General features: G+C 53.2%; 2 protein-coding genes and 1 long non-coding RNA gene across 5 annotated transcripts; 2 read left to right on the forward strand and 1 right to left on the reverse strand.

Moving 5' to 3' along the window:
- The first annotated feature begins 5,943 nt into the window (after positions 1–5,943).
- On the forward strand, positions 5,944–26,477 carry TNS4 (tensin 4). 2 transcript variants are annotated; one of them, XM_072938684.1, is made up of 14 exons: positions 5,969–6,053; positions 9,597–9,663; positions 10,042–10,129; positions 15,082–15,505; positions 16,691–17,115; positions 19,217–19,303; positions 19,652–19,777; positions 20,927–21,019; positions 21,131–21,208; positions 22,197–22,268; positions 23,137–23,305; positions 23,975–24,043; positions 24,282–24,308; positions 24,826–26,477. In XM_072938684.1, the coding sequence occupies exons 4-14, from the start codon at positions 15,408–15,410 to the stop codon at positions 24,965–24,967; spliced, it is 1,386 nt and encodes a 461-aa protein (XP_072794785.1). In that variant the 5' UTR covers positions 5,969–6,053; positions 9,597–9,663; positions 10,042–10,129; positions 15,082–15,407; the 3' UTR covers positions 24,968–26,477. The 2 variants fall into 2 exon arrangements, with proteins under 2 accessions (XP_006214341.1, XP_072794785.1); XM_006214279.4 differs by having other exon boundaries at positions 5,944–6,053; positions 9,597–10,129.
- A 10,971-nt stretch (positions 26,478–37,448) lies between these two features.
- IGFBP4 (insulin like growth factor binding protein 4) lies at positions 37,449–47,650 on the reverse strand. The gene is made up of 4 exons (XM_006214321.4): positions 47,009–47,650; positions 40,130–40,287; positions 39,274–39,408; positions 37,449–38,685 (listed from the first exon to the last, which is right to left on the reverse strand). The coding sequence occupies exons 1-4, from the start codon at positions 47,355–47,357 to the stop codon at positions 38,551–38,553; spliced, it is 777 nt and encodes a 258-aa protein (XP_006214383.2). The 5' UTR covers positions 47,358–47,650; the 3' UTR covers positions 37,449–38,550.
- Positions 46,360–53,416, forward strand: LOC116283840 (uncharacterized). 2 transcript variants are annotated; one of them, XR_004193530.2, is made up of 4 exons: positions 46,360–46,451; positions 46,760–46,885; positions 48,792–49,123; positions 53,153–53,416. It is a non-coding gene; the product is annotated as an uncharacterized lncRNA (long non-coding RNA). The 2 variants fall into 2 exon arrangements; XR_012059585.1 differs by lacking the exon at positions 53,153–53,416 and adding an exon at positions 49,866–51,247.
- Positions 53,417–53,775: the final 359 nt, after the last annotated feature.

Raw genomic sequence — 53,775 nt, forward strand, 5'->3', positions numbered from 1 at the left:
TTCATACATGTATAGTCTACATAATATTTTATAATACACGTATATTTTTGTAATGTACATACTAATGTATATTTCTGCATTTAGTTCATGGATCTAATTTATTAAGCTCCATGTATGTAATTTATAAATAAATAGGTATCAGAGATGCCTGCTCGGCATTTCTTACTGATGATGTCTGAACACTAAAGTTTGAGTTCGAGGACCCCAGTGCCCGAGGGTCCCTCCAGCTCTGGCACTGGAGGCCACGTGGGGAACACCCTGCCCTGGGTACGGGTATTCATAGTAAAGATGTCCCTGGATTGGGCCTCACCGGGCACAGGTGGAGTTTCAGGCGTGCACACTGTATAGCTAAGGAATCAGAAGCAAAAAAGTAAGACCTGAGAAGGACTTCACCTCCCATGGGCAGCCCAGTCATAAAGACCAAAATCCCCTCCCCAGGGATAAGAAGACCTCAGTCTCCTTCTCGCCTCTCCCACTGCCGCCAGAGAAGGAAAACAAAACTTTCTTTCTGCTCAGAGGGAATCCAGAGGCTCTGAGAGGTTAACTGTCTTTCCCTAAGCATCACAGCAAATTGGCGATGGAGACTGAGAATAAATTCAAGCATCCATATATACAATGGACTATGACTCAGCCATGAAAAAGGATGAAATCGGGCCTTTTGCAGCAACATGGATGGACCTGGAGATGATAATACAAAATGAAGGAAATCAAATATGAAGTCAAATGAGAAAGACAAATATCATGTGATATCACTTATAGGAGGAACCTAAAAAAATGATACAAAACAGAAAGAGACTCACAGACATAGAAAACAAACTTATGGTTACCAAAGAGGGGTATAAATTAGGAGTTTGGGATTAGCAGACACAAATGACTGTATACAAAATAGATAAACACAAGGCCCTACTGTAGAGCACAGGAAACTACACTCCATACCTTGCAATAGCCTATAATGAAAAAAGAATATGAAAAAAGGTGGGGTATAGCTCAGTGGTAGAGCACAAGCCTAGCATGCATGAGGTCCTGGGTTCAATCCCCAGCACCTCCTTTAAAAATAATAATAATAATAATAATTAAATAATAAACCTAATTAACCTCCCCAATTTTTTTTTAATTTTTAAAAGAATATGAAAAAGAATATATATGTATGTATAATTGAATCACTATGCTGTACACCAGAAACTAATACAACATTGCAACTCAACTATCTTCAATTTAAAAAAAAAATTAAAGTATCCAGAAGACCAGGTATGGCCTTTTATCTGTTCAGCTCTCTCTGGACCTTGATGCAGAGCCTGGTGTTTAGTTATCAAAGTTCTGCTGGGAAGCCCTTCCTGCTATTCATTTTAATCTTGCACGCTTGCACGTAAAGCCTGGAAGGTCCAGGAGGCTAACCAGTTTTCTGCCCCATTGCAACAAAAACATCCCTCCCCAAGCTTCTTTTTTTTTTCCAGTGGGGTGAGGTCATCAATTAGGTTTATTTATTTATTTTTACAGGAGGTACTGGGAATTGAACCCAGGACCTTTTGTATGCTAAGCATGTGCTCTACTACTTGAACTATATACCCTTCCCCTCTCCCCAAGCTCTGGCATCCGTCTTAACCCCAAAGAAGAGAGAGTCCCAGAGAAAAATAAGTCCTGCCCCTCTGCTCCCCTCTCGAGGGGTTCAGCACTTTCCTGAAGCAGAATGATCTTTCTCTGGCATGAAGAGGTTCACATTGCTCCCGCCCTGCTCCTGCTCTGCTTAAAAGCATCTCCTGTGTCTCCATTGCCCATATCAGAAAAGCCAGGCTGCTTAGACCAACCCACATGCCCTTTATCCCAGGGCTCAGCCCACCTGCCTCATTCACCAGCAAGATATAGAAACCACACTAGCTACTTTAAGCAGAAAGACATTTCATGCAGGTAATTCCGTGTTTACAAAATCATCAGAAGGGCTAGAGGAACAGGCGGCACCTGCAGGAGTGACTCCCAGAAAAACATGCCACCCACCTTGAGGACTGTCCCCTCTGGTACCATCAAGCAGGTAAAGAATCAGGAGCCGCCCAGGGTCTGTTGGCTTCAAGAACAATCCCCTGACTGACTCAGGGGTCAGGAGGCCGTTTCAGCAACCACCTCTCCTCACCCACAGAGCTGGACACTGGATACTGGCAGGCAGGTGCCCCAAAACCCAGTGTCTCCAAAACACTGATATTTTTTCCCCTAGGAATTCATCTATTTTTTTTTAATGTTGGCCATTTATTATTTTTTTACTGGAAGCACTAAGGATTGAACCTAGGACCTTGTGAATGCTAAGCATATGCTCTACAGCTGAGCTACATCCACCCCACCTGGATTCATCTATTTAATATAGGGATGTAACAGTTATCAATATTAGGCACTATAAAATGTAGACCGTGCTGAGCAGTAGCAACAAGCCATGGTCCCAGGTCCGTCTGATTGACTGAACCCGCTGCCTACCCAGAACTCTAGCAGCAACGGAGTCTAAGGAGCGCAGGGTCCAGCCTCTCCCGCTAAGGAAGGCTCACTAGGAGAAGACTGGGTGGAGGTTGATGCTACACACACTCCGTCTCTCCAGATTCTTCTCCCAACATTCTCCCCACACTCACCCTGAGTTCCAGCTCCAGAGACCTCTTCGAGGGTCCTGGGAACACCCTAGGCTCTTCCTCACCTCTCTGACCTTGCTCAGACTGGCCACCACCGCCCTCCACTTTGAATGTCCTTCATAATCTGAGATGTTTTCTCTGACTCCATGAAACAGGGGTTACTAGAGCCCAAAGCTGTCCAACACAAATATAATCAAGACACATATGTAGTTCTAAATTTTCTAGCAGCCACATATAGTAGATAGAATAACTGCCACTCCCAAAATATCAAGTCTTAACTCCTAGAACTTTCAAAGGTTACCTTATTTGGAAAAAGGATCTTTGCAGACATAATTAAGCTAAGGATTTCAAGGTAAGATTATTCTGGATTAGCTAGGGGAGGCCCTAAATGTCATCATAAGGGTCTTTACAAGACAGAGGCCAAAGATAACACACACAGAGGAGAAAGCCTAGTATAGACAGGGCAGAGATTAGAACAATGTAGCCCCAAGCCCAGGAATTCCAGGGCAGCCACCCAGAAGGTGGAAGACGCAGGGAACAGATTCTCTCCTACAACCCAGTTCCAGGCTGCTGGGCTCCAGACTGTGACTGAATACATTTTTGATGTCTTAAGCCACCAGGTGTGTGACCATTTGTTCCCACAGCCTCAGGAAACAGGTAACATACATCTCCAAAGGTGAAAAGAAGCAGGTGAAATTAATTTGGAGAGTATAGTTTATTTAATCCAATCCCTGCAAAAATAGTACCATTTCACCATGTGATCAATATAAAAAAGCATAATGAGATAGTTACGTTCTTTTTTTTTTTTCAAACAAAATCTTGGAAATCTGGATTGTCTTTCACATCCACGACACGTCTCAATTCGGACCAGCGACGTCAAAAGGGCTGAAGAGCCACATGTGACTAACGGCTACCATCCTGGACAGGTCAGCTGCCCTCCTTTGTAGGCCTCTAGGCGAGAGATTTGGGGCCATGTTTGCCTAGGAGTCACCCTCTCCCACAGACAGTGTGCTTCTTGGGGGCAGGAACCTTGTCTCATTCATCTCTGTATCCCAGGGCCTAAACGCAGGAACACGCAATAAATGTATTTTGAATGAAAGAAAAAAAAAAGATTTGTCAGAAACTACATTTTGGGGGTTTATTTGATTGATTCTCCTTCTTTTTTAGTGAGTGGAGTTCAGGATACATCAAAATGTAGGTGGAATTTTTTAAAAAATCTCCTTGGAATCCCTTCTCTTAGAAGCACGGATATAGACCAAGTTGCCCCCATCAGCCAGAGAAATGCTGCATTTTGAGATTAGAAAGAAATGCTGTGAATTGGCCTGTATCTATTAAAGAAATGGAATCTGGGGGAAAGGGGGCTAGCTCAGTGGTAGAGCAGGTGCTTAGCATGCATGAGGTCCTGGGTTCAATCCCCAGTCCCTCCATTAAAATAAATAAGTAAATAAATAAAAACCTAATTACCTCTCCCCCCCCCAAATAAAAGAAATTTAGAAAAATAAATAAATAAATGGATTCAGTAATTAATAACCCTCCAAAACTGAAAGCTTCAGGCCCAGATGAGTTTCCTGGTGACTTCTACCAAACATTTAAGGAAGAAATTATACCAGTTCTCCACAATCTCTTTCTAACTCAAACTCTCTAATTCATTCTATGAGGCCAACAATCCCCAAACACAAAACCAGACAAAGACGTTGCAAGAAAACTATAGACTGATATTGCTCATAAGCATCAATCCAAAAATCCTCAACAAAATATTAGCAAATTGAGCCCAACAAGGTATAAAAAGTGATACACCACTACCAAGTGGGATATATCCCAGGTATGCAAGGCTGGTTCAATATCCAAAAATCAGTTAATGTACTTCCATCATTTTAACAGGTGAAAAAGGGGAAAAAATTACATGATCTTATCCAGAGAGGCACAAAGAAATGCTGTCCCGTCCCCTGGGGAGGCTGATCACGGGAGGGGGAGGGGGGAGCAGGGGGAGGTTAGGGGAAAGGCAGAGGCGGGGTGGGAGTGGTGGGGGGCAGGGTCTGTGAGGCGGCTGAGGCTGGAGTCAGTGTTCCTGAGACTGGCTTAAGGTGACGGAAGTGGCCAAATGTGAAATCAAAAGAGTCAAACCTGCCAGGAAAGATTGTAACCCTCAGACACAGGTCATCAAGGTGGGGTTTCCAACCCTGATGAGCTGCAGCAAAAACTGTCCCTGGTGCCCACCCCCAGGGAGGCAGCCAAGGCCAAGGCCAGAACACCCCAATCCTGGCCTGACATTTCACGCCCCGCCAACCTGCCCCTTCCACCTGAAAAACTCAGCAGCCAGCCGCCCGTGAATCAGGCTTCTTGGGCACTGCCCGCTGGCTCACAGCTACATCCACCGCAAGGGAGGGGCAGCGTTTTCTTCATTCAAAGACACAACTGCTCACCAAGCCATGGGCCAGCTGGGCTGTGCGAACACACAGAGATGCCTTTCAGTGTTATGGTCAGGAGGGCACACCTTTCACAACTTTGCACAGCTGTGCTAGCTGCTCTCCCACAACACTGGCTCCTCATGCCACCATGAAGCCACAGAGCATCAAACACTTTAAGACCAGAAGCCCTTGCACTGAGCATAATGGGGCCACCCACCTGTCCCTGAGATTAGTCATTGCTGGGATCCCCACGAATCTTCGGGCTGGAGACTTTGCCAGCTCCCTGGCTTCAAACCAACCTGCCCAGATGGGGTTCTACTACCAGTGCCCCCCCAGAATGGCTGGAGGCCTCCTCACAACATTCTGGGATCCCTGGCACAGAACAGGGAGGGAGCTGGAGCCAGGGAGAGGGGATGCCTGGACTTCTGGACTTCCTGCCATCATTCCCATGTGGAATCTCCACCAGGCTGTGCAGAGGGCTAGCCCGTGAGTGGGTGAATGAATGAAGTCAAGCCAGGCTCTGAGCCCCTTTTCAAAGCCCTCCAGACACTCAGAGCTTCCTCTCTTGGCCTGTGGGAAGGGTCTGCTGTCCACTGGCATCTTGCTTCCCCAAGCCAAGTTCTCATTTTCTGCTAGGCTCTGCCAACCCCTGGCCCCTCCCCTGGCTGGGTAAAGGGAATGCTCCCAGCACAGCTTGTTCCTAACAAGCCCCATCCAAGCAGGGGTTCCCCAGAACACATGGTGATCAGGGAGGGATGGGGACAGCAGGAAGCTTGGGAACCCCCCCTACATCCAGCCCCAGACTGCCACCCAATGCTTCCCTTCCCCCGCCCACGCCAGCCCTACCTGGGCTCGTCCAGACATGTGGGTGGGGCTTGCGTGCTGTCAGGCCACGTGTAGGGCCCCAGGGAGGAGGGAGGGCGGGGCTGGAGGGCTGCTCTTAAGGCGTGGCTGGAGGTGAACTGTGCCTCCCCTGGATCCGAAGGGCTCCAGGAGCCAGGAGTGAACACAGGAGTGTCCCGCCAGCCCTGGACACCAGGTAGGTGACTTTATTCTTTAAGCAGAAGAGAGGGAGGCTCAGCACCTAGGCCGAGTCTTTGTCCTCAGCTTCTCCACCTCTCCTGGGCCTCGGAATAAAGGTGAAGAGAAATAGTGGAGGAGAGAGGAGAGGAAGATGGTCTTGGGACCCCAGACCCAAGTGCTGCACTTTGGGAGAATGAAATCTGGAGCTCCTGGTATACAGATAAGAGAACCGAGGTCCAGGAGGGAAAGAGGATTGCCAGGGGTTCCTGAGACTTGGGAAGGGAATGGACTCAGAATCCAGCCTCCTGCCTCCCAGCACGGAGTCCCTGGGGCCTGGGTCTCACTCTCTACTCATCACCCACCCCACCTCCGCCCCACCCCCGTGCCCAGACCTTCAGGGGCCGCCAAGAATCCAAGGGTGGGGACATGACCTCCATGGGTCCCCCAGGTCCCTGGCTGCTTCCCTGGGGCTGTGGGGAGAGGATGGGACAATCAGAAGCCACTCTTTGAGCATGGGGGTGGGGTGGGGATTGGGCTATTGAATCAAGGTACTTGGGGGAGACTCGGGCTACCCCCTCTGCCACCCTCTCCCTCTGCTGACCTGGACTTGTAGGAGGGAAAGAGTAAATCTGGGGAAGAATTTGGCAATGAAACAAGCAAGGAAATTTGCTAAGGTATCAGGATCCTCATCCCTTTCCAGAGCCCTTAGGAACAAAGAAAGAGATTTGAGTCCAGTGGGTGGGCGGAATCTATAAATATAGCCAAATTGGCTGGAGCCCTCTCTACCCACTCCAGCCCACCAATTTCAATGCTGAGGCCAGGGACACTCCTCTCAGCCTTAGAGCAAGAAGGAAAAAGCTAGAGATGTGTGCTGGGGGCCCCAGGAGAGGGAGGATGTCCCGGAATAAAGGAGTGAGACCAGGCCCTGCCCTGGGAGTTCAGGGAGGCTTAAAAGTGAGAAGAGTTTGAGGAAGAGCCTAAGGGCCTGCCTGCCCCTTGTTCCATCTCAGGCCTATCCCTCTGGGTTCCAGAATCCCAGAAGGGGCAGAGAGAGGTGAAAGGGATCTTTCCCTGCAGAGCCAGGGACTGCAGAGCCAGGATTGCCTGGGTTCCAATCCAAGTTCCATCACTGGATTGTGTGACCTCAGACAAATCCCTTAACCTCCCCAGCCCCACAGGGAGAGTACCCTCTGCAAAGAACTACTGAGAAAACAAAATGAGTACATTTTTAAGTGTCTGTTATTCTCATATTCCCATTATACAGAGGGGACAACTGAGGCCCAGAGAGGAAAGGACACTTGCCCAGGGTGGCACAAAAGCAGTTTCCAAATCAGTAAGCAGACACCCTGGGTCTGGTCCTGAGGGAGGACTCAGGCCCCCCAGTGTGCTCCTCAGAGTCCATGGCCCCAGGCTCCTCTGCCGGTGCCCAACCAAAACCCCCGCAGGGTGCGCTGAGATCCTGCCCCAACAAACCCAGGCCACTAAGGAGCCAAAGCTCCATGTCCTCAGCTGCTCCCAGAAAGGAACTTGGAGGCCTGTTCCCTTCCACTGCCATTTATAGACACACTTTCCGAGCCTAGGATGCACCACCCCCTCCAGGACCAGGCCAAGGAGAAGTCTGGCAGCAGGGCCGGCAGGAGCCTTTGGGGAAAAGAGGGTTCTGGCTTTTCTCATTAACTTGCTGTGTGACCTTGGGCAACTCCCATCCCCTCTCTGGACCGCAGGTGTTCCTCTGCATTTGAACTCCACGTGGTATAAAGAGTTGAGAGTCTAAAGTCCATAGCCTGGGTTTGAATCCCAGCTCTACCACTTTCTTAGATATGTCGCCTATGCAGATTTCTGAACCTCTGTGAATCTGTGTCTTCATCTGTAAAGTGGACTGGTAGTGGGGGTGCAGTACTTCCAAGGGTTATGAGAGGATTAGAAGAGCTACCGCATGTAAAAAAACCAATGCCTGGTGAATGGACAGTGCTCAATAAATGAGAGCTATTACTGTTTATTATTATTAAGGTATTATATTCTATAGAAGCCCTTATTTCTAAGCAGTCTTTAGAATTGTCCACCTGCTTTTACAAGCAGCACCTCACTGGTTCCACACCACTCTTTGGGAGGGTACAGGGCAGGAATTCACATTCCCGTCTCACAGATAAGGAAACTGACCATCACAGTTACACCTTTAAGGAACTGTTTGAGCTGGGATTCGAATCTGAATCTTTAGACTCCAGAGTTCACATTCATTTCATTTACCCCAGGCTGGTCTCAATGCCTTTTCCAGCACTGGGGTCTGACTCTAAAACAGGATGTGATGGAGGCATCTTGGAAAAAGAGAGAAGCAGAGTTGGGGAGTGCTGGAGCGGGGCACGGAGGGGCGGCAATGGCGAGGCTCAGGGCAGGCAGGGCCAGCACAGCCAGCATGTCCCAGCTCCTTACAGTTCTCTTGGCGGCCTCCGTCCCAGATCTTCTTACTTCCTACCCAGCCCCACTGTAAGAAACTACTAATATGTGACATTAAGGTGAGACAACGGGAAGAACTTTCCACAGGCAGGGAAATGAGGAAGTGAAGACATCTCTTTCTCCAGACAAGCCCCCAGGGAGTGAATATCATCTGATGATGTCACTTCTCAGCTCAAAACTGTTCTGTGGCTCCCCACTGCCCTCAGGGTTGAGTCAGCACTACTGAGCCCAGCCTGCCTTCCCCACCCTAACTTCCCCTCCAGCCACCCTCGAGTCTCTCTATCTCCCAGATGCTCAGTAATGTCTGGTGATCGCCCCTCTCCATCAGGCCTCTGAATACACTGGCCTCCCCACTCCTACCTGGCTTGCCCAGCCAGCTCCCTTTTTGTGTCCCTTCCTCCAGGAAGTCCTTCCTGACCTCTCCCGCTAGTGCCTACAGAGTCCCCTCCACCTCCCCTCCTCACTGATGACACTAGTTATGACCGCTTCCCTGCTTACCTGTTGGTTTTACCAACTGGCCCGCAGGGAGTAGCAGCTAAGTGCAGGGCCCTGACATCGGACAGCCTGGGGTCCGGCCCTGCTCTGACACTTGTTGGCCTGATGACCCTTGGGCAAGTTACTTCCCTCTCTGTGTCTCAGTTCTCCCTTTGTAAGATGGAATGATGATAGTATCTACTTCATAGGGTTCTTATGAAGCTTTTCAAAGGTTTTACATGTAAGTACCAGTGCCTACATGCATAGCAATTACTCAATAAATATTAGCTAGTATTTAACAAATAAGGTTGCGACATCGTAGATATTCAACAAACGTCTATTGAAGTTATTTTATTTAATTTGCATAATGCTTATTATATGTCAGGCATGTTCTAAGCATGTTACAAATATTACCTCACTTTATAGATAAGGAAACTGAGGCACAGAGATGTTAATAAATTGTTCAACACGGCACAGCTAGTAAGTGCCAGAGCCAGAATGTAAACCCAGGAAGCCTGGCCGCAGCAGCCAGGCTTTTAAATGAGTGAATAAATGAACCTTTGTTTGAGCGGAGGGGAGGCAGGGTTCCATCTACGGAAGTTACTCAGATTCCACCTCTGGTTTCTTTCAGGTCCCAAGAGCACCCGGTTGGCAAGTGACATCTCTGGGATGTCAGTGAAGCTGGTTGGAAGCCAGAGGTAAACCACCAGGTCACTGCCCCCAGCATGTCACAGGTGATGTCCAGCCCCCTGCTGGCAGGAGGCCCTGCGGTCAGCTTGGCTCCCTGTGAGGAACCCAGGAGGGCCCTGCACCCAGCACCCAGCCCTGGCCTGCCACCCCAGTGTCCTTACTACACCACAGAAGGCTGGGGAACACAGGCCCTGATGACCCCCACGCCCTGCAAGTTGCCCCCTAGCAGCCTCCAGCAGGCGCCACAGGCTGGAGCCAAAGGCAGGTGCCTCCTGCCGTCCCCTGGGGAGCAGATCTCGGGGGCCCTGGAAGACCTTGACTCCTACATTGACTTCTCACTGGAGAGCCTCAACCAGATGATTCTGGAACTGGACCCCACCTTCCAGCTGCTCCCTCCAGGGCCTGGTGGACCCTGGGCCGAGCCCACCCAGAGTGTTACCTCGAGGAGGAAGAAGGAGGAAGCTGAAGCCTTAGGTAAGGAGCTGGGACACAGTGCCAGACCTCATGAGGAAGGACTTTTCTATCACATCAGAATAGAGGGAACAATGTCCTGTTGGGAAGTGCTGTGCAGCCCTAAACAAGTTGCTTAACCTCTGTTTGATCTATAAAAGGGAGAAGTATGTTTCCCTCAAGATCCAATTCTATTTGGAAAGTGGTGGATAGTTGTTTTATGTAATTTTTCAGAGAATTTAAATAAGCTAATATAAATAATATTATACAACGCCAGGCACATAAATAAGGTTAACAAATGTGGGGTCCCTGAACCTCCCTGTTCTATGGTGTCTCTCTTTAGCTCCTAACCTGGCCCCCCAAAATTTTTATAGGAGTAGTATTTCTACCCACCTTACCAATAACAAGAGATATACTCCAAGTATAGATAACAGTACAATATAGAAAAATAATCGGAATGTGATAAATTTTTGAGTATTTACTACTTTTGCTTTCAATATAAGTTATTTTAGTTTAGTTTATATAGTTTAATCTTTAGTAATGGCTGAGTTTAGCCACCAGCTGGACAAAGTCTTAAAGATTTAACAATCAGCTTTCATGAGCTGGTACCAGCCAACTCCAGCACACCACCACATCCAAGAGCATCTAGAAATCCTTGCATCTGGCTTCAGTTTCCCAAAGAGTTTCAAGTATACTTCTAGGATGAGGGTCAAGGAGCAGCAGCCCCATTTGACAGGCTGGAAGACTGAGGCCTCTAGGGGTTTAAACAATCAGTACAGGTTGGGGGAGCAGTTGGATTAAAGATGGGAACCAGGAGAATTTCTACTTATTGAGCATTTATCGTGCTCTCCAGGCACTGTGCTGAGCACCTAATAATTGAAACTTTAATCCTCCCAATCCATCTCCAGGCAGTGACTATTTCATCCCCACTTTAAAAATGAAAAGACTGAGGTTGAGGGATCTGAGTAAGGAGCCAGTCTGGCCTCATCACTGGAGTCAGGCAAACCTTACACAAGCTGTTAACTTCATTTCTTTGTGTCTCAGATTCTTCATCCATAAAAGAGAGATGAGTTCTTACCGCCAGGGGGTTGCAGGGATTTAAAGCAATCACACAGTATGGGTGTTTATCACAAACCCTGGCACATTGTCAGTCATGATAAATGGTGCCTGTTTATAATCAACATTGAGCCTGTGTTTAGAATCAGCTGCCCGAGGGTGGGTTCAGGCTCTGGGGTGGAGGGAGGAGGGTCCAGCAACCACGTCTTCTGGCAGCCAGGTTCCTGGTCTCCATCCTGCCTTCTGCTCCCCCCTCAGAGCGTTGCCTGCCAGGCCTGTTACGAAAACCACCTCCATTCCCCTCTTGAGAGTCTTCTGGCTTCTTAAGGCCAGTCATGGGCATGTCTCTGCAGGGAAGGTGGCTTGGGCCTAATTACCACTGGCAGGGGCAAGCCCAGAGCTCTAATGGTAATGCCCCAAGGCAGGGGTTCCACGCACTCAAGGCCAGCTGGGGTGAGACCAGTCTCCGTGGAACATGCACATGTATGGGGTGGGGGTGTTGACAACTGGGCCCTTCCCCCAGGGGACCGATGGGCAATAGTCTCTGTTTTCAGATGCCCCAGGCACAACCTGCCGTTTTGAGGATGTGTCTAACAGACTCTGGGCAGCAGGGGGCGCCAGGGGGCGGCAGTGGTCAGAAGGTCCCGATGAAGCCATCTAGCTCTGCCAATGCAGAGATCGATTTTTGTGATGCATAAAGGTAGATATAAGCGTCTACCCTGGGAAGGAAAGAGTGAAACTTCACTTACAGCTGGGAAGACTGAGGCTCAGCGAGGGGAAGTGATGGCCACAGCCACACAGCTAGTGAGTGAGAGGTCAGCTCAGAGCCTGGGCCTCTGGGCTCCAAAGTCCATGCTCCCGCCTTTCTCTCTTCCTGGGAGCTAGTCTCCTGCCCCCCAGGGAATAAATCCTTTTGGAAGCAGCTGTAGTTCCTCTTCTGAGGCTCCACCTCCCCAGTGCTTGCAAACCTTCCCGCAGCCTCCCTGCCTCTGCCTCTTGCTTACCTTCCTTCAGACTTAGCCTGGGGGCTACAGGGGTACCCATCCCACAGGGAAGCATATACCATATCCCTTTCTTTATCCCCTCCGCCACCCATCCCTGCCTTTGAAATAGGCCCCCACATCTCATTTTCCAGAATTCCTGCCAGGCAAGGCTGTGTGCCAATCCCAGGTAAAGGGCGTTTAATAACCATCTCTCCGCCCCCCACCCACCGCCGCACCCTCTCCACCCACCTGGCCTGGGGCTGGCGTCTGCATCCACCAGGCACTGCTCAGACTTGCCTTACGGGCCTGTAAACAGCAATTGCATCGAGGTGATGGGGTGGGGGCCTCCATCTCCCCGGCCACATCCACCTCAGGGCAGCGTTGGGCGGGGGGGCAGAGGAGGGAAGGGTGCCTCCTTTCCTTCCTGTCTGCCTGCTCGGCCTCCAGACAAGGCCTTTGGAGGGTGTTTGGATGACCCTGTGGGCAGAGCCCAGAGCTTCACCAGGCCAAGAGATCCTCCCCAAAGCAGCTGAGCACCTTCTAATGGCCAAGGCCTTGAGAAAGGGTCCTAAGGAGCACCCCTCAGAAGAGGCCCCCCCAAACAGAGCACAGCAGCAGAAGTAGGTGCCTCTACCTTTCTTCACCTTGATTTCTCACCTGTTACATGGAATTAATGTTTCCTACTCCAATCGAGTTGTCATGAGTGTTAAATGAGCTCATACACGTAATATGTCTGTAGCAGTGCTGGCACCCAGCACTCAGTAAATACCAGCCTTTATTAAAAACTGTGCAGGGGGCGGGGTATAGCTCAGTGGTAGAGCGTGTGCTTGGCACACACGAGGTCCTGGGTTCAATCCCCAGTACCTCCATTAAAAAAAAAATTGTGCAATAAATGTTAGTTCTATCCCCACATTGCTCCAAGCCTCAGTTTCTTCCTCTATAAAAGCAATGCCTCCTGGCCTTGGGCATGAGGGCTCTGTTGAGGCTTGAGAGGATTATGGGCGTAAATACTATAAAGTCCTGTTTAAAAAAAAAAAAATCATGCTTGCCAACCTTCCAGAAAAATCCATTCCAAGTCTCCTCTTTCAGAGCCCACAGTCCATTCTGCCAAATACTCTCCTCTTGCCCTCAGCAGTGGGACCCCCACCTGAGCCAAAGAGTATTCAGCATCCAGCCAATACTGCCCCTCAAAAGCAGGCAGGCAGGAGATGCTCCTCGAAGCCCAGGTGGGCCAGGCTCCAGGTTCCATTTACCAGTGTGTTTCCAGCCTCACTGCCACCTTGGGAGGTTGGCTTTAGATCCCCACTTTGCAGATGAGGAAACTGAGGCTCAAAGCAGTTAGGAAAGTTCCCAGATGTCTCCTGGTGAGAAAGTGGCAAAGCCAGGACTCATATCCAGGTTTGGTTGTTGACAAAGCCAGGCCTATTCCTCCAGCCCCTGAAACAGCATGCCCAGGTCAGCCTGCCAGCCCCCTGTATCTGATGCAATCCTCCACCCCCACCCTGGGCCCAAGCAGGCTCAGACAGAGGCAGTAACCATGAGCAGGGCCAGTAGGTCCTACCCAGGAGCGGGCTGGGACAGGCAGGGACTCCACAGTCATGCTGGGTGGGGGGATGGTGCATTGCCAGAGCCCAAGGGTGGGAGGCTGGCAGATAGGAGTGGAGGGTGCAGTTTCCTGCTGACTCTGTCCCAGTTTCCATCCTGGGAAGCCGGAGGCAGGACTCACAGCCCTCCAGAAGGGAGCAACTTGGTAACCCCCATCTTTCAACACCTTCGCTGGAACAGCACCGAGGACAGCTCCCCTCCCCCAAGTAAGGAGGTGAGGTACCCATCCTCACCATGGGGAGAACCACAGGGTGCCCCACTCCAGGAAGGAACAAGGTCTCAGAACAAGAGTTCTAGGTGTCCCCACTGGCGAAAGGACAGAGCATCAGAGTGAGTCAGCAGCCTGGGGCGTGCTTACGAACCATCACCCCTGGTCCACAGCTCAACAAGGCTGCAGGCTGTGCCCTCGGGGAGTTCTCTCTCTAACGCAGAGTCCTCAAACTCTAAAGTGCACCCAGATCCCCAGGGGTCTTGCTAAAGTGCAGATTCTGATTCAGCAGACCTGGGGTTGGCCGAGATTCTGCCCAACTGCCCAGCTCCTGGGTAAAGCAGTGCTGCTCGGCAGGAACCACAGTGGGGCTTCCCAGGGCACCTTGGAAACACCTAGGGAGTGAAACAGACACCCTGAGGCCTGGGCCCATCCCCAGAGGTTCTGGTCTAATTGGCCCGGGCTTTAGGACTTTTAAAAGCTCATTGAGTGATTCTAGTGTGCAGCCAAGCTTGAGAACCCCTTCCTCTAGTGCAGGCACAGACACAGAAACAGCTTTCACACGCCTGAGTAATACAGACATCCAAAGACGTGACCAGTGCGCTGCACAAAGCAGTCATTTCAACCTGGGGAGTGGAGCACACATGAAGGAGAGGCTCTTCCAGTTTTAAAGGGCTTACTATGTGCCAGGCACGGTGCTGCACCACCTTTGTTCATCTCAGTTCATCCTCGCTGGAACACCAAGAGGCTGGGTATGGTCGCCCCATCTTCCAGGTGTGGAAACTGAGGCTCTAGGTGGTGAAGTCATTTGGCCAAGGTCTCTCAGACAGTAAGCGGCAGAGCCAGATCGGAAACCCAGGTCTGACTGACTCTCAGGCCTGCACTCGTTCCACTGCCTCTCCCCACTCAAGGGAACATATCACAAAAAGGGTGACTCTGGGACCAGGCCCTGAAGGTGGAGCTGAATGCTGATCCTGATGTAATAAGTTTCACCGCTCTGAGCCTCAGTTTCCTCATCTGTATCAGACAGGGGAGACCAGATGGTCTTGAGGACACTTCTGGCACCCCTGTTCAGTGAACCCAGGTTCCTGGCTTTCATCAATGCTCTGCTTCTCTCTCCAAAGATATAAAGTACATTGAAGTGACCTCCACCAGATCAAGATGCCATGATGGTCCCCAGAGCTGCTCCAGCCCGTCTGTCACCACACCCTTCGGCTCCCCGCGCAGTGGTGGCCTCCTCCTTTCCAGAGACATCCCCCGAGAGACCCGAAGCAGCAGCGAGAGCCTCATCTTCTCCGGGAGCCAGGGCAGGGGCCACCAGCGCCCCTCTCCCACCTCGGGGGCTCCCCCCTCTCATCCCCCATCCTCTCCCAGCATCTCCATCCCTTGCGTGGGGAGCAAGGCCTCAGGTCTCAATGGCTTGGGCTCCCCACTGCTGGCTTCCCCACGCATGGAAAAGGGGCTAGGGGGCCCCACCCCACAGCTGGGCTGCAGGGTCTCTGTGCTGTCAGCCAGCCCTGCGTCTGATGTCAGCTATGTGTTCGGAAGGTAGGTCACTTCCGCTGTAGCTTCTGACAGTGCCTGCACCACACACACACACACACACACATCCTAAATCACAACCCTGCTCTTTTCTGAGCAAAATCTGGGCATGTGCCAAAAATAAGGGTGAATGTTCTCTTTCAGGCCATCATAGCCAGTTGGATCTCTAGGTTTCCTCAAGCATTTAGAACACAGTTCAATACACAAACAATCTTGACTTACACCTACTTCTTGGGAAAAAGAACCACTGCATTAATGAGGCCCACCTGTATCTTTTCCAGCCCTCATACAACCCATTTCAAGGAAGGTTTTTTTTTTTAAACCTCAAACCACAGGGATGTAAACAGAATTAGGGAGTCTGGGGTGAACCATCTAGGAAAGAAAAGCCTCCTTTATCTTTTTTATTTTTGCAGCCTCTTTTATTGAAGTATAGTCAGGTTACAATGTGTCGATTTCTGGTGTACAGCATGATGCCCCCTTCATCTTAATTCCTGGCAAAACCTAGCAGGAGGGAGGCAAACCCACCTGGGCATTATTTACAATCTCCCCAGCCCAGTTCTCTGCGGGCCTCACAGTAGAGCCGCACACGTTCCCATCCTGCCCAGGAAGACCAATCTACAGGACCTCTGTCCCCCATACCAATTCCAAATCCACTGTGCCAAAGCAGTCCCTGGCAAGGAGACTGGGATTCTGCAGCCATGCCCATTGGCAGGGCCCTCCGAGCTCAAGGAGAAGTCTGGCTGGATGCAGAGCTGGCCTCCTTCTCGTCCTCCAGCTGGGGAATTCCCTCTACATGGACCATGAATACGGTCCAGCACAGGTCCAGCCTATGTGCAGAACTCTTGAGAGGGATGGGGGAGCTGATGGGACAACTCAGTCGGAACTGCCTGGCTGGGAAGGCAGAGGGAATACAGTCCAGCTAAGCCTAAATGACCTGCAGGGGGCGGGCCCATTGGCTACTTTAACTGACCACAGATCTTACAGTGCAGGGACACTTCTGCATCCTTCAGCATCCTTGGGGATCAGGTGGGCATGCCCACTGCTCGGGACTATGGGTGGGCAGGGACTGTACACTACTCTGACCAAAGCCATAGGCACCCAGATCACTAAATTCCAGAGCCTCGCTCTGGCCCCCAAGTGTCACCCCAACCCCCTAACACTCTGCCTGTCTGGTGCTCCCTTCTTCTGCAGCAGCCAGTCCCTCCTCCACTCCAGCATCTCCAGCCATCAGTCATCTTCTAGATCCCTGGAAAGCCCAGCCAGCTCTTCCTCCAGCCTCCACAGCCTTGGCCCAGTGCCCTTGAATACCAGAGTCAGTGACTTCCGGGTCCCCAGCAACCCCACCCCAAGCGTGGGCCAGCCCAGAGCAACCCACTCCCCACCACTGGCCAAGGAACATGCCAGCAGTTGCCCCCCCTCCATCACCAACTCCATGGTGGACATACCCATAGTGCTGATCAACGGCTCCCCAGAACCAGGATCTCCCTCACCCCTGAGGACCCCAGGACACCAGGACTTTGTCCGATCCGGGACTACTTCCTCCAGCAATGCCTGTCCAGCGACCAGGAGCCACAGCCAGACCCTGCCAGATGCTCTTCTCAGCACATCCCCAGAGGGTAAGTTGTAAACCAATCAATGCCTCATGCGTTCTAAGGTTTGGCTAAGAGGGAGAAACAAAGCACCAGTGGGTTTCTGCCACAGCAGGTCAACCCACTGATGAAGCAAGCACTGTGCTAAGTAGTAGGGACACAGTCTAGAAAGAGAGACAAAAACCAAAGAATCACTGTAGAGCAGGATAAACACAGAGGTAGAGAGATGTTCCAAGTCTTATGGGGCCACTGAGGAAGGAGTAAGCCTTTTCGTCTGGAGAACTGGGAAGGCTCCTCAGAGGAAGTGACATCCTCGCTGGATCTGGAAAATGAATCAAAAGCCCGTGGCCAGAGCAGGAGAGGAAGGGCATTCCCAGCAGAGGGAACTGCCAGTCCATAGTTGTGAAGGTGGGAAAGCACATGACATGCTTAGAAAGTGACTGGAGTGTTGGGTGCGGGGTAAGGTCCTTGAGAGTAACTTGGGACCAGATTGTGAAAGACCCTGAACACCAAACTAAACAGTGGATTTTACCCATTAGGCAACAGGGCAGCATCAGAGACTCTCAAAAGGAGAGTGATGGGGAGGATCAGAGGCACATGTTCAACAGGATGAATTGCAGGGCCTGGCCTGGCAGGGAGAGCCGTTCTCATTTGGTTCTGTTTGGGTTTTCATCATGAAGTGGTCCAGACAGGCTGTAACGGGGGCCCAAACCAGGGTGAGGCAGAGGGTGGAGGAGAGGGGACAGAGCCAAGAGACCCTCAGGATATGGAAGCAGCAGGCTTGATGAGTAACCCTAGAGCGGGAGAGGGAGCGTCAGCCCTAATGCTGACGTTCGTGAATGACGAACACAGACAGGGGGAGGACGGAGTAACGGAGACAATGCATTCCAGTTCAGACAGCTAAAAACCACAAAATAGCAAACACCCTCCTTCCCGTAGTCTGTGACTACAGGCGTCCAAAAAGAACAAAGCCAACCAGAACCCAAAGCAGTAACAAAGCAGTAAACATGGAGGCGAAGCCTTAGCACCCCCAGGGTGCGGCTCTCCTAGGAGCAGAGCTCCCAGCTGAGCCCCAAGGACCCTGTCAGTGGGTCGCTTCTCCCTCGTGGCTCAGACATCCCCTTCCCCACCTCCGGTTTCTCAGCCCTCACTTGGCCACAGACATCAAGGGACTCCTGGAGGGTGTGAAATGCTCACTCCAGCCCACTGCTGGTTCCCACTCAGGAAGCCATGTCAGTGCAACCAAGGGAATATGAGGTGACAAGCATGCCTTTGAAGCTGCTCTGATCATTTTCCTAGGACAAATCGTTTGCAGATTGCAGTACATTTCTTATAATGAGTTACTCTCAACTGGCCTCAACACACCTTTTCAAGATGCTCTGTGCCTTAGGGCCCCAGGAAAAAGGACGTTTTGGCATCTCAAAGAGCACATTTACTTAGCCTGGTGATACTGCCGTCCTGGTTTGGTGATGTCCCAGATGATCACTAATTATACTCCAGGATATTATCAAATTCTGCAGAATAGTCTCAAAACAAAATTCATCTTAATTTTCAAGGCTATTGGAGCATTAAAGACCCTCAGGGATTTTTAGTCCCCTCAGTCCCTTCTGGGCTTCAGGAGGGCAACAGTTATCCCAGATCAGAATCAAAAGTCTCATCTCCTGACTTCCAGGTGCAGGTTCTTCTGCCAGATCTACTGTTTTCCTTTCTTTCTCCTTTTCTTTCATTTTCTTTTGCAAACTGAATATACCTCCAAGTAACTCATAGGATGATTAAAGGGGGAGGAAAATGTGAAATTAAACAAATGATGCATCTCAGAGTCCCTTAGTTATGCCTTATTTCAGTCTCTACCAGGCAATATTCAATCTGAGAAACTGTTTCTCATTAAATCAAGGTTTTATCTATTTGTGATTTATTACCAAGGATACAAGGGGAGACTCCTAGATCCTAGTCCCACCAAGCCCTGGGACTCTTCCGATGGATTTTGCCTCTTTAGGCAATTGGAGATAAAATGGGGTAGGGGGAGGGAAGGGTGGGTTGAAAGCGACTGCTGGGCAGAGGAGGGGGAAGGGTCTCTCAGCTCCCCTCTGTCCAGCCTACAGGATCCCCCTCCTCTGTCTCTCTCCAGGTCCCTCCAGGGACATGCAGCCCACCATGAAGTTTGTGATGGACACATCCAAATACTGGTTTAAGCCAAGCATCACCCGAGAACAAGGTAAAAGGAAGCACTGTGTTTCAGGGAATGAGTGACCCAGGAATCAGGTCTGGGTCCTGGCATCCCGCATCAGGCAGATGGGGCCTTGAGTCCATGTAGAGGAGGGACCAGCAGATGGCACGTCCAGGGAAGGGTGGGGAGGGGGTGCGGGGCAGGGGGGTCCTGAGGACCTCCATGACCTAGGAAATAATGCCTGCAGCAGGAATGGTGGAGGTTAGACAGTAGAAGGGACTTCCTGGGAACAAAAGGTGATTCTGTGACATCTGTTCTATGAAGACCCTACGGGGCTGATGCACTGAGGGGGTCAGGGTAGGGTGGTAACTATCTCTGACCCAAGGATTGTTCCAGCCATTGAGCTGCTGAGGAAGGAAGAACCAGGGACTTTCATCGTGAGGGACAGTTCTTCATACCGAGGATCCTTTGGCCTTGCCTTGAAGGTGCCAGAGGCCCCCGTGCCTGCCCAGAACCGATCAGGTAGGCACTTGTCTCTGTCCTCGCTCAAGGCCTCTCAGAGGCAACAGGGTGTGGTTACTGGGTGACCTTGGGCCAGTCCCATAACGACTCCTGGGAGGAGGGTCTACCTCAGGGCCCTCCCAGCTGCCCTCCAGCACCAAGGCTCTATGAGAAGTTTCTTTTGCAGTGACCCAAAGCTGCCTCTGCCTCCTCAATTCCCCAGATTCCCTGCTCTGCTCTCGTAGTGGGAAGAGGAGGAGGGTCCCAGCCCCCCTGCCAAGCTGCTCTCTTCTGGGTGCCCACCTCTGTCTAGCCCGGACTTACGCAGAGGGAACCTAACACAGTAAGACTGTGCGTGCTAGCTTATCCTCTGTAGTCTTGCGCACACAACATACATCCATAGGGCATCCACCCTGCCCCAGGCACCGTGCAGGTGTGCACCGGGGAGACCACACCTGGGAAAGATACAGAAACAGATCATTGCATTACAAGGTACCTGAGTCACAGCCCCTCACCTAAACCCCAGGAGTGGAACCAGTGGAGTAACTGATGCTCCAAGAGGGAATCAATGAACCCCCAGAACAACCAAGTGATAAAGCAAGAGGATAAAAACTCCAGTTCCACATTCTCTACACCACACCTCTCTGTTTAAATAAGAAAGTGACTTCTGGGGCCGTGTTGGTTATCAGAGAAACCTTGCCAAGGAGCCCAAAGCAAGCCGGAAGCTGTGGGCGGGTGAAGAGGCAGGGGGCGTGGTCTGCCCTCCCAGGGCCAGGCCAGCCTGGCGCCAGGAGCATAACAGCACCTGGGGTGGGGTGGGGTGGGGTGCGGTGGGGTCGGCGGAGGGAAATCAGGGGGAAGAATTTTGAGGTTTCGATTTGATCTAAACAGCGTCGGAAACCATCCTTGACAGCTGTTAAAACCAAGAAAATGGTCTCCTGAAATAATTACTGGACACGGAAGCTTTTGAGCAAAGGTGTCAGCAACTCGTTTGTGGGAGACCTTTAGGGTAGGATTCCTACCTGCCTACCTGCAGAGGCAGGGGGATGAACAAGTTAACCTCTGGATGCATCTGGAGGATGCGCTTCAGAAAGTGAGTTGGGCGGTGTTTGGCGAACCTCGAGCCTGGAACTCCCAACCACATGCACTCTTTGTTCTTTCTCTGTCCAGGCGAGGACAGCAGTGATCTCATCCGCCACTTCCTCATTGAGTCTTCCGCCAAAGGGGTGCATCTCAAAGGAGCAGACGAGGAGCCCTACTTCGGTGAGCCTCTCCAGCCCGAAGGCCCTTGGGGGACCCCCAGCCCTTCCCTTCTGGGCTGGGCAGGTGACCTGGGGACCACCTCCTTATGTAGGGCTCCCGGTTTCCCTGCAGGGAGCCTCTCCGCCTTTGTGTGTCAGCATTCCATCATGGCCCTGGCCCTGCCCTGCAAACTCGTCATCCCGCAGAAAGGTGGGTCTGGGCCCCTGACCTGTTTGTTCTCAGTAGAAAGGTGCCTGAGGTGTCACTTCTCACCTTACTTGGGGATTGCTTTAGTGTGGCAGTTAAAAGTGCAAGCTCTGGAGTCCAGCAACACCTCCAGTTCTTAGCTGTGAGAATATGAGAAGGTTAACCTCTCTGAGCCTCGGTTTCCTCAGCTATGACATGGGCACAGGTGTCATCACACCTACTTATAGGATGGGTGGGGGGATTCAGTGAGAGCTCAGGCAAGGCTCTTGGCCCCACGCCTGGCGCAGAGTAGATATTTGAGAAATAGTAACCTTCCTGGAGAGGCTGAAAGCAGCATTAACCTGCCAATTTGGTGAGGTTTGGTTTTCTTCCAGGTCCAACATTTACTGGGCACCCCCTCATTCATTCACACCTCACTCCAACCCTGTGAAGTAGGCCTTGCAGTTAGCATCCCTGTTTCACAGAGAAGAGGCAGGTTTGAGGCGTTAAGTAATTTACAGAGTCAGACCTCGATCCCAGATCAGGAAGCCCCATCCAAGCTTACAGTCCAGCTGGTCCCCCAGATGGAGCACCTCATCTCAGTGTGGGGTGTGGGAGGAGCAGCGAGGGGGGTTCTGGGAAAGGAGTCGAGGCCAGAGGAGCCCCTGGTTTGGTGGTGGAGAGGGCCTCCCTGCTTTCTGTAAAAAAGGCATGGGTTTGGAGGGGGGTCCGGAAGAAGGGAGAAAGTCAGGGGCCTTTGAGGACCAAGTCCCAGCTGCAGTCCAGGGGCTGGAGGAGGGAGAGGGACAGAGGGATCAAAAGGTTTACAAGCTGGCATTTGGAGAGCCCCAAGGTCTGCCTAATCACAGAAATCACACCTGGTTTCTCAGCCAAGTCACTTCCTGAAGGTGGGGGCGGAGGTGGGAGATGTTCACAGGGCCTGTTCCTATAAGAGAGGTCCACTGACTGCACCTCCGCCCCCCTGGGGGCCTGTTCTTTTGCTTTGGCTCAGAATTGGGAGGTGGAGACGGGGCCTCAGATCCCTCTGTGGATGGCCGGGCCTCCTGTCCGAAGAAATCTGCAGGTGAGTGGTACGGGGGAGGCTCCGGGCTTAGCTGTGTCCCCGGAGGGCACCTCCCAGCCCTGCGCACACGCACACGCAGGTCCACACGTGTTTCCCATTGCAGCTTTATTGCTTCATCTTTAACAAGGTGCCACATTCCTCCCCCACCCTGTAAGCCAGGAGAGGAGAGGCTGCAGGCAGTCGGCCAGGGGCAAGAGCTTCGGGCAGGAGGGAGGTGCGGGCAGTGAGGCTTACACCCCGTCCTGCACACACAGACGTGCTGGGGTCTCTCTGGGTCTGCAGAACCTGTCCTGGTGGTGTTCTCTGGGTCTGGGATCCTCTGTGGAGCGTCAGGTCCAAGTCCTGGGGGTCCTGGGGAATTTACAGGGGAAAGGTTACTTTTCTTCACATCCGGGGGCCAGACACAGGTCAGCACTGTCTGAGTGACAGCTCCTACTCTGTGTCCCTGAGCACAATGGCCCCTCCCCATTCCTGACTCCTCTCCCTTCTCCCAAAAAGGAGCCAGGGCCCCAGGCAGGTAGGGTGGAGGTAGCACTAGCCAAGGGTCTAGACAGAAGGAAGGTTTGCCTGGACGCCCCTATACACAGAGCATCACCCCCTCCCTTGTCCCCTGCTGGAGGGCCAGGGGCCAGAGCAACACAAAGCAACAGATGATCCCAAAGTCCTCTGGAGTTGGCCCAAAATTTCAGTCACCCACAAGTGCCATGCTGGCTTGCCTGGTGGCTCAAAGAGGAGCCCTACGAGATTTCCCAAAGAACAAAAGCACCTCCATCTTCTGGCTCTGGGCACAGGGAGCACCAGGGCCTGGCTGACTCCCACCCACCCAGTGGACTCTGGCAGGGCCCAGCGCAGTATCTGCAACCCACAGGTTGCCACGCCCTGTACCTGAGCTCCGTGAGCGTGGAGACCCTGAGCGGAGCCCTGGCTGTGCAGAAGGCCATCTCAACCACCTTGGAGAGAGAGGTCCTCCCCACACCCACCGTGGTCCACTTCAGAGTCACTGAGCACGGCATCACCCTGACTGATGTCCAGAGGAAGTAAGGGGCTTCCCTTGCCCGGGGGCTGCAGGGCTGGGCAGCATAAGCTGGAGGCGAGGGCTGAGACAGCTGTGGGTCAGCAATGGAGAGGAGGTTCAGGCTCCAGGACCCAACAGGGACAGTGACATGCTGAGTGACTCCAGGCAAGTTCTCTGCCTTCTCCAGACCTCAGTCCAATGACCTCCTGCCAAAGTCCCCCTTCATCACTGACTGATGGATTTGGGATTAACCAGTATCCACTGGCACTGAATAAATCTGCACCCACTGATGAAACAACTTCTGTAGGCCAGACTGGCTGACCAGTGGGATGCGGTGGAAGGAGGCCACTCCTTCCCAGCCTCAGGGATTCAGTCTAGCAAAATCCTGGTCCTGGACTGGAGGAATAAGGGATGACCAAGACGTGACTCCTATCCTCGAATAGTTCACTGGCGTGGTAGGCAGCGGGGGGAGGAAGGGGTCAAAAACCCCAACATATAGGACACAAGGCAGACACACTTCATAAAAGGAGAGAAAGATAAACATGTGCCCAGGCCCAGTCATGGGAAAGGTCACCAGGCTGTCAGGGGACGAACTGGGAGGCTTCTTGGAGGACAAAGAGCTGGAGATGATGGAGGCGAGGAGGTGGGACCGGCTCTCACCAGCTCCCCTTCTCTCCCCGCCTCCTCCCAGGGTGTTTTTCCGGCGCCATTATCCCCTCAGCACCCTCCGCTTCTGTGGCATGGACCCCGAGCAACGGAAGTAAGTTCAAGGCTGCGCCAACCTTAGAAGGCCATCTGGGGCCTAGCTGCTCACGGACGCTGGGATTGGGATCTCAGACAGATCCTGTGAACCTGGAGGGGTCAGGAGCAACAGAATGAGGGGAGGGGTGTGATGGGGCAGGGATGCGGCTGGCCGTTGTCCCCTGATGCTTGGCCAGAGTCCTGGGGAACGGAGCCAAGATTCGGTCCTCATGACTGTCCGTGTTCCTTTCCCGCAGGTGGCAGAAGTACTGCAAGCCCTCCTGGTAAGGCCTCCGTACCCACTCAGTTACCACGAGAGGGCTCCCTGGGGCGGGCCCGGACCCCGCGCAGGGAGGGAGTTAGGGAAGGCGGGAGGCCCTGCCCTGACCTTGAGCACGAGCCCTGGCCCTCGGGGACCCTCCGGTTTGATCAGGCCAATGGAAGCCTGGAGCCCTCGGTCTCACGTGGGAGGCGCAGGCTGTCATCTGTAGGGACACCCCAGTCTAATGGTCAAGATGCTTCTTTGTCTTCAGGAAGCTTTCACTCTGACCAGGGAGACACAGATCCTGTCCTCAGGGGGCCCCTCTCCAATCAAGGGAACGATCCCTGATCTTGAACTCAGGGATCTCCCAGTTGGACAGGGGAGGCACATCCTCCCCTAGCAGAGACTCCATCATAATAAGGTGGGGGAGCACTTGGCTGGGGACAGTCAGGGAGCAACACTGTGTAGGCTGAGGCCCCCATTCCCAGCCTGGCACTTCCCCGGTCCCACCCCTCACACAAGCTCTCCTCTCCCACCAGGATCTTTGGGTTTGTTGCCAAGAGCCAGACCGAGTCACAGGAGAATGTCTGCCACCTCTTCGCAGAGTATGATGCGGCCCAGCCAGCCTCACAGGTCATCGGCCTGGTGGGCACTTTCCTGCAGGACCCAGAAAGGATGTAGGGGAGGGAGCTTCCCAGATGAATCCCAAAGGGCTTGCTCAGGATGCCCCCTCCAGCCTGAACAAGGGGCTTGTGGCCATGCTGATGGACCAATCTATGGGGTTGGAGAACAGTACCAAGTTGAAACCCTTGAACCCACTATGACCTTTGGCAGTGACCTTCGTCCAGAGCCCCCTGGGCCTCAGTTTCCTCAGCCTTGAAAAAGGCCAAAAGACAGGATCAGCTGTTCCTCCCAGATGTCGGTGGGCACATTAACGAGCTCCCTGTGATGCTGAAGCACATCAGCGCCTGAGGACCCCCACATGGAAACAGCCTCTGAAGACCCCTGACTCCATCAGCCTCGACACTCCTGACATATCAGCCTGAGTTAGAGACCTGTGACCCCTGTTTCATGGCCAACAGCAGGTGCTGGGTCGGGACCCTTGGGCCCTGGCCAGAGGCTTGCCTGAGACAGATAGTATGCAAGGGTTGAGGACCAAAGGAACGCCTCTCTTTCCCTCCATATCTGTTCCTTTCCCCATTTCCCTGATGGTTTCTTGGGCAGCTATCACCAAAACCAAGCTAGATCTGCCTGCCCTGGATTCTTCAGGCCAGCGTGGCCATGGGCAGGTTAGCAAGTGGGAACTTGCCCCCATAGTCAGAGATGACCCAGCTGTCCTCAAGATCTTGATGTCTAATCCCCTCCATTGCAAGTGAGCATCAGCTTCATCTTTTCTTTCATTTTCTCACAAGTGACTGTGCCACAACTGCCTAATCTTACTTGCGTAACCCACACCTAGGGGTGGGGGCAGGGAGACCCCCTGCTTGCTAGAGCAGACACGAGAGCCAGCTGTCTGGTTCTGCCTCAGCCCCGGTCTTTCTTGCTGAGTCCTCTCTGTCCCCCAAAACACACACACACATACACACACACACACACACACACGCACACACCCCCACCCCCACTGCGGCGGCAACTGGCCTCATAGCCACATGAGGGCAGCAGAGAGTTAAGAATGCAAACCGGCAGCCTCCCCAGGAGGCTTGGAGAAGCTGGGTGGTCTTTCCTGCCCCACCCCCATCCCCATCAAGACCCCGGAGACGTTGAAATCATTTGTATAGCGGAGCTGGGATCCTCAGAAAACTACACCCTGAAGGTGGAAGAGGAGACTCAGAGAAAGAGCCCACTTCTCTATGAGGGACAAGTGCCTGCTCCCTCCCAACTGGGGGCCCTGCCAGAGAATCATTATCTTTGGCCAAAGTTGGGCCTATTGGTTTTCTGGGTTATTATTTCAACCCAGAAAACCAAACCAGACTGAAGCAGCCCTGGGCTGGCGGGACTGGCTGAGACCAGCCCACCCAGCCTGTGGTCAGCACTGCCCCACTCCCAGAGACTACCGAAAGCTAGACAAGGTTCTCAAGGTCACAGTGCCCAAGTTCTCAAGGTCACAGCCTGGGGGCTGGCAGACAGCCCCCCTCATATACTCATGGGCACCTTATAGCTTCCATTGTGGAAAATAAAGTGTCGGTCCTTGCACAAGAGTTGGTCCTGAGGCATTCAAGGCATTCCCTCAGAGATGGAAACCTGAACAGAAAGGGGGACCTGAGGTGGCAGGTGGCTGTGTCTTCACCCCCTCCCACATCCTGGCCATAGCAGGACAGTCTCCACTGGCTTCCACTTCATGAACCGTCTCTTAAGCCATCTGTGTCCCCCTTGTGTCCGACATACCCGTTTTCCTTCTTCACAACCCCTTTCCTGCCACTCTGCCAGGAAGACAGGAGGCCTGAGATGAGCACGTGTGACAGCCCTGCCAGCTTCCAGGGCCTCACTCGGGCTCCCTGAGGGCGAGGAGAGGTGGGTGAAACGTGAGCAGTTCAAGAGGAGTCCGGAAGAGTCCTTCAACACACATGAGCCCCAAGCTACCAGCCCAGCCCTGGAGACTGGACAATGGCCCCATCATTCGTCCTGGTTCTGCGGGATGACAGTCCTCCCTCCCACCTCCAGTCCCGCAGTAACGCTCCCACCAAGACTTCTCCAGACCCACTGCAGCTAGAGGTTCCAGGTGGCCAGGTCACAGAACGTCTCACCAAGTGATGCAGGAGGGGGCTGCAGGGGTCTTCCTCTCCCACAGAGCCTTAGGAAGGGGACAGTTGCCACTTCTGTTTGGGCTGAGTTGTGTGACACCGTGGCAGGGGCTGCCCTGGAGGAAGTGGAGAGACCTTCCCAATGCCCTTGAACCAGCACTGAGTAGCCCTGCCTCCCCTCTCACTGCCCACCTGCAGTTCCCAGGATTGGGGGTTCTCTTCCCCTGCCCAGCCCCCTCCCTGGCCAAGGACAGAGTCCACGGGAAGTAATGACCTCTGCTGCATTTCCATAGCTCATCTTTCCTCCAGGAAGACTTTACAGAGAACCTAATGACTTTTGCTGAGGGGCAGAGCAGCCAGCCCAGCAAAGGTCACTTCTCCCAGCTTCCCACCCTACCCGATCCTCTTCTCCATCCCTCTTGCTACACACACACACCACCAGTCATCTCTCCCCACTTCCCCTACCCAGTGTCTCCTTCCTCGCCTTTCTCCTCATCAGACCTTATCCACACACTCACCCCCAAACCCATCCTCTCCCCCTTTATGGAAAACCTCTCTCACTCTTGTCCCATTAAATCCCCTCACCCCTCTCTCCCAGGTGGCTGGACCCACAACAAAGCCAGCTGCTGCTAGAGGTGATGAGAAAGGAGGGGAAGCAGCTCCCTACATCACCATTTTTCAAAACTCAGATTCCATTGCTCTTTAAACCCTGACTGCTCTCTGGCTACAGAGCAGACTATCCAGAAGGCTGAAGCACCCTCACCCCTACCCCATCTGACCAGCCACCTCCCCTGCACGCATGTCCCACTGAGGGCTGAGGCAGCTCACCTCTGCTCTTTCATCTCCTGGGCCTCCTGTCCTGACCCCTCATGCCATCCAATAGGCTGAGGGCTTGGAACCAGGGCAGGAATGGGAGGCTAAATTCTCCCAACCCAGAGGTCAGTACCTGATTCATGCCACAAATGTTTCCTGGCTGCATGCTTTGTTCATGTGAGTCACAAAAACAGAGAAATAGAGCAGTGTTATAATGGAGGTTTATAGGAGCCATGCAGAGCTGGCAGGAAGGGTAGAAACAGGGAAGATAAATTTTCCCTATTTGGGGAAAATGAGGGCAATTTTACCAAGGAGGTAACATTTGAGTTGGGTCTTCAGGGTTGAATAGGAGTATAACAGCAAAGAGTTGGGGGAAACAACTTTTACTGGGAGGGCTCCTGTATGCTAAGGGGAATGTGAGGTACAGTATATATGTTTAATCCCATTTTGCAGATTAGAAAACGGAGGCTTAACTAAAAAGCTAGTGAGTCAAAGAGGAAATTAAAAAGTACCTTGAGACAAATGACAATGAAAACACAACCACACAAAATCTATGGAATGCAGCTAAAGCAGCCCCAAGAGGGAAGTTCATAGTGATGCAGGCCTTCCTCAAAAAAGAAAAATCTCAAATAAACAACCTAACCTACCACCTAAAAGAATTAGAAAAAGAAGAACAAGCAAAACCTAAAGTCAGCAGAAGGAAAGAAATAATAAAGATCAGGGAGGAAAGAAAGAAAATAGAGATTAAAAAAAAAAAAGAAAAAGAAAACTGAGACTCAGAAAGTTAACTTGCCCTCACTCACCTAGCTAGTAAGTAGCAGAGAAACAGGATTCCCAGCTTGAGCCCACTCCATGGCCTCAGGACTCTCAGACAGGCAGATAGATGAATTTGTGTATGAAGCACCGAGGTATGAAAACATACCATGTTCAGTGTGGTTAAAATATATGGTACCCAAGGGAGTAAATGAGAGAGGAAGCAAAGGAAAGAGGCAGGATCTGGATCATTAAGAGCCTTGGATGCTAAGCTGAGAGTGTCCAAGAAATGAATGCTTGTTGAATGAATGAATGAATGAATGAATGAATGAATGAATGAAGTTAAACTCAGGACTGCTGTGTACAGTTGTGCAAGTTGCACGATGCACAGTTGTACGTGTCAACCTGCTTGGACTTCATCCTGTAGGTAATGGGGAGACATCAGAGGCTTTTCAGCCAGAGAGGAAGCGACCAGATTTTTGGGGTAAGAGAAAGCCTGGGTTGGGGAGCAGTGTGATGGGAAGAGGACGCTGTGAAGACTCGGAGTTCAGGCCAGGGAAAAGGATAGGGGCTGTCATCCCGAGACAGGCTGGGACAGGAGTATACTTGATCTGGGCCCAGGGACCGGGTTCTCTGAGCTCTAAAGGACCATGTGGGAAAGAGCAGGACTGGGGGCCCCCGCTCCCCCCGGGGATTAGTCTGCTCAGATTGCCATCACGAAATATCAGAGACTGGGTAGTGTAAATAACAGACACTTGTTCTGTCACAGTTCAGGAGCCTGGAGGTATGAGATCAGGGTGTCAGCATGGCTGAGTTCTGGTGAGGGCTCTCTTCTTGGCTTGCCGATGGCCACCTTCTCACTGTATGCACATGTGACCTTTCCTCGGTGCATTTTCCTCTTCTTATGAGGCTACCTATCCTTTCAGATTAGAACCCCACCTTTATGGCCTCAGTCACCCTCCTAAATTACCTCCTAAGAGTCCTAGCTCCAAATGTAGTCACACTGGGGTCAGGCTTTCAACGTGTGAATTTGTGGGACACAATTCAGTCCATAGCACCCCCTCCATACAGGGCCCTGCCCCAGCCATGTTTCCCACCCCCACGAGCCCCCAAGTCCTCACCAGGCTGGGGCTCTCAGCCCCAGCAAAACAGACCCTCTTCTTCCTGAGTGTGTGCCCATGCTGCCAACCAGGGGCTCGGTTTGTGACTCTCTGTTTCCTGGAAGGCGTCTTAACCCTCAATGTCTCCCCAGTTGAATCTTGCCAGGGAGGCAAGTGGAGCTTGGCTTGGAGCAGGCCTGGGGGCAGGGAGACAAGCCAGGAGGAGGGACCAGAAAGAGAGAATGAGGAGGGAGAGAGAAGGAAGAATAACACTCACTTATTCATTCGCTCAGTCACTGAATACGCGCTGAGCACCCAAGTCAGCAGTACAGAATTAGGTACCCCCAGGGTTGGCCAGGCGGTGGGGGGAGGGCTGCCTGTGCCCCAGGAGAGATGTTATCTCCTTCACAGCATTCAGACTGGACACCCCATGAACACTGAGATGGGACATGTCCTTTCCCTAGCTCATCCCACTCCTACCTAGGCGCACATGCACACGCACACACGCAACATCTCTCTCCTGCATCCAGAATTAGAAGCCTGGTGGTCAGGCAGATCTGGGTGGCGGGTCCCTTGTGCCATTGACTAGCTGCATGATTTAGGGCAAGTCACTTCTCTGGGCACTGAGCGGGGTTTTCCTCACTTGTAATATTCACCTCATAAGTAGGGTTGTGAGAAGCCTGGAGTCACACTGGACATGAACGCACTTTGTAGGCTATGGGGTATGAATGTTCATTAGGAGAAAGATAGTGGGCCTATTGACTTTTCATTTAGCACCTAACATATGCCAAGTCCCAGGCTGCTGGAATGGGAGCTCTACGAAGAAGAGGCTAGAATGTTCACATGGAATCCCCAGCACCTGAAACAGTGCCTGGCGCGCATCACACCAGCAGTATGTATCTGTTAGATGATTTGCCATGAATTATTTAATCTTGACAGCAACACTATGTAGGTACCATTATATACCTTCATTTGATGGAGATGGAACTGTGGATTAGGAGATTAAGTCAATTTCCAGGGTCCAACCATAATAAATAGCAGAGTGTGATTAGAACCCAGGTGATCTGGACCCAAACCCCTGGTGATGATGGTAAGGATGACATTTGGAGCTTATCAACCCAGAGGTCATCAAGTCCAATCCCCTGCCTCCACCTTCACTGGGTTAGGGTGGTCTGCCCCTCCTTCTGGGGTCTCCACTAAGCCCCTCTTCTCCCACCAGGATCAAGTCCCCACCCCACCCTAGGCCCTACCCCAACCTGCCCAGGATGTTGCAAGTCACCTGTCTCTCTTTCTTCCTGAAAGATGGCGTAGTTCCCCTGTAGTCTTCCACCCAGACTCTTCCATCAGGACCTCTTTCCTTCTTCCCACATGATAGCCCTTAGTTAGCTTCCCCTTTCTGGAGCCGGAAGTCTCCCCTGGCCCCACCCCCACCCCCTGGGAGATAGTGCAAAAAGAACACAGCCCTGAGTTCTAATCAATCTGCCACCAGCTCATTTATGCCTTCAGACAAGCAAGTCACAGATCCATCTAAGCCTTGGTTTCCCATCTGTGTAATGGGGGAGCTGGGGTAGAACTTGAAGGCTGCTCCCAGCCCTGGTCTCCTCGGGAAGGACCTTTCTCAGCCATCAGGCTAGAGTCATGCCCTCTCCTCCACCCCACCCCCAACACACCTCCCCTCTCCAGCCAGGGAGACACTGCCCAGCTCTCCCCAAATCTTCCTGTGTGGTCTTCCCCCACCCTACCTCACCTCCTGTCCTAGAACTTTGGGAACTGCTTCTTGGTGGCCTCTACTCCCACCCCGCCCCACCCCCACACTTCCCCATCACCCCTGCCTGCCCTCTACTTTGGATTTGGCTGCCCCTCCCTTCCTCTGCGGTGCTGAGTCCCCCACAAGGCCATCATCTGCAGAGAACACACCGAAGGCTGGCCCTTCCCCCACCTGAAGGGCGGGCTCCCCTCATTCCAGCCCCAAGAATGCCCCTAAGCTGGGGTTTACAAGGTCTGTTTGCATTTTAAAGGCAACCTCCCCCGCCCCACCCCACCCCCCAAAAGAAAACTTTTCAAGACTTTTAAGGTTCGTTTACATTTCAATATAAACCCATCTGGGCCTGATGCCTGGGATTTGGAACTCACCAGCCCCTAAATTCAAAGTCCCTTTGGGGGAAGGTTTTTGTCTGGACCATAGCCCCCACCTCATTGCACGGGGCTGGACCTGCCCGGGGCTTTTGGAAGTGGGGGTGGTCACAGACCTTGGGAGCCCGGTTCTGGGCTGGCCTGGCCTGACCCCTCACAAGGCTGGCGATCAGGCCAGGGTCACCGAGCAGTCACATGTCACTTTGAATGAGAAGCCTTGAACTGAGGCTGAGAAATGAAGTTGGGAAACAGCTCAGCCAAAGGCAATTGGACTTCCTTTTTTTCTTCTTATGTGTTTTTTTGGGGAAAAAAACTCTATTGTCCGATGAACCTTCCATGATGCTGGAAAATTGAATTTATTTCTTGAGTGGCCTGGTCCAATTTCCCCTGGGTGGGGACAAGGCTGGGCTGCCCTCCCTGCTGCTTCAACTTAGAAGCTTCTGGCTCTGCTCAGAGACCAAGACCTGGAAGGGAGGCAGGGACCCTGAGCCCTGGGCCTTCCAGGCAGCAGCACCCCTCCTCCCCCAAATCTGTCCTTCTTCGAGAAGCCTCCATTCCAACCCCTGCTGTTGGGGAAGCTTTTTCTGGAGATTCAAGTTTCTTTGTTCTCACTACTGCAGCAACCTAGGTTGTCCGCCGCCCACCACAGCTCTCCATGTGCCCCTCTGTGTCCTCCAGGTCCCCACCTCGGTCTCTCTAGGACAAGCCAGTAGGGGTACAGCTGTAAAGCATTTGTGCTAGTCGCCAGGCTGGCGGGGCAGCCATCTGCAGCCGGGTAGCTGGCAGGCCAGCAATGACTGGAACCCTGGGCCTCAGCCCGACACGGCCCTCCCACCCCAACCCCCAGGGCAGGAACCTCTCTGTCCACCAAGGCTGAGGAGGCCAAGGGTGAGGGGAGTGAACTTGGGGCCACTCCAGGAGTCAGGGGACAGGAAGAGTTAGCCTCTGTTTGGCAACCTTCAGCTCAGCTGCACGTCGTGGATACTGGAGGGCCGGGGTTGGGGGGGTGTTGCTCCCAGAGGACACGGTCATAAGTTCGAGGGCTGCCCGCTCAAGCCTCCAGGAGAGGCTTGTCCTCAGCTGGCCATCTTACCCGCCATCTGTGGGTAGAAGAAAAGTTCCCAGACTACTAGCCTGGAGAGGAGAGAGAAGGAAAGGACTCTGCTTCCCAGCCCCAGTGGAAAGGACCCCTCCTCACTTCCACTTCCCCTCAGTCCATGCCCTCCCCCCTTCCGGGGAAGGACGTTGAGTGAGTGGACTCGGCTGAGACGGGCCTCCGGCCAGAGCAGACCCATCTGGTTCCAATCAGGAGAACTGGTTCCCGGATCGTAGAGGGCACATGGGGGAGGGAGACTGGAACCTCACAACCTCACTGTGCACCCCAGCACCCCTCCCCAGGGTGTGGGACCCTTTTGTCTCCCAGAGGGGCCTCACACACAGCCACAGGAAGACTAGGTGAGGCAGGGAAGTTTTAGGGGGCCTGGGACCGCCTTTTCCTACCCAGTAGGCTAACCATACACCCCAGACCTCTGCCCATGGTTAGATAACCAGACCACAGGGGGAGAAGAAACTGCAGGAGAGAAGGGGCCTGGAGGGAGGAGAAAGGGCTGCAAACACAGAGTCGAAGCAAGGGAAGGCCCTACAAACCATCAGTCCCAGCTGGATCTTATTACAAATGGGGGCAGAGGTCTTGAGAAGGAAGCCGAATAGAACCACCTACTGAACTGGGCCCTAGGCCCTATTCTTGCCTTCTGCCCACTGGTCTTCATGGGAATTCTATAGATAGAAATGATCATCCCCGTTTGACAGACGGGATAACTGAGGCTCACCAGAGTGAAAGGTTTTACCTGCCCAACCTCACCCAGGGGGTTAAGCAACCAGGTCTGTCTGAGACAGAGTCTGGGTACCAGGCTGCCCTCTACAAAGTCAAGGCTGCCTTGGCAGCCCTTCCCTGCTGTCTCCAGACTTGGACAAGGTGGGAGTTCAGTTCTGGAGAAATCTACCCTCCCCAACCAGGGCCTGCTCTAGTTTCCCAAACCTCGCCCACCCAGCTCCAGCCTCTGTCTCCAGGCCCAGAGTGAAAGGATGAAACAGACTCCCTGGCCATGGCTTGGGGCCAGGGTTCTAATCCTGGCTCTGAGTGACGCTGGCACCTGAGCCTCAACTTCCCCATCGATAAAATGGACCGAGTTATCTGAAACTGAGTTGGACAGTCTGATTTCCTCACCCTCCATTCCTGTCATCCTGAACAAACCTAGAGGCTTCCCCTTGGCTTAGGTGGTCTTCAGAAGGTTCTGACCCAATTTCAGAATTTAGAGTCAGCATGGCGGCCAAGAGAACAAGGGGACCCAGCCAGCCATAGAAGCCGCTAATCTCCATCTCTCCCTGAGGGGACTTCACTGCTGCCTCCACTGAAAGTAATTTGTCATGCCCTGAATTAAGTGATTCCAACAAGGGTTTAATTTCAGTTTAATGGCTCTGTTTTTATGTGTAATTAAATACCATTGCATGGCAAAAATATGTTGTTTGCACTTTAGAGGCTGGGTAAGGGCCCAGGAAGCCAATCCCACCCGGTTTCCACTCGGGCTCCACCAGCCCCTCCCCTAGCCTGGCTGGAATTGTCCAGACCTTGGAGGAGGGGGCTGGGGATCTGGGGAAGGGAGTGGGGCAGTGAGGGGAGAGGTGGTCCTGGTGGTGCCTGCTCACTCATTAGAGTATGTTTCTAACTATCTACAGCACCCCCACTTCTACACCCCCAACCCTCCCCAACTTCCAGGATCCCAGAGTGGACAGGTTACTCTGACAGTGAGGATCTAATTAGACCCATGGCTGACTGGCACGGTGTCCACTCCTTCCCGCCCGGGGCATGCATGTGCCCAAAAGTCTGCTCCATTGTCCCTCCTCCATTCATTGTTCCCATTTACTCCCTCCTCCCCTTTGACTATGATTCCTCCCCTTTGACCCTCTCCCCTGACTCACAAAGTGCCCCTGTCCTCCCCTCTTCCCTATGACAACCCGAGATCCCAGCTGCCAGCCTGCATCCCAGCTCCATCCAACCACATCATCTTGACTTTCTCTTTCTAGGTCAGAAGTGACATGGCCATAGGGGTCTGAAATGCAGGGGGAGTTTCTCCAGTTAGGAATGTTTCAGGGTCATTTACCACACAGCCATATCCCCTCCCCAGGAAAGGGGGGCCAAGCAGGAGCCCCAAGTCCGGCATGCCTCATAACATTCCTGGAGTAACTTAGCAGTGGAATCTGGCCCAGAGGACAGAGGGGTTGGGACAAGCAGCCTTTTCCTGGAAGGAGCTGAAGGAATGGCCATGTCTGGAACCTCAGGGCCCAGATAGAAGGGGCTAGGAGGACTGGCCAGCTCGCCAGAGATTCCCCAACCTGAATCCAATATAGGAGTCAATCCAAGTCTCTATTTTTTTTTTCCCCTCTCTATCCCACCTTGCCTTCTTGACAATGGAAAACCCAGCCCCCAATCCTCAGCCGACATCAGGTCTTGATCTCCACTAATAAGCTGGGGAATGGAAAACAAATGCTTGAAGCATATCAGCACCACTGGGCTAGGGGACCCCCTCCACCCCCTGCTCCAAACCACAGTGGGGGGAATGACATTTCTTGGGGGAGGCAAGGCAGAGCACTCAAGGACTTTGGTTTTAAGTTATTCCAGGTATGGTGGCCCCACCAGGACACAAGAGTTGGGTCCTTGCCACCTCCTCCCTTCTACCTCTGCCAGGATGCCGATGCCCAAGGCAATTCCAGTGACCATTCAAGGGAATTTGGGAGGGCCTGGGTGCAAAGCAGCCCAGCAATTCCTCTCTAGAGCCTGGTTCTCCCCACCGTGACACTGCCCAGGACAGTTCGCTTCCTCTGGCCTGCCGTAGAGGGTGTCCACATGGACTTGGAGCTGCTTTTGTTCCTTTCTTTTTTGACAACTCAGACCTGGCTCCCAGATCATGGAGGCAAGCACCAGGGGTGGGGAGGGGGCGTTTCTGTGGGATGTGGGATTCTTGCTCCCAAAGTGCACATCCTCTAGTCTCTGATGCCAGACCGCTCCCCACAGACCCTGCGGTGAGGACATCTAATGAGTGGGGAGTCACTCATTCACAGCCAGGAGGCAAATACATACGTACTCTGTGAATTTCATTCTTCTCCTCTCATCCCACACATGCACACTCAGATCCACACAGCCCACACAGACACAACACACAAACATGCACCACATCCACACACACCCAGACCAGGGACACAAGCCCTATAAAAGCCCAGCATCTCACTCACAGTTCAGATATCACTTTGCCATATGCACACACTATAAATACAAATATATCACAAAGGCACATCCCAGTTCACACGTGCAGCTCCTTCCACAGCAGACCCAGCTTTTTTTTCCCCAACTCCAAAGGCCCATGAGGCAAAAAAAAAAAAAAAGGACCTCTTCCCACCCATTCCAAAAATGCAAGGGTAGAACATTGGAAGGGGGAACTGGAGATGAGTGGGGAATTTGAAGAGATGCCTCTCGGCAAGAGATACTCTCTACACTTGGCTTAGGAACCTAAAACTTAATCATCAGCGTACACTCACCTCCTCCCCCAGCCTGCCTCGGATTTGGCCCCAGAAGCAGAGGGCTCTGTGGACCAAGGGATGGTCACTTTGTTGTTTATCTCCTGCAGCTGCAAGAAGCCACCACTGAGGTGGAGCTACAGAGATAAGGATGGCAGCCCCAGACTCAGGAATCAGACTGCACAGGTGCCAGTACATCAAGGACCAGTGAAATCGAGAGGCCTCAGAAGCCAGGGAGGGGCTAGGTATCCAGGAGACAGTGGGACTGGAGGGAGCTCCCCCAGAGTGCCGCAGACTCCATGCAGTCCCCAGGCTGTCCATGACCTCCTGGGAAGGGGCCCCATCCAAGAAGTCACACACACACGCACACACGCACACACACACACCAGAGGTTGAGGGCGGGTGAGGAGCGAGCACTGGGAGATGATCAGGAATCTAGTAGCACCAATTCTGGGGCTGGTGCTGACAGCCCACAGCCTGGGGAGCCCAGGAGAGCAAGATCAAAGATGTCCCCACGCCCAAACCCCTCAGAATCAAATCTCAGCTCAACCCCGCAGTCAGGAATCTAGGCAGTCAGAGTTGTGGAATGTGTTGGAGAGCTTACCTTCTTTCCCCAGCTTCAGGGCAGTACCTCCCCAACTAAACTGATAAATCAAATCCAGACACAAACCCAATCTGCCTGATGCCCTAGGAAATGCCCCAGCTTCACACACCACCAGATCCCAGAAATAGCTCTGGCCCAGCAGGTCTGTCCTTGCTCCCTCCCTCTCTTCAGAAGCCATGATTTGCCCACCAGGAGTCTGAGCACAGACAGCACAGGCTTTGGGTTCAGAGAAATCCCCTAGGAAGAGGCTGCAGGGAAGAGGAGGGTGAATTGGCTGACCCTTTGCAGTCCTTTACCAGGTCTCCCCACTCCCCGTGCATCCTTGCCCCTTAGTTGTAAATAAATCAACCAAACACCATCTTCTAGGGTTTTTTTGGTTTTTTTTTGGTTTTGTTCTGTTTTGTTAAAAAAAAAAAAAAAAAAAGACAAGACATCATAGCCAACTGGTAGGTTCCTAAGTCTCTTTCCATCCAGTCAAGCCAGAAAATGCCCAAGGGGTAAGGAAATATAGGGGAGGAAGGTCCAGGGAAGGAGGTGTGGGGAGGGAGACAGAGCCACAGGCACTGAGCCACTGAAGGATGGAATCAGCTTGGTGACTTCCTGGCTGTGACCACAAACGGGGGAAGAAGCAAGACCCCAGGTAAGTCCCTCACCTCCCAGCACGCGGTTCCTTTTCTCCATCAGGCACGTGAAGTCCGATTGTGCATTCTTTCCTCCTATTCTGACTGTTCAGAGATGGGTCCCACGTCTTCAGCCCTCTGTCCTGCAGGACTTCCTCTGACCCTCTTCCCTCCCCTGTGGCAGGGTCTCAGTTGCCAGGCAACCAATCTGATGGTACAACACCCAACCCAAAGGTGGGCTTCTCTCTGCAGGTCCTGCTCCGTGGAGGGACCTGGGGAGGATGTGAAGGGGAGCCTGGCTGGCCGTAGCTTTGTGATTGGGTCTGAGTCTCCTAACTACTGAGTTACCTGCTACCCTACACCTTCTCTATGGCCTCCACCGTATGACTAGATTGAAAGGAGGGACAATGGTCAAGGTCCCTGTCTACTCTCCTCCCCTGATAATGGGACTGGGACTCTTCTTGTCCCACAGACTTGTGCTCACCTTGTAGGAGGTGGCCCCATATGTCTAAATCAGAAGGAGACAGAATAGGAGCCCCCAGGGCTGAAAACTAGAGCTGGCAGGTAGTATGTGGTCAAGAAATGTTTTCAGACGGCTGGATGAATGAATGAATGAATGAATGAATGAATGAATGAATGAATCTAGGATTGATTTGGAAACACACCAGGGCTCCCTGTTGCCACTCACAGACCTCTGGGACTATCTAAGCCCAGAGAGGACACCCCTAGGCTTTGGCTCACCCCAAAGGCACACTCATGCTCATAAACACACACACACACACACACACCACACACACACATACACTCGAAGGGAAACTTCTGGGCCAGAGACAGAGCCAGGACTCAGACCCAGGCTCCAGGTCAGCTCTGCAGCCGCCAGGGGAGGGGGCAGCAGGGGGCACTGAGCCCCCCAGCCTGCTGGCAGGGCTCACTCGCGGAAGCTGTCAGCCAGCTGGTGGCAGTCCAGCTCCCCCTTTGGCTCCAGGCCCCCCGGAAGCTTCACTCCCGTCTTCCGGTCCACACACCAGCATTTGCCGCGCTGCCCATCCAGGGCTGGGTGGCACTGCCAAGGCAAGGGTGTGAGAGGTCAGTTCCCAGGCAGCCAGCCCCAATCCCAGCCCAGCCCCCCAGTCAGACAGTTGCTCCAAGATGTCCTCTGAGGGCAGAGGCTTTCTTGAGTATGGGTCCTCTGAGCTGACTGGAGTACAGTAAACTTGGCCAAGAAGGAAAGGTCCAGAGAGTTTGGGGACACCCAGGGACAAGGAGAACAGCTCACAGGAATGGACGGCAGGGCGTGAGGGTGTCAGGGGGCAGAGGTTGGCGGGAGTGCCAGGTCTGCATCACAGATGGTGAACACAGAGGTGATAGAAACAGCCCTGGATGGACAGGTACAATAACTGGCCCGTCATTTGCGTGCCCTGTGACTTTGGATCAGCCTCTTCCCTTTCCTGGCCTCAGTTTCCTCATCTGCCAACAACTGAGTGGGCAAAATGAGCTGAGGTCCTGAGGCAGGTGGCAGGTTTGGGGAGGATCCACAAGGCGCAGTTTGGGATGGGGAGCCTCCTCCTTCCTGAGCCCCCATCCTGGACATCCTGGACATCCTGGAGCCGAGGCCAGGACCAAGCCAGCAGAGATGGAGACAGAGACCCACCTGCTTAGGGTGGAAGTTGCCATTGCGGTCGCAGTTGGGGATGGGGATGATGTAGAGGTCCTCGTGGGTGCGGCTCTGGGAGGCGGCCAGCCGCTCCAGCGCCCGGTGCAGCTCACTCTGGCAGGAGCCCTGGGGCTGGAAAAGGAGGAAGAGGAAACTGCTCAGTAGAAGGCAGAGAGGCAGGACTGAAGGCTCTGAAAGGAGGGTTCAGACCTGGAGGTCAAGCAGGGGCACAGTGAGGTAAAAGGAGGGGCTTGGGTTCAGGGCAGAGCAGAGGGACATTTAAAGAGGATCTTGAGTCACAGAGCTTCTAAAAAGGAGGCATATGAAATGAAGGGATCTCGTGGGGAAAGGGAACCTATGGAGAAGGACAGGAAGGGGATGATTTCCAAGCAGGAAGGATGGATGAAATCATTTAATTAACAGCTTGTAAGATCCAGGCACCGATCCATCAGAACCACCCATCAGAAAGGACATTAGCCAGACCCTGGAGCAGGGTCCCAGGGCTCCCTGCTACAGCCAGCATGAACCCTTTAGTTACCGAGAAGCTCTGGGGTGCGGGGATCCATGGGAAGGGCCAAGGAACATCAGGAGGCTCGAGGCCACCACTATTTCCCAACCAGTACAGAAGGATCTCAGTATTTAACAATAACTTCAGCTGTCCCAGTGTCTAGAACTGATGAGCAGGAAAGCAATGTCTAGGATAGGAAGGAGGACTTTCTGGGTCCCGATGATGCGTGCTAGGTGCATCCGGCACACAGCAGACATCCAAAGGATGTTCGCTGAATGGACATGATCCAGATCTGGTGGTGGTGGGTGGGCCTGTGCACATGCGCATTTGGTCAGAGGTCCTCACCACCGGCCGGGCTTCCTCCCGAGGCACCCCGATGACCTTCATCTTGCCCCCGCTGGTGCTCCGGTCTCGAATTTTGGCGAAGTGTTTCTGCAGGCACCTGCGGTCATGGGCACTGCAGGGGCTGAAGCTGTTGTTGGGGTGGTCACCCTCGTCCTTGTCTGCAGTTGGGCCAAGATGGGGAGAGGTCAGCACCGGGAAAGGACAAGGCCCCACATCACCCCAGCCTCCTGTCTGTTTCCTCCTTCTTGGGGAGACTCCAGCTTGGTGCTGGGGAAGAGGTGGGGGGCCAGGTATTGGGAAGAAATGAAAGCAGCACCCAGGATTCCCCCCTACTCCCCTGGGTCTCCTCAGGAGAATATGCCTCTTGAGGTCCTTGACTTGTCCCTCACCCCACCCAGTCCAGCCCTCAGATGAGTCACCAGCTGCAGCTGCCCAGACAGCAGGAGGGTCCCCTGGGCCCTGCAGGGAGGTCTAAGGCAGGCGGGAGGGGGCACATCGGATCTTGTCCCTCTTCCATTCAGCTCTTCCTCCCATCCCCCTCTCTGTCTGCCCTTTCTTCCCATCTCCTTTCCTGCTCTTTTCAGCATCTGGCTGAGCCAGCCAGGGGATCCCCAGGGCTGTCGGCTCGGCTGACCCTCTTCCAAATGGCCAGAATCAAAGTTTCCATGAGTGATGAGAAATCTGGCCCAAGGACTCTCTCTATTGGCTGGACAGGAGGAAAGAAGCGGGAGAGAGTGTGTGCCTGCGTGTGACTGTGTGCGTGTGCGTATGTGACACTGTGTAGCCCCCAGGACCAAGAGAACACCCTCACACATCCTTTCAGACCCCCACCCCAAAGTCTCCCATCCTTAGACATCAGCCCCCATCCAGAGCGTATCTGTCGCTCAGAGCCGAGGCACTGGGGATCTGGAGATGGGGGTGGTGAAGCTGGACTGCCACCCTCTCCCTGAAGGTGGGCTCTTAAGGGCTTCTTAAGGGCTCTATCTGAACTCAAGAAAGATCTCATCCAGAAGTCCCAGAACTGCAACCACTGCTCCTCCATCCAGGCAGCCCAAACCAGAAGGCAGGGCTGAGCTGGAGAAAGAGGACGCAAGATCTCTCCACAGATCTGCGCCACCTCTGAAATGCTTGGGCTTGGCAGCTTGCTGCTGACCAGAGCGCAGAGCCCTGGCCAGCATTCCAGATGTTGGCAGCCGAACAGAAGGTTACATCTGGTTTGCGTCAGGATTTTTTTTTTCCTGAGGAGTTAGCAGGTTCCTCCATGCGTGGCAGCAGTCCCAGAGCTGCCTCTGGGTCAAATGGTATTTTTCTGGCCAAGCCAAAGTTAGTTGGGGAGTTAGTTCTCTTTTTATTTTCCTCATTGGGGGTGGGGGGGTAAGGGGAAGCATGTGGATAAAGGGCAACCAGGCACAGAGGAATCTAGACCCCCAGAAAGTCTTCGTCAAGATTCGACGCCAAACATTTATAAAATTGAGTCACCAAGTATAGGAAGAGGTTTTGTCACGGGTGCAGGGCTGGCTTAGAAAAAAAATAATCAGAGGGGAGGAATCAATGAAGCAGATAGATACAATCTCTCCTTCTGCATATTTAACAGCCCAAGAAGGACAGTCTGGAGGGGACTTCTGTCCCAAAAGATGACACCGGTTCCCGAAGGTCAACCAAGGAGAAGCCACTATAGCAAGCCCTCCCAGCTGGTGTGGGCAACAGAAGAAGAGGTGGATAAATTTCCGAAGACCAGGACTGCACCAAGGGGGCCACGAGAAGATGGACCCTGCACCCTCAGCTATGAACCAGAGATCTGGGATCCAGGCTCTTCCCTGAAGACCCTCCCAAAGAAATTTCTAGCCAAGAAGACCCAGGCTGGCCAGTGACCACCACCCCTCCATACCATGTCTGCCTTGCACAAAGCCATGAGACTTGTGGATGAGGTCACAGCATTGCAGGGGTGTAGGCTGGAGCTGGAGATCAGAGAGAAAGGAAACAGAGGCCCTAAAAGAATTAGAGCACAATGTGGGGACGACAGAGGCTGAGCTGAGCTGGGAACAGAGGGAGCACAGTTCTACCGGGACAGGCCGGAAGGATTACAGGGACTCCTTTGCCACAACCCAGGACACTACCTTGAGGGCACCCCTCAACCCGGAGGGCTTTTGTTGTCTTTCCTTTGAGTTTGCTTTCTTTTCTAATGCACGGGGCTGCCTTGGGAGGTAGAGAGCTCCTGGCCCTGGCGGTGTGGTGCGGGCGGTGGCAAAGGCCTCAAGGACCCGGAGATCTGCAGCAGAAGTTTGACAACTTTCCGAAATTGTGTTTCTATGGGTCAAAGTTCACAAATGACAGACAGGGGATGATGAAGGGATATTTGGAACGTTTATCCCTTAACTTCAGAAGTACCATTAAGGGGAACAACTGGGTCTGCTCACTGAAACCCGGGGTTACCTGGGGCTTAGGGCGAGCCTGGAAGGATGGTTCGTGTTCTTGTGTCGGCAGGGGCCCCTGTCACATGGGCGAGTGAGCTGGGGAAAGCCGAGCAGGCAGCCTGCCTGGCCTCCCCCTCCTTGATTTCCCCACCACCCAGCAGACTCATTACCAGCTCTCGTCTCAGCTTAGAGCAGAAGACAGCAGACAGGGAGGGTGGCTCCGTACTTATCCTCACAGGGACATGGGCACACAGAGTCTGTCCATACCTGCCAGCTCAGACACGGGCTGGGACACAAGAATCACAAACATATACAAACAATCACGTGTCCGGACACACACTTGTCCGCACGTGCACACCCACATGCACCCAGGCACTCTGACCCTGCCCTGGGCAGGACACAGACCCAGGGCCGAGCATACCGACTGCACCCGGGTGTTGACTTTCCACTTAATCTGTAACTTTTCCTTGCCCAGCCTTGTTTAACCGGCAGACTCAGGTCCCACCCCGAGATCCACCCCTAGGCACTAGGTTTGGGTGGGTGAGGGTCATAGCCTTGAGTCTCTAAAAAATGTTTTCCTCTCTAAAACTGACTAAAGACTTGCTACTTTCCTGCTCATGCAGGACGTCCAGCTGGTACTGCTCACCCAGGTGGTACCCTCTAGAAAAACCCACTGAGCTTGAGCTGGAATCAGGCCTGACCTCCCTCCTCCAAAGGTCAGGCCTCCTGACCTCTGAAAGGCTTGTTTGGGAGGTGGAGCTTCACAGGCAGTCCGGGTCACCTCTTCACGCCCCATTGGCGTGAGGCCAATGACATCCAGCCACAGAGAAAGGGAAAACACCCAAAGAAGAGGCTTCACAGTTTGGGCACCAATGGCTGCAAAGTTCATAGTCAGAGCCAGAGGGTTTCTTCTTTCTTGCTGCTGGATTTCACCCCTATGATTTCGCCTCGATTCCCACCCAAGACACCCAGGGTGAGACTGGGAGGTAGGTAGGCGCAGCTACCCAGACATGATCTGGAGGGTCACCCACCTGACCTGCAAGAAAGACTTTTTCCTTCTTTCCCTGGACTCTGTCTGGAGAAGCCAAGACCACCCACACCGGGTACCAGGCCTTTCTTTGAGGTCTAGCTCAATGGGTGTCTCCCTCACCCTTGTGCCATGCTGCTGGCTTCAGACTGAAAAGTCAGAGAAGGACAGCTGGGCCTCTGCTTCCTGGGTTTACAGCAGCAAAAGTCTCCGAAGTCCGCCCTACCTCTCTCTGCTCCCCTGCATGTCCCCCAAAGTCCCAGCATCGGAGGAGTTAAGTTTCCACTTAAATCCATTCACCTTCCTCTACATCACCATCTTCATCATTGCCCCAGTATAGAGCTCTTACTCCACGCCAGACGCCCCAGCCCTGTGAGGTGGGTCCTACCATCAGCCCCTTTTTACAGATGAGAAAATGAAGTAGACCAGGGGGTTGGGGGGAGAAGAGACTTATCTCAGCAGCTACTATGTCTTTAAATGGAAAGACTCCTGATACCCGAGGCACCAATAATTCTGGCTTTGCCAAAACTAAAGGAAAAATGTGAAGCAGCCATGCTCCTCCTCCTTCCCCCTCCCCCCAGGCACAGAATTTCTGGGAAGGCCCTGTTCCCATGACATGACTGGATTCCCAGTACTGAAGTAGGGGGGACAATATTTGCTGTGTTGACTAAAAATTAACCCAGCCTGCCTGTTCCCTAACCCTGTCCCAGAGGGACCCAGGGCACAGCTTGGGAACTCCCCAACCCAAAGGCTGACCTTCCCACTGTCCACTCCCCCAGATTCTGAGAGTCGAGGGTCAGGACACTGATGCACAATCCTGGACTTCTGACGCACATGTCCCACCCCGCCCCCACCTCGAATGGCCTGAGCAGTGTTAATCCACAACCTTTTCTGGCTCAGAAAGCTGGGACAGGGGGTCATGGAGGAGGGCAGGGCGGTGGTGATGGGGGGAAGCCTGGAGATGGATGGGGGAGACCTGCCCCTGGAGCAAAGAGTAGGCAGCCGGACCATAGCAGGCTAAGGGAGGGGGCATGCCGAATGACTGCCCACCCCCAGTCACCTGCTGAAGCTCAGCCCCAAGAGGAAAAAGCAGGAAGAGTCTGATTGATCCCTCTGCCAAACTACTCCCCACGCAAGAAGGCCTGAGCCTTGGGCCGTAGGACGGACAGTGGCCTATTGACAGTGGTGGGATAAAGAGAACAGCAGGGAGGGAGGCCAAACCACCGTGTCTCATCAGAGACCCTGCAGGGCCACTGCACAACTCTAGGGTGCGCCTTTCACATGATGTAGTACGGCCCAGGCCGGGGCAGGCGGTACCTCTGGGATGACTGGGAGGTAAGAGGGGATGAACAGCTTGCTGAGTAGGTACCTGGTTTCCCCAGGGTCCTCCAGGCCTCCCCTTTCCCTCTCCTGGTATCTACCTATACTGCAAGGGTGGAGGCCAAGGCAAGGAGGGAAAGGGGAGGGGCGTTAGAGACCTGGACCCTGTAATTCGAAGGAGCCTAAAGCCTCCTTGGTGTGCACGATGTCCACCACATCACAATCACAAACTGTTCCTGCAACCCCCCCAAAGCTCCTCGGGGAACAGAGTTTCTTCCACTACGGGATGGGGTGTTCCTACCCAGTCAGGGAAGAAGGGGTTCCCAAGACCGCCTGAGGGCTCTTCCACCCCATGTCCAAGGTGGTGAGAGAAGAGGAGAATAGCAGCCACCTTATCTGATGCCAGATTCCCCCTGGCCGGTGGAGGATGGAAATACAAAGGGAGGGGGGGGGAGTGGATCCATTATACCTGGGGATCCCAAAGGCTCAGCCCTCATTCCCAGTCTGGTCTGGTCCCAGTATCCCTCCTGTCCCATGAGCACTGGCATCCCTACCCCAGGATCAGCGATTTATACCCCCAGGAACACCCCCCCAAACCCCTGCTTCCCAGATGTGCCAGTGCCAGGCTGGCATTTCTCCTAGAATGTTTTCTGCTGACCCATCTCTTGCTGCCCAGGGGCAGGAAGGGCAGAGAGGCCCGAGGCCCAGACCCCTGGGGTCCACCTCCTTCCTGTTTTCCCTGCATCCTGCTCTCCTCTGGCTAACAAGCTGCAGAGGATTGAGGAAGTGGAGCGGTCTGGGACCCAAGGCAGGAAGCTTGGGGCCTGAGTCCCAGCATCCGGACTACAACAATGGAAGCTTCAAGCACCAGGAAAAGAGACAGACACAGACAGGGGCACAGGGAGAGCAAAACAGAGTTAGAGGGGGAACAGGAAACAGAGGCAGAGGTAGAGAAAGGCCACTAGATAGATTCCAAAAGTAACAGAGAAAGACAAGGACAAAGACCGAGAGAGAAACAGTGACAGAGATACGGAGAGAAAGAGCGACGGAAAGAGACTTCAAGCAAAAGTGAGAGAAGCATGGCTGCTAGGAGAAAGAGGGGAAAAGAGAGAGAAAGAGAAAGACACTGATAATGGGCAGGAGATAGTGAGGAAAGGAGAATGTGAAAATGCTGTTCACTAGTGAAACCAGAGGTGGAGGGTCACAGCAGGAAAGGACAAAAGAGTAAGAGAAAGAAGAAAAGGGCTGAGAAAGATTATAAGGAGAAACTGAAAGTGTCGCTGAGAAAAGGAAAGAGAGACAGTGTAAGAATGAGTTTAGGGCAAAGGGCCTTCGAAACCTCTCTGTCTCTCTCTTTCTTTTTCCCCCACCCTCCTTCTCTACTTCCTATCCTGTTAGGTTTCTGCAGCTCTGGGCTGGGAGCCAAGACTTGTTTCTTTTCTGCCACTTCTAACAGCACCTGCCAGGAGAAAGGAGTAGGAAACCTGTGTCCCAGGACAGGAGCAGGTGCCCAGGCCTGGCAGAGAGACCCCTGCCTTCCCAATACCATCCAGAGAGCTAGGTGAGCCACTCTGATGCCCCTTACCACCAAAGTCCTTCTAATTTGCATGTCCCACTGCATCCCACCTCAATGTCAACAGGCCAAGCCCTGGCTTCTCAGACCCCTGGGGTTTCATCTGTGCCCAGGGAGAGGGGAGGTCTCTGGATCAGGAATAGAAAGCCCCCTTTCCCCCAGCACCATCATCCACATCCTCCAGATATCTGGCCCTAGACTGCTCCCTTGCAGGCAGCGGGAGAGACCAGGTCACTTAATTTTCCACTCTTGCACCATCAGCCAGGACTACCATTGAGATCTCTTTTCCCAAATAGGCATCATCGAGAGGTTGGAGATGGAGGGATTTGGCAGAGTCTTCCTTGATGGTGGCAACAGGCTGCTGGAGACTTGATAACAGTTTCCTTGGCTGACCCTGTCCGGTGCCAGTCGGGCCCTGCCAGGTATCTGCCTTCTGCTCAACTCATAGAGGCTTTTCAAGAGCTTTCTGGACCAGCCCGAATGGGGAAGGGGCTTCTTGGAGGGGATCACCCCAGGGAGGGCGTGCCAGGGCAGGGGCACCTTACCAGAAGGCTGCAGGCTTTCCTGGATGGCTTCGATCTCTGCCAGCTCCATGCACAAGCCTTGCCCGTGCATCAGCGTGTGCAGGGGCTTCTCCACACCCCGGGGCGGATAGCAGCGCAGGCCGGAGCCGCAGCGGGGAGTGTACACCCCGCAGGGCATCCCCTTGCCCAGGGCGCAAGTGGCGCAACAGCCGCAGCCCGGCTCTCGCACCAGCTCCTCGCAGCCCACGGGGGGGCGGCAGCGCGCCAGCTTCTCCTCGGAGCAGGGCGGGCAGTGGATGGCTTCGTCGCCCAGGCTCGGCCCGGGCCCGGCGGCCAGCAGCAGCGCGGCCACGAGGCAGAGGGGCAGCATGACCGGGCGAGGACGGGGCGCAGGGCGCGGGCAGGGAGAGCGGGCGCGCGGGCGGGCAGCCGGGGACACACGGCGGCAGAGCCCGGCGCGCCTGGAGGACCCGACCCGGAGGGCGCGGGGAGACGGGGCGGCCCCGCTGGCGGCCAAGGACGGAGCGGAGGAAGTTAGCAAGCGGGCCGGAGGGGAGCGAGCCTGGCCGCCGAGGCGCTGCGCCGCATCCTCGGCCCGGCCCGGGCGGCGGGCGGTGGGGGGGCAGGGGGCTGAGCGGCTGCCCGGGACCGGCTCCCCCGGACTTTATAGCGGCCCCTGGCCACACCCCCAGCGCCGTCCCAGAGGTGGGGGAGGGGAGAGAGGGGGAGAGGGAGACGCGGCTGTTAGGGGGAGGGGGCGCTGTCCTAAGTCGCCGCCGCAGCCTCCGCCGTTACAATATCTCAAAGTCCTTTTCTGCGGCAGAAGGAAGCGGCGCAGTTTGGAAGCCACGGCAGGCGCTGATTGCGCTTCTGAACCGGAGCCCGGCAGGGCAGAGAAGGACACGGGAAGGCTAAGGGGGCTGCTCCTTGGCCCCCTCCCTCGACCTTGCAGGATTTTTCCCCGACCCCATTGAGGCGGTCTGCAGTCCCCCGGCTGCGAGCGCGCCTCCTAGCCCAGACCCCCGGCTCCGTGGATTCAGCCTCCTTGGCCAGGGTCCTTTCCACCCCACTCCAGGGCTTCCAGCCTCAATCGCTGGAGACCAAGTCCGGTGAGGTGCGGAAAGGGGGCTCAGAAGGGCCTGATGGCCCTAAAAGGTTAATAGGCTCTCTTCCTATTTGTCTCTTCCCACCTTCTCCCCTGCCCCCTATCTCCCTAGGGCTCATTTTGGCCCTTGTCCCCTCTGCCTTACCCAGGATGGCATTGACAGAGCTCCCTCTTGGAGAGGGAGGTGCCAAGACCCTTTCTCCTTCCTGGATGTTTGCTTCTATTGCTCAGACCCACTCCCACAGGGAGACTGGCTGGGGATGTTGCCACTCTCAGTTTGCAAATTCTGCATTGCACAACTCCAGGGGGCACCCTTTCTCTTGTAGCCCTTGTAGATTTGGAGAGCTGTTGCGACAGTTTTCCAGCAGATGGCACTCAAGGGTTTTGAGGAAGGGGTGCCTTTTTCTAATGCACCCAGTGTTGCTATTTGGGCAGCTCTCAGGGTTGGCTAGGCCCTCTGTGAGATCCCATTGTTGCCTCTATCCCCCACCCTTTGCCTCAGTCCTGCTGGGATTGGAGGACTTTCTAGAGTAGCATTTGGAGCAGGGACCCATCTCCTAGTTTGTCTCTCAGGTCCCCCCAGTGTTCACCTATCCTCCCCCACAAAGGTTTCTGCTCTCCCGGAACTGGTTTCAGGATAAGGGCACCTGTCCAGGCATAGTTGATGACCCATGATGGATTTTTTTTTTCTTTGCCTAGAAAGCTGCAGGGGAGCCATGCTGAAGTACAGATCAGAGACCCTCTTCCTGCTTCCTCTCCCAAGGCAGGGGTCTTTCAGTCTCACCCGGATTGGGCCCTCTCCTACTTTCTGCAAGTGCAAAGTGTCCAGGCAATAGGAGGAAGAGTAGCTGACAGCTGGGCCTGCAGGGACAGAACCAAAAGTTGCAAACTGACGGCACCTACTGGCAACCATCAAGACTGCAGAAGGGCTGGAGGGCTCCGGCCCAGGCAAGATTCTGGGATTCTCTCCATGCCATCTCACAGATGAACTAGGGTCTCTTCTGCCCCATCTGCCTTGGAGAAGGGCAAAGGTAGGTTCCTCAAGTTCCTGGGGGAAGCCCAGCCTGTCCCTGTTTCAGAAACTGCTCCCCAGCCCTCTCCCCTCTCCTTCACCATCACTAGACCCACCAGTTCTGCCACCAAATTACTGTGTAAACTTGGACCTCACCCCTTGAAGCCTGAGGTGGAGGTAGGCCATCTCCACCTATCCTACCTCTTGAAGCTCTAGTGAGAATAAAATGGGACCAGGAAGGATGATTCTGATCCAATGCCAGAGTTGTCTCCTAGCCAGCATACCTGAGAGGGATAAGGGACTGGGACATGGAGGAAGGAGGGCAGAAGAAGCTGGACCAAAGCCAAGAGAAATACCAGGGGAGGAAGCATGAGTGCAGGTGAGTGTAGGAAATCTGGAAAGGTTTCCAAGGTCAGACAGATGCCCATATTCCTACCCCAGCACCCGTCCCCCATCCATCCTCTGGTGCACCCCCATCACTGTCTGGGATAATTCCTAGGAGACAGGAAAATGGACGTGAGGAGGCTTTCCAAGCACCTCCCCACCATTCATGCAACCACCTTTACTGAACACCTACTGTATGCAGGCTTTGTGCTACATACAACAGATTCAGACAGGGCTGAGACCACTCTCCACATTTGAGGGGCTCACTATCTAGTGAGGAGAGACATACGTGAATAAAATAAGTGCAGGTCCCTGGGGGGTGTTTATATGGGGCACTGTGGGGACTCAGAGGCACATGTGGTCATTTCTACATCCAGGGCTTGGAGCAGCTTCATGGAGGAAGTGACCCTTAGGCAAATGGTCTTCCATGTAGAGGAAAAGTCACAGGTATTAGCATCAGGCTGACCTGGATTCTACCCCAGCTTTGCCACCAGTCTCGCCGGGGAACCTGAAACAAGTTACTCTCTGAGTTTCACTGTCCTTACCTGGAAAATGGTAAGAAAGAAAGAAAGGTGGGGAGGTAAGAGAGAGAAAGAATGGCCCTGTGCAAAGTGCCTAGCACACAGTAGGCACCAAGTGTTTCCTCCCTTCTATCCCTCCCGGCTGGAAACTAAGTTCTCCACTTGGCTCGAGATCCCTTGGTGGCAAGATCTGTGTCTCCCCCAGCAGACTGAAAGCGCTCAGAGGACTGGGTTTAGTGTGTCACCCCCTCCCCCCACCACCAGCTAGTGCCTGGGAGAGGCTGTATATAATGGGATTTGGAGTCACTGGACCTGGGTTTGAGTTGCAACACAGCCACTTAAGAGCTATGTGACCTTGGACACAGACTTAACGCCTTGAAGTCTCATTTTCATCCTCTGTTAAAAAAGAGAGAGAGAGAATAACTGGGCTTACCCCACAGGATGGTTGTAAGAGAAAGTGAGATAATGGACAAGAAAGCGCTTTGGGGGGGGGGAGGGTACAGCTCAAAGTGATAGAGCACATGCTTAGGATGCACAGGTCCTGGGTTCAATCCCCAGTACCTCCTCTTTAAAAAAAAAAAGTAAATAAATAAACCTAATTACCTCCCCCATCTCCGAAAGAAAGAAAGAAAGAAAGAAAGAAAGAAAGAAAGAAAGAAAGATAGAAAGGGCTTTGGAATGGGACTAATGGGAAGCAGATGCTACGTATTGGTTTTTTGCACCTGACTTCTGCCTCCCTGAGGACTGGGAACCCCCCAGAATCAGAAACCTGGTCCGAAAAAGAAATTCCTCCTTCTGTTCTGTATCCTTGTCTGTCCCACACCTCCTGCCCCCACCCCAGGAAAGAGGGGAAGCCAGGAATATTCTCCTAATGAAGGGGTAAAAAGCCTCAGTCCCTCCAGCGTCTTCCACCCAACACCCTCACTGGCTTGTTACTTAGTGTCTCACTACCTCCTTTGTTGGCTCAGTTTCAGATGTCTACTTGGCTGAGGCTGGGCTTCTTGGAGCATCAGTAAGAAAGAGAGCTCTATTCCCAGGGGAAAGACACAGTTCTGCCCTCAGGGAACCACCAATCTAATGGGCTTGCCCTCAGGAGCATCTCTTCCGATACAGTAGGCAAAAATACAGATGATAATGAAATTAACACTTAATGAGCATCGACCATATGCTGGACATATTTCCAGGGCTTCACTCATGTGCCCTTCACCACAACCTTATGAAGTAGGTACTATCATCATTCCCTTTTTTCTTCTTTTTTTGGGGGGGGGGGTGTAAGTTAAGTTTATTTATTTATTTATTTTTGGAGGAAGTACTTGGGTATTGAACTCAGAACCTCTGCATACTAAGCATGCACTCTACCCTTTGAGCTATATCCTCCCCCGAATCATCCCCTTTTTAAGATAGGGAAAGGGAGGCACAGAGAGCTATGTAACTTACTCAAGGTCACACAGCAAGTAAGTGGATGTGAACCCAGGCAGTCTGGCTCCAGAGTCTGTATGATTAACTGCTGTGTTTTACTGCCTTCCGAAACAGCTGTCAGAAGCATTCTAAACAAATGCTAACAGCAAAAGACTACAGCACAGAGTGCAAGATGGATGGAGTGGATTAGAGTAGACGTGGCATTGATAGGAATCTGGGCCCCAGGCCTCTACATAACTTTGGCTTCCCAGCCCCTTCTCTGGCTGCCCTGGACTGCCCACTGTGCCCACACTGAATAGGGAGCTTGGCTTCCCCCCGTGTCGGCTGTCTAGGTGCCAGGTGTGGCATCCTCTGCAGTCATCCCAAGTGTGGGCTGAGCAGTGGCATGTGAGTCCTGCTGCCTTCTTGCCCCACACTTGGAGAGACCAGATCCGGAGAGCCAGGATCTCCATCAAGACTCCACAGTGCAGAGGGAAGTCTGGTCCAGAGGACAGAGCCTGAGTCCTTCTTCAGGATGTGCAGCTCCAGAAGTGAAGATCAAGACAGGGGAGAGGGTGGGGAGAGGCGAGCCCATCTGCAGTGGGGCTGGCCAGGATCATTTCACATCTTCAGTCCATCCAGCTGTGCTCCTTGCTGGCTCTGTGGCCACTTCCCCTTCCTCAGCTCCAGTTTTACCAGCTATTCAGTGGGGAAGGGGAACTCATTGAATTGTGAAGCCCATTCCAGCTGGAGCACTGGAGGAATCTAGAACCTCTGGAGTCCTTGTCCATGGTCCTCCGCCCAATGCTGGCATGACTTCCAACCTTCCAGAGTTGACACTGTTTCCAGGCCTATGGGCAACAGCAGAATCTCAAAGTCTGCAGAGACGAGCCAAGTGAATGATATTGGGCTCTAGGAGAGCTCTGTCACCACCCAGAGTGGGGATGAGGCTCACCCAAGGACACACAGCTAGTAAGTAATCCAGCCGAGACTTAAGCCAAATACAGTTGCTGCCTACTACAGATTTGGCCCCCTGTACCATAGGCTCAGGACTCCAGGAAGGTGGAGGTGGGGGGAAAAAAAGAAGGTGCTACCTGGGAGAATCTATGCAGAGGACACTTGCAAAAGAAGAGACACAGAAATGACTCTAGGCAGAGAGAAACAGATGTTAGCGTGGGAAAATCATTCTCCCTGCCTCCCCAACACCTGTGAAGTCAAAGAGCACGGTGTCTGCTTGCCAGGTGCCTCCTGGCCTGGCAGATCAGAAGCCCAGAATCAGAGCAGACCCTGTGTCCTCCTTGGAGGGCCTCCAGGCCCTGTCTCCTACTCCCCTGGCCCTGGAGAACAGTGCTACCTACCCCAAAGAGATTGTACCCAGGGACTGCTGAACCCAGAGAGACCCCCCACAAAAGGGCTCTTGGATTAGATACCACGCAGAGGAGTCCTCAGATTTAGTAAAACCCCAGAGGGGACCTGGGTTCCAGAGAAATCCCAACACTCACACACACAGGGGCCCTTACTCCCCAGCTGCACGCCTCCCCTTCTCCCTGCCAGCACGAGGAGCGCACAGATAGCTCTGGTCAGGCCTTCTGCTTAGTCCCAGACCTCTCTTCTGGCCCCATCATCCCACGCCCAGAGCCAGGATCTCTGGTCCCTCACATCAGGCTTCGTGCCTCGTCCTTTCTCTCCTCCCCACGCCACCCCTTTCTCTCCTTCCCCCCAGCCTTTCTCTTCTCCATACACAGGAGAACATCCTGGCCTGAGGGGCTTCCCAAGCTTGGTAACCAGACATGCCAGCATCACTGGGGAAAAGTGGGGAAGACCCCCCCTCTCCCGGAAAAGTGAGTGGATCACAAGAGAGGAAGAGGAAGAGGAGTAACTCCTGTCTCCATTTCCTAATCTGAAAACTGGGATGATAACTCCACCAAACTCAGAGGAATGTTATGGGAAGCTATACGTAGTACAGGCTTCTGGTTATACTTCATTTAATAAATACATATGGAAAACCATCATTGGATATTAGTACCTGTCCACCAGATCGGTAAAAATTTTAAATATCGACAACACCAGAATGTGGAGTAAGGGGACTCTCCTGCAATGCTGGTAAGAAATCAAATTTGTATAACCCCTCGGGAGCAACCAACGATTCCACCCGGAGAATACAGCCAATAGAAGTGTCTCTGTGTGTGTATGTGGGTGTATTCCAAAACCCATGTGTAAGAGTATTCATAGCAGCACCATTCAGCCAAACGCTGGCGTCAACAGTAGACTAGATAAATCTACAATTGAACAAACTATCACTACATCCAACAACGTAGATCTATCACCTATTGAACAGATTACTACTGTATGATTCTATTTCTATAAA

This window comes from Vicugna pacos, chromosome 16 (genome assembly GCF_048564905.1).
Source record: "Vicugna pacos chromosome 16, VicPac4, whole genome shotgun sequence".
NCBI lineage: Eukaryota > Metazoa > Chordata > Mammalia > Artiodactyla > Camelidae > Vicugna > Vicugna pacos.

What these genes read in the sequence shown, in the direction of transcription:
- TNS4 (XM_006214279.4), top strand. Translation starts at nt 9,691, where the DNA reads ATGTCACAGGTGATGTCCAGCCCCCTGCTGGCAGGAGGCCCTGCGGTC. An exon ending in GTCAGCTATGTGTTCGGAAG is followed by an intron (nt 15,506 to 16,690) that starts GTAGGTCACTTC and finishes CTTCTTCTGCAG; the next exon opens with CAGCCAGTCCCTCCTCCACT. An exon ending in TCTCAGCACATCCCCAGAGG is followed by an intron (nt 17,116 to 19,216) that starts GTAAGTTGTAAA and finishes GTCTCTCTCCAG; the next exon opens with GTCCCTCCAGGGACATGCAG.
- IGFBP4 (XM_006214321.4), bottom strand. Translation starts at nt 47,357, where the DNA reads ATGCTGCCCCTCTGCCTCGTGGCCGCGCTGCTGCTGGCCGCCGGGCCC. An exon ending in GGAAAGCCTGCAGCCTTCTG is followed by an intron (nt 40,288 to 47,008) that starts GTAAGGTGCCCC and finishes GCCCAACTGCAG; the next exon opens with ACAAGGACGAGGGTGACCAC. An exon ending in GCAACTTCCACCCTAAGCAG is followed by an intron (nt 38,686 to 39,273) that starts GTGGGTCTCTGT and finishes TTGCCTTGGCAG; the next exon opens with TGCCACCCAGCCCTGGATGG.